Source organism: Rhinoderma darwinii, unplaced genomic scaffold (assembly GCF_050947455.1).
Source record: "Rhinoderma darwinii isolate aRhiDar2 unplaced genomic scaffold, aRhiDar2.hap1 Scaffold_103, whole genome shotgun sequence".
Lineage (NCBI taxonomy): Eukaryota > Metazoa > Chordata > Amphibia > Anura > Rhinodermatidae > Rhinoderma > Rhinoderma darwinii.
The window spans coordinates 1,156,866-1,228,954 of record NW_027461912.1 but is presented as its reverse complement, the minus strand read 5'-3'; positions in this window follow the sequence as shown (position 1 = coordinate 1,228,954).

The following is a 72,089-nucleotide window of genomic DNA, read 5'->3' as shown; positions in this document are numbered from 1 at the left end:
GATTCCCTTCATTCATTAGCCACTGACATCACTGTCCATATGTGGACAGTGACGCCAAGGGCTTCCCCGAGCACAGCGCTTAAAGTAGCGTTGTGTCTGGGGAGTCTTCGGCGAGTGGAGGAGCTCCCTCTGCTCCTCCGCTCTGAACTAATTCTGAAGTAGGGAGCTGATGATTCCCTGCTTCAGTATTGGGTTCAACTGAATCTGCATTCTGAGGACGCAGAAAGAGTTGACAGTGGGACATCCCCAAGGCTGCCCGGGACAGTGGGACACCGCCCGGAATCCGGTTAGCAGATATGCCTATAGTGTAAGTTTGTTTATAGTGTGTGCGTGTAGTGTGTGGTTTGAATAAATAGTGTGTGGTGTTAATGTGATTTGTATATAGTGTGTGATGTGCAAACACAAAAGCATACATCTCAAAAAGACCCTCATAACACAGTACAATGGGTACGGTGCCTCCGGATTAAATTGAAATAAAAGGGGAAGAATGGCCAGTAAAGAGGGAAAAAATGGCACTCGGTTAGAGGAATAAAGAATAAAAAATATTTTGATTAAATATAAATATTTCAGCTAAATTTGTAAGGTGATCCTGCATTAGAGAAAATGTCACACACGGGCAGGTAGGCACAATCCACAGCCACACATTTCATATATGTAAACACCAATACAATACATAAATGAACATCAATATTTCATAGAGTATTAAAAGGTAACTCAGATATGTACATCAGTATTATTTAGATGTTCAATTCATTAATAAATAGTATATATAGTGTGTGGTATATAGTGTGGTGTGTATAGTGTAAGTGTAGTCTATGGTGTGTGTGTGTGTGTGTGTGTGTGTGTGTGTGTACTGTGTATAGTACTAACAAATGAAAGATGGGCCAGTGCTCAGTGGACTGGGAGTCCGCTGCTGATACAATAATCCCGGCTCACTACTGCTGTAGCAGCCAAGGCAGTGCGGTTACCAAAAGTGATGTGTAGTGTAGAGGTGTGTGTATGTAGTGTTTATAGGATAAGTGTAGTTGATGCAATGTATGTAGTGTGTGTATAGTGTATGTAGTGCGTTTAGTGTATACATTGTTTTGTTTATGTATGTGTGTGTGTGTGTGTGTGTGTGTGTGTGTGTGTGTGTTTGTGTGTATACTAGCAAATACCAGATGGGCCAGTGGGCTGGGAATCCGCAGCTGACACAATTATACCTGCTCACTACCGCTGTATCAGCCACAGCAGTACCGATGCCAATAGTACCCGACACTGGCCACTATTAATTGGATTTGTGGATTTGATTTACAGAAATTATGTAAACCAATTTCAATAGATGACGGCCACCATCACTTACCTCTCTTCACACCTCTCCACCTTCGTGCGCGACCGCAGTAGGTCCTTACACATCCAGCTGCAAACACACGGTCCTTGTGCTGAACAGCATCAGGACTTAGTGCGGCAGCGTCTGTAGGTAAAGAGGAAACAGCGAGCAGCTGGAAGTAAAATATGGGGTCTGAGGTCTGAATTAAAGGGGTTGGCCCATGAAAACCATTTATCACCTATCTGCAGGATAAGCAATAAATGTATGATCCCTTTGGGGGCCTCACTGAACACGAAAACAAGGGTTCCGTGTCCACTGTTTGAATCGAATGGCGGTCAAAATAGCTCTCTGACTTCACTATAGTATACTAGTCCTTCTCAATGAATTAGAATATCATCGTCTTAAAGTTAATTTATTTCAGTAATTCAATTCAAAAAGTAAAACTCATATTATATAGATTCACTACACACAGAGTGATCTATTTACAGCATTTTTTCCTTTTAATGTTGATGATTATGGTAACAGTTAATGAAAACCCAAAATTTAGTGTCTCAGAAAATGTGAATATTCGGTATTTCAAAAATTATTTTTAATACCGAAATGTTGGCCTACTGAAAATGTATATGCACTCAATACTTGGTCGGGGCTCCTTTTGCATGAATTACTGCATCAATGCGGCGTGGCATGGAGGCGATCAGCCTGTGGCACTGCTGAGGTATTATGGAAGCCCAGGTTGCTTTGATAGCGGCCTTCAGCTCATCTTCCTCTTGACAATACCCCATAGATTCTCTATGGGGTTTAGGCCAGGCGAGTTTCCTCTGGCCAATCAAGCACAGTGATACTGTGGTTATTAAACCAGGTATTGGTACTTTTGGCAGTCTGGGCAGGTGCCAAGTCCTGCTTGAAAAAGAAATCAGCATTGCCATAAAGCTTGTCAGCAGAGGGAAGCATGAAGTGCTCTAAAATTTCCTGGTAGATGGATGCGATGACTTTGGACTTGATATAACACAGTGGACCAACACCAGCAGATGACATGGCTCCCCAAACCATCTCTGACAGTGGAAACTCCACACTGGACTGAGAGCAACTTGGATTGAGTGCCTCTCCACACTTCCTCCAAACTCTGGGACCAGGGGAGTAACTAGGAAAGGCTGGGCCCCATAGCAAACTTTTGACTGGGGCCCCTCCTCCCCCGGGTGTCACACAACCCCCCCCCTTGTAGAGAGTGCCTTTTTTACAGACCCCCCTATTGATAACGCGATACAGCCCTCCCCCGTAGATAACGCCATACAGCCCCCCGTAGATAACGCCATACAGCCCCCCTGTAGATAACGCCATACAGCCCCCTTTGTAGATATCTACAGAGGGTGTATGGCGTTCCCTACAGGGGGGGTCTGTATGGCACTATCTACAGGGGGTGCTGTATGGCGTTATCTACAGGGTGGGCTGTATGGCGTTATCTACAGGGGGGCTGTATGGCGCTATCTACAGGGGGGCTGTATGGCACTATCTACAGGGGGGACTGTATGGCGCTATCTACAGGGGGGACTGTATGGCACTATCTACAGGGGGGATTGTATGGCGCTATCTACAGGGGGGACTGTATGGCGCTATCTACAGGGGGGACTGTATGGCGCTATCTACAGAGGGGGCTGTATGGCGTTATCTACGGGGGGACTGTATGGCGTTCCCTACAGGGGGGGTGTATGGCGTTCCCTACAGGGGGGGGCTGTATGGCACTATCTACAGGGGGGGGGGCTGTATGGCGCTATCTACAGGGGGGGCTGTATGGCGCTATCTACAGAGGGGGCTGTATGGCGTTATCTATGGGGGGCTGTATAGCGTTATCTACGGGGGGACTGTATGGCGTTCCCTACAGGGGGGTGTATGGCGTTCCCTACAGCGGGGGCTGTATGGCACTATCTACAGGGGGGGCTGTATGGCGCTATCTACAGGGGGGGCTGTATGACACTATCTACAGGGGGCTGTATGGCGCTATCTACAGAGGGGGCTGTATGGCGTTATTTACGGGGGGGGGGGGGGGCTGTATGGCGTTCCCGACAGAGGGGGCTGTCTGGCGTTATCTACAGGGGGGCCTGTATGGCGTTACCTACAGGGAGTCTGTATGGCGTTCCCTACAGGGGGGGTCTGTAGGGAACGCCATACAGCCCCCCCTGTAGGGAACTCCATACAGCGTCCCCCCTGTAGGGAACGCCATACAGCGCCCCCCCCCCCCCGTAGGGAACACCATACAGCGTCCCCCCCTGTAGGGAACGCCATACAGCCCCCCTGTAGGGAACGCCATACAGCCCCCCCCCTGTAGGGAACGCCATACAGCGTCCCCCCTCCCAAAAAAATGCGACCCACAGTGTATCCTAATAAAAGACATGTATCCCCTATCCACAGGATAGGGGATACATGTGTGATCACTGGCAGCGATAGGGAGAACGGGGGACTGAAAGTCCCCCGGAGTTCTCCATCACTAACCTCTGACTTCCGGCGTCTGCGCAGCTCACTAAAAATGAAAGGAGCGCAGGTCACGCATGCGCACAAGCGGGACCGGCGCTCCATTCATTTCTCCGGAGCTGCCGACACAGACCCCGGATGTCCGAGGTTTGTGATGGAGAATGTCAGGGGGACTTTCAGTCCCCCGTTCTCCCTATCAATGCCGGCGATCACACATATATCCCCTGTCCTGTGGAGAGGGGATACATGTCTTTTGTTTACTGGCAGAGCGGGGAGATACCTCCCTGCTCTGCCGTAGTGTTCAGTGGCATCCCGCTGTAGTAGCCATAGCGGCTTCTAGCGGAGCCTCCGGCCATGGTGGGGGCCCGTGCCGGCAGGCGACACGGGCCCCCTCATGCCGCGGGTCCCGTAGCAGCCGCTACTGCTGCTACGGCGGTAGTTACGCCACTGTCTGGGACCTTGATTTCCAAATGAAATGCAAATTTTACTTTTAATCTGAAAACAGGACTTTGGATCACTGGGCAACAGACCAGTCCTTTCTCTCCTTAGCCCAGGTAAGACGCTTCTGACATTGTCTCTGGGTCATGAGTGGCTTGACAAGGAATGACTCCAGCCACAGTCCACTCCTTGTGAATTTCCACCAGATTCTTGAATGGCCTTTTCTTGACAATCCCTTCAAGGCTGCTGATATCCCTGTTGCTTGTTAACCTTTTTGTACCACACTTTTCCCTTCCTCTCAACTTTCCGTTAATGTGATTGGATACAGCACTGTGAACAGCCAGCTTCTTTAGCAATGTCCTTTTGTGGCTTACCCTCCTTGTGGAGGGTGTCAATGACTGTGTTCTGGACAACTGTCAAGTCAGCAATCTTCCCCATGATTGTGTCGCCTACTGAACCAGACTGTTGGACCATTTAAAAGCTTAGGAAACCTTTGCAGGTGTTTTGTGTTGATTAGCTTATTAGAGTGTGACATCATGAGTCTACAATCTTCAACTTTTGCCCAATATTCAAATTTTCTGATAGACTAAATTTTGGGTTTTCATTAACTGTTAGCCATAATCATCAACATTAACCCCTTTGCGCTCAGGCCAGTACTATTACGTCCTGCTGAGCGCATCGTTCGCGCTCAGCTCAGTAATAGTACTGACCTGAGTTAACACGGCGCCATCTTTCCCGGCGCGTGTTTGAGCTGTGATACCTGCTGTTTCCGACAGCAGGCTATCACAGCTTAGTGTGCAGGGACCGATCGCGGTAGTCCCCGCCGATTAACCCCTTAGAAGCCGCGTTCAATAGCGATCGCGGCTTCTTAGGGGTTAAGCTGCCATCGCCGGCCTGCTACACGATAGCGGGCCACGATGGCTACTATGGCAACCAGAATCCTAACAATGGACTCTGGCTACGCCATCGACGGAAGCCTAGTGAGTCCTGACAAAGTGAGGACCCACTATGCTTGCTGTCAGCGAACAGCTGACAGCTCTAATACACTGCACTACGTATGTAGTGCAGTGTATTAGAATAGCGATCAGAGCTTCCTGCCCTCATGTCCCCTAGTGGGACAAAGTAAAAAAAGTGTAAAAAAGTAAAAAAAAGTTGTGTAAAAATAAGAAAATAAAAGATTTAAAAGTAATAAAAGTTAAAGTCCCCCCTTTTTCCCTTATCAGTCCTTTATTATTAATAAAAATATATAAATAAACAAATAAACTATACATAATTGATATCGCCGTGTCCGTATCGGCCTGAACTACAAAACGATGTTGTTATTTATCCCGCTCGGTGAACGCCGTAAAAGAAAATAATAATAAACCGTACCACAATCACAATTGTTTGGTCACTTCATCTCCCAAAAAATGGAATAAAAAGAGATCAAAAAGTCGCATGTACCGAAAAATGGTACTGATCGAAACTACAGTTCGTTACGCAAAAAATAAGTCCAAGCACGACTTTCCTGATGGAAAAATAAAAGAGTTATGGCTCTTAGAATAAGGCAACACAAAAAATAAATTATATTTTACAAAATGTATTTTATTGTGCAAACGCCATAAGACATAAAATAAACTATAAACATCTGGTATCGCCGTAATCGTATCGCCCCGCAGAATAAAGTTAATATGTCATTTATAGCGCACGGTGAACGCTGTAAAAAAAATAGAATAACAAAACAATAGTAAAATTGCTGTTTTTTTAGTCACCGCGCCATTTAAAAATAGAATAAAAACTGATCAAAAAGTCGCATGCACCCCAAGAAAACTACAATGAATTCATCAAGGTCTCTAGTTTCAAAAAAGGGGTCACTTTTGGGGGGTTTCCACTGTTTTAGCACCACAAGACCTCTTCAAACCGGACATGGTGCCTAATAAATTAAATTAAATTAATTAAATGTCACATCTACTTTTCTCTAAATTCCTGTGAAACACCTAAAGGGTTAATAAACTTTCTATATGCTGTTGTGAATACTTTGAGGGGTCTAGTTTCTAAAATGGGGAGTTTCATAGAGGTTTGTAATATATGGGCCCCTCAAAGCAACTTCAGAACTGAGCTGGAAACTAAAAAATAAAATAAAAATGAGGCAATACTTCGCTTCTTACATTATACTCATAATGAGCCGTGCCCACCCCGAGGTGACCCCAGTTTTGACCGTTTGTATAAACGGAGACCCCTATTAGACCGTTTCAGTGCCCGGTTTGCCAAGCATTCACCCCCGAGAAGTGTATTTCTATTGATGAGTCCTTGGTACATTTTAAAGGGAGGGTTCAGTTCCACCAGTACCTGCCGGGTAGGAGGGCAAGGTATGGCGTGAAGATGTATAAGCTGTGCGAGAGTGCATCAGGGTATACCTACAAATTTAGGATATATGAAGGGAAGGACACCAGTATTCAGCCCCCAGAATGCCCCCCTTACTGGAAGTTAATACAAAAATTGTGTGGGATTTGGTGCACCCACTGCTGGACCAGGGTTATCACCTCTACCTGGATAATTTTTATACCAGCGTCCCACTCTTCAACTGCCTCGCTTCCAGAAGTCCTGCGGCATGCGGCACTGCTACAAGAAACCTGAGAGGCCTCCCTAAGACTCTGCTTGGGCAAACAAGAAGGGGTGAGAGCAGGGCACATTCTAGCAGCAACATATTGTGTGTCAAGTATAAGACCAGGGAGATGCCACACCAGTATCCATGTACCTGTACGAGGTACCAGTACAGAGACCCCCAAACCAGACTGCATCCTGGACTACAATAGGTACATGGGAGGGGTGGACTTGTCAGATCAAGTCCTGAAGCCCTACAGTACTTTTGGAGGCGAGGCCACACGCATCGTACCAGGGCAACACTTTTTAGGAGAAGTTCCCCAAACTGGCAAGAAGGGAAAAAGTCAAAAGAGGTGCAAAGTCTGCTATAAGAGGGGGATAAGGAAGAACACAATATATCAATGTGACGCGTGTCCCGAAAAACCAGAGCTCTGTGTGAAAGAGTGTTTTAAAATTTATCATCCATCCCTTTATTTTTAATTTACCCCAGTTTTACTCGCTCTGATCCACTTCGCACAGCTTACCCCTCCTCATCTTTCCGCTCTGAGCCCTGCTGTGTGCCCAGGCAGCTGATAACAGCCACATGTAGGGTATTGCCGTACCCGGGAGAACCAACATTACAGTTTATGAGGTGTATATCTCCGGTGGCGCATGCTGGGCACAATATATCGGACACTGAATTGGCATATATGTATAGAAAATTTCACTCTGCCCCAACTGCTGCACATTATCTTTTACACAATACCTGTGGGGTCAAAATGCTCACTACACCTCTAGATGAATGCCTTAAAGGGTGTAGATTTTAAAACAGGGTCACTTCTCGGGGGTTTCAACTGTACCGCTACCTTAGGGGCTTCTGCATACAAGACTTAGCACCAGAAAAGCTCCAGTAGGCCAAATGGTGGTCCTTTCCTTCTGAGCCCTGCCGTGTGCCCAGGCAGCTAATAACAGCCACATGTAGGGTATTGCCGTACCCGGGAGAACCCACATTACAGTTTATGGGGTGTATGTCTCTGGTGGCACATGCTGGGCACAATATATCGGACACTGACATGGCATATATATAGAAAATTGCAAATCTCACTCTGCACCATCTGCTGCGCATTATCTTTTACACAATACCTGTGGGATCAAAATGCTCACTACACCTCTAGATGAATTCCTTAAGGGGTGTCATTTTTAAAACGGGGTCACTTCTCGGGTGTTTCAACTGTACTGATACCTCAGAGGCTTCTGCACACATGACTTCCCAGTAGGCCACATGGTGGTCCTTTCCTTCTGAGCCCTCCCATGGGCCCAAACGGCAGTTTATCACCACAAATGGGGTATTGCCAAACTCAAGACAAATTGGGCAACAAATTGGGGTATTTTATTCCTTGTGAAAATAAGAAATTTTGAGCCAAAACTACCTCTTATTGGAAAAAATTAATTTTTTTTAAATTCACAGCCCAATTCAAATAAATTCAGTGAAAAAACTGTGGTGTCTAAATGGTCACAACACCCATAAATGAATTCCTTGAGGGGTGTAATTTCCAAAATGGGGTCACTTCTGGTGGGTTTCCATTGCTTTGATACCTTTAGGGCTCTGCAAATGCGACATGGCACCCGAAAACCAATCCAGCAAAATCTGGGCTCCAAAGAACACATAGCACTCCTTTCCTTCTAATCCCTCCCATGGGCCCAAACGGCAGTTTATCACCACAAATAGGGTATTGCCGCACTCAGGACAAATTTGGCAACAAAATGGGGTATTTTATTAGTTGTGAAAATAAGATATTTTGAGCCAAAACTACATCTTCTTGGAAAAAAGTTTTTTTTTTTTAATTCACAGCCCAATTCAAATAAGTTCTGTGAAAAAACTGTGGGGTCTAAATGGTCACAACACCCATAAATAAATTCCTTGAGAGGTTTTGTTTCCAAAATGGGGTCACTTTTGGTGGGTTTCCATTGCTTTGATACCTCTGAGGCTCTGCAAATGCGACATGGCACCTGAAAACCAATCCAGCAAAATCTGGACTCCTAAGAACACATAGCGCTCCTTTCCTTCTGAGTCCTCCCATGGGCCCAAACGGCAGTTTATCACCACAAATGGGGTATTGCCGCACTCAGGACAAATTGGGCAACAAAATGGGGTATTTTGTTCCCTGTGAAAATAAGAAATTCTGATCAAAAATGACATCTTATTGGACAAATTGTCATTCTTTTAATTTCACAGCCCAATTCAAATACGCGCTGTGAAAAAACTACCAGGTCAAAATGGTAACAATAACCAAAATTAATTCCTTGAGGGGTGCAGTTTCCGAAATGGGGTCAGTTTTGGGGGATTCCTACTGTTTTGGCACCTCAACACCTCTCCAAACCTGGCATGCTGCCTAAAATATATGCTAATAAAAAAGAAGCACCAAAATGTACTAGGTGCTTCTTTGCTTCTGGGGCTTGTGTTTTATTCCACGAGCGTACTAGAGCCACATGTGGGACATTTCTAAAAACTGCAGAATCTGGACAATACATATTTAGTAGTGTTTCTCTGGTAAAACCTTCTTTGTTACAGAAAAAAAATAGAATAAAATTGAAATTCAGCAAGAAAAATGAAATTTGCAAATTTCACCTCCACTTTGCTTTAATTCCTGTGAAATGCCTGAAGGGTTAAAAAAACGTTCTAAATGCTATTTTGAATACTTTGAGGGGTCTAGTTTTTAAAATGGGGTGTTTTATGGGGGTTTCTAATACATAGGCCCCTCAAAGCCTCTTCAGAACTGAACAGGTACCTTAAAAAAAAGGCTTTTGAAATTTTCTTAAAAATATGAGAAATTGCTGTTTATGTTCTAAGCCTTGTAACGTCCAAGAAAAATAAAATAATGCTCTAAAAACTATGCAGATCTAAAGTAGACTTATGGGAAATGTGAACTAGTAACTATTTCGGCTGGTATAACCGTCTGTTTTACAAGCACATGCATTTAAATTCTGAAAAATTCTATTTTTCAAATTTTTCTCTAAATTTTGCCAGTTTTCACAAATAAACACTGAATATATCGACCAAATTTTACCACTAACATAAAGCCCAATGTCTCATGAGAAAACAGTCTCAGAATCGCTTGGATAGGTTTAAGCATTCCTACGTTATTACCACATAAAGTGAAATATGTCAGATTTAAAAAATAGGCTCTGAGCCTTAAGGCCCAAACTAGGCTGCGTCCTTAAGGGGTTAAAAGCCAAAAATGCTGGAAATAGATCACTCTGTGTAATGAGTCTATACAGTGGCCACCAAAAGTTCCGAAACACCCTTATAACTTTTGAACGGCTCGAGGTAGAGGGTTGAAATTTGGTGGGATTTAATGGGGTCATAAAATCTACCAGTTTATTGAAAAGAAAAAAAAACACCCTTGGGGGCGGTGGGGTGGTCGGGGTTAGCAAAATCTTAAATGGCACGGGGGTCGAGTGGGGCTCATTTGAAAGCGCTTTTCAATATGAAAACAATGCCGCTGAGATATTTAACTTTAAAGTTATCATTGTCATTATCGGCTACCGCCGGTGTTTGCATTGCCCAGAATGTACCGCTCGGGTAAAATCCTAAATGTGTGTGGGCACGTGTGCATGTGCGAGCTTAGGAATGTCACATCAAGGTGACTTTAAATTACGTATTATTACAATCGGTCTCGGCGATACAAAATGGACCTAGTCTATGAATTTCAGAGAGCGCTAATTCGGAGAGTAATTTTCATTTTTGTACATTTCTATTGTCATATCACAAAATGCATTTGACCGAAACGGAAAGGATCACTTTATTGATGAGAGGGTATGGCGAAGAAAAAATAAGATCCTATCAAGAAGTAGCGGCTTTATTCAATGCCACTTATCCTATCCGTGATCCAATTTCATTGTCAACTGTTAAAAGAACTGTTCATCGTTTCGAAACAAGTGGTTCAATTAAAGACGCACCAAGATCCGGAAGACCCAAACATGCTAGTAATGATGAAAAAGCTTTAGATGTTCTGCTCAATGTACATGATGACCCTTAGGGTACGTTCACATGCAAACTCAAAAACGTCTGAAAATACGGAGCTGTTTTCAAGGGAAAACAGCTCCTGATTTTCAGGCGTTTTTTGAGCCACTCGCGATTTTTGTGTCGTTTTTTACGGCCGCTTTTGGAGCGGTTTTCAATAGAGTCTATGAAAAACGGCTCCAAAAACGGCCCGAGAAGTGACCTGCACTTCATTTTCACGACCGTGTAAAAAAAAAGGCCCGTCGGAATAGAATGCCGTTCTTCCCATTGCAATCAATGGGCAGATGTTTGGAGGCGTTCTACTTCCGATTTTTCGGCCGTTTACGGACAAAAAACGGATGAAAATAGGCCGTGTGAACACACCCTTAAACATCTGTCTCGAATGGAGCACAACAAAATGATATCAGTGCCACATCAGTCCGTCGAATTTTGAGGAGGGATTATTATCATCCTTATAAAATACGTCTAGTTCAGGAGCTATCCGAAGATGATTATGACGGAAGAGTGGAATTTTGCGATACACTGATGACAAGAAGGGGGCCCAAGCTTGTGGAACAGCCCAGGGCCTATAGTCTACTTAATCCGCCACTGGGTCCTGGACTAGAGGAGATGAGCTGTCACTATATGCATATATACTTCCATTGCGATGCTGCCACCTAGTGGCCAGGAAGCATTTTTATGTGTTGTTTTAGTCACAGGACCTTATATAGTTACATAGTTACATAGTTTGTACGGTTGAAAAAAGACACATGTCCATCAAGTTCAACCAAGGGATGGGAAAGGGGAAGTGGGATGGGAAAGGGGAAGTAAAAAATTTCTACACATAGGAGCTAATATTTTTTTGTTCTAGGAAATTATCTAAGCCTTTTTTAAAGCCATCTACTGTCCCTGCTGTGACCAGCTCCTGCGGTAGTCTATTCAATAAATTCACCGTTCTCACAGTAAAGAAGGCTTGTCGCCTCTGCAGGTTGAACCTTTCTTTTTCCAGACGAAGGGAGTGCCCCCTTGTTTTTTGAGGGGGTTTTACATGGAACAGGATTTGACCATATTTTTTTGTATGTGCCATTTATATATTTATATAAGTTAATCATGTCCCCCCTTAGTCGTCTTTTCTCAAGGCTAAATAGGTTTAGCTTACCTGTGCTTACATGTTCTGAGCTGTGCAGATGCTCACGTCAGCAAAGCTCACTGCTATGTAACACTGTTCAGAAAATGGTGGCTAACCCTGTTTATTGCAGGCACCGGGAATACCGGCTCGGGCACAGTCTTTAATATTTACTTTAGTGTGCAAAAACAGTGTAGTATGGGCAAGTAATCAGTGTCGGAACATTGAATAACTTACAAAGGGGCTGTTTTTAAATTTGATAAAAGGTGACTGATACCACCTAATGGGTTCTGGTGCAAGGGCTGCGACCCATAAATCAGCAACTATTGTGCCAGCAGGGCTGAGTAGGCCCTGAAGCCAGAGAGGGCCCATTGCTGTGGCGGTGCAGTGCAGGAACCTCCCCACAGATGATTGCTGTAAAAGAGGCAGCATTGGATGTAACAAGTGGAAGTTGCGTGAAGCCTCCCTGTTATTTAGTTGCTGAGACGATGGATTACCCCTGTATCAGGGAAGAGTCCGAGCTCTGTCCCAAGGAAACCAAGCTGGTAAAACCCCATTTCCTGCATTGCCTGAAATTGCCGCCATTTTGTGTAATATTTTAAGTGACTGTGCCTATCTGCTAAGAACAGTTTTTTGTATTTCCTTTTGGTCGTTTTGCAAACATTACCGGCCTACTAAAATAAACCTGCATCAAACCAGGGTTTCTTGTCATCATACTGCCAGTAACAATGCAAGGTCAAATACGTTACTCGCCCTCACTAGCCTCCCCTCATGCCAAATTTTATGGTCAAAAGGACCATAACAATTTTATTCTATTGGAAATAAAAGGTGGATTTCTGACTTGAAAGAACAGAGGGTAAAATAATAGACATGTTCCTCACCTCTGTACCTGAGATATGGTTGTGTTATACTAGATATTGTCTATAGAAGATATACATGTTAAAAACACATATATTCTGATTTATCCGGAAGATACTATCACACCTCTGCGGGTCTAGAACTCATATCTAGCCTGAATGTTATCAGTAATTAATATAAATATTAATTACCTGTCTTGTGATTCCTTTCTTGCTGCTGACAGGATTATATGTCACGTTCCTTCTTCTCACTGGGATCAGTCATCTGTAAAGAATCAAAGGTGTGATAATATGTTCCTGATACATGTTATAGACACTTTTATGTATTACACACTAGGGCCATAATTATTTATCTGAGGTATAATGTACAAATAGAAAATAAAGAAAAAGACGACACTAAGGACCTGTTCACATCACCGTTGCCCTTCCGTTGAGGGATTCCGTCGGAGGTTTCCGTCGGGTTAACCCCTCAAAAATGAAACAAAATAACATGCCCCCCCCCTTTCCTGTACTGTATGGCAAAACCCAATTTTATGGTCAAAATTAGAATAACAAGTGTATTCTATTGTAAGGCCCCTTGGGTGCCTAGAATTATGGAGCTTATGGGTATATTGCTTATATAGTTTAAATTAATGTTTATTATCAATGTAATCTTAAATGGTTAACACAATTATTTTTTCTGAGTCGTTATAAAGGGTTACCTGTGCCTAGTAGGCAACAGTTCTCCAAAAAGATTCAGGATTGTTACCACACAGGGTTCTCAGTGGTGGAGTGGATGCAACGGCATGGAAATCCACTTTTTAAGGGAGTCCATTTTCCAAAAGCAAAGGAGCTGAAGAGCCCTTTCCAAAAACTTATGGACTGTTATTGTTGTCCCGTGCTTTTTAAAAGGATGTGCTATCCTCTAAAAATAGTTTCTCCAGCCCCCCTTCCCTGCATGTGGCATGGCCGGAAGTTCCCGGCTTGCAGTAAAGTGGTCCGGGGATGTGGGACAGCGCTGGTGTAGAGGAAGGAGGAGTCAGTCCTTACATTGCAACCTCATCTAACAGGTCCATGAGGCAGGGTTCTGCTCTGTCCCTGAGGAAGCAGTAGGGGCATGGATGGCTCGAGGTGTGGTGGAAGGAGCAGTCCTGTGGTTATAAAGTGCAGGCAGACTATGGAGGGCAGTCGGTAGCATCAGTGGTGAGACAGGTGTAGACTTCAAAGGGAGTTTATTGCCCCCTCAATGCGATTGGTGGGAAAGACCGTTGTCATAGGATACGGACGAAGACTGCCTCCTATTGCATCATTGGGATCTGCAGTTGACCACAGTCAAGAGACTGGTCGTCCAGCTGCTGGAACAATCTTGGAGGCACCCTTGGGTGATGCCAGGATTCCTGTGAGTGGTGAGTCACCTTCATGTTTGGCTGCGTAGTCAAGCACAAATGTGTTGACGGATGTGGATTTGTTCTCTATTTTAAAGGACAACTTGGGCTTGTTTGGGTGGCAAAGGGTGGATTATAAGCTCTGCCAGTAAAGCCAGTAGGTTAATACCCCGCCTGACTAGATGGTTTGTACAGATTAACCTTTTGTGGCTTATTATTCTGTGGTGTGGCTCCTCTGGGAATTTACCTGTCCACCAATATAGGGGACAAGATCCACAGACGAGAATTTGTGATACTTGGTTTCAGTGGATCACGTAATGGTGGACAAAGAGCGTATTGTGGACAAGAAGCTTAGTTTTGAGAGAGGGTCTGAGAAAAATTCCAAAGTGGTAAAGACCTGTACGATGTAACATGTCATTTAAAACGAGATAGCCTTGCTGTAAATATCACAGAGATGCTACATAAGTGTCAGGATTGTGAATAGACATGACGTCCTGGCTGGAGGTAATGTATATTCACTTTCAGGACACTTGAGTAACGTTATAATGTGTTTATGTGGCTGCACATAGCGATATAGCTATATCACTATGTGCTGTGTAAATGAATGGGGAGAAGTGTATGACGCTGATTGGTCATTGATTGGTGAGCGCCATACACTTCTCTCCACAATGCCCACTTGGTCAAAAAGTAAAACACGCCCAGTTGTCCATTAAGAAACTCATTAGCATGAAGCTAAAATAGGTCATAACTCCTTAAAAATGATCGTTTTTCTAAATAAAAAACACTGCTGTAATCTACATTACAGCGCCGATCATATTATGTAGACGATAGGCCACTTATAATGTGAGTCCAGAGCTAAGCAGAGCTGGGCAGAGGGCGGTCATGACGGGTCTGGACCTGCAAGGGGTCATTTAGAGGGGTATTTTGGTTATAGGTTGGTGGGTGGGTTTGAGTCAGGAATTGTGCTAGGGGGTTGTGAGCATTGGGGGTGGAGTTAATGGGATGTATATATAGTGGGATAAGCAGGGAAGCCATGTTATGGCTTGAAAAATTTTGTCAAGAATAGAGGTTTGCAGCCAGTGTCAGGGTAGCTGTTTTCTGGTCAGTTTTAGGGCCTAGAGTTATGGAGGGTTTAGAGCAGTTAATTGCTAGGGTTAGGGAGCAGGCAGCTGATAAGGGGCTGGAGTGTGCCCAGGAGCAGCTAGGGGCTTTAGCAGGCTACCCGGCGGGGCGTCCTCCCAGTCCTCTTGAACGCTTGAGCCCCTCTGCTTCCCCAGCCCCCCGGCGCAGACGGAGGAGTGTGACTCCCCCCTTACCTGTTTCCGCGGTAGTGGTCCCTGGTGTGACAGATCCTGTGGCTGGCGACGGTGGCGTTGTTCCGGTGTCGGGGACTGGAGCCATGGCGGTGTTGGGAGCGGCGGCAGCAGTGGAGAGGCCTGGAGTGAGAGGCCGAGGTGCGGTTCGCCGGGTGTCCAGTCGGGGTCAGCGCAGCACAGTCCGTGTGCCTGAGGAGCGACGTGGAGATGGACGTTGAGGGAAGCGGTGGTGCAGCGGCGGGGAGCAGTCCCCCTCCTTTCCAGTGTGGTGGGCTCGTTCAGGGAGCCTGTCAGGAGTTCTTCTGTGGGGCCGGAAGCAAGCCAGGACTCTGCGGCTGTCGCGGTGAGTGCCTTCAGCACTGCTAGAGCGCCATCTGCTGGGTCAGGGGCCAGTGTGCATAGTACACCCGTTAGCATGGGTGATTTGGCGCCATCTAGTCACCGTTCGGAACATTGCAGTGTCGGTGGTAGGCCGGCGCCACCTGCTGTTCAGGAAAATTATTACATCGTGGTGGCAGGCCTGCGCCACCTCCTGGCCATTTTCGTTATAGCAGCAGTAGTGGTAGGTCTGCACTGACTTCTGAATATGTACAACATTTGCATCATCCAGCGCCTCCTGAGGGTGATGTTGGCCAGGTGGCAGGTGTTTCGTTTGTTTATTTGTTGTTCCAGGTGTCGTCAGGACGGGAGTCCGGTGTAGAAGCGGCCGATGTTTTGCGGCGGGCACTCGGGGTGCCTTGGATGCTCGGTCAGGAGACGGCTTTGGTGGATTCAGGACGGACAGCCCCGTTAGTGTTTGGCGACGGGCAGCCTTCTGGTGAGTCACGGCGTTTACACACCATACACGTGGGCAGTAATTTTAGTAAAGAAGAGGCTGGACGCAGCCTGCAAGGCTTAGGAGGGAAGCCTCCATGACGGACCTAGTAGGGAAAGGGTTAACTATGAGGGAGAGGTAGGGGGTGGAGGATGAGAGGAGGGAGGAGTTAGGGGGCCGTTACCAGGCTTCCCGCTGCTTTCGGCATTGAGCTGGAAGCAGCGGGAGGAGTAACACATACTAGTATAAGCTCCTCCGTTGTCCCGCTCTGTGCCATGTCGAAGGCCGACATACTTGCACGGCTGCGTGCTGCAGCTGTTCACCACGGTCCCGGGTGGTTGGAGGAGACCGTGGCAGCACTCACCAGGATCCCGGACGCCGAATCGTCGCCACGTCAGGCACGGCACCCGAGGTCTGTTGCTGAAGGGGACAGGCTCCCCTCCCCCGGCCCCCTTCCTAGCAGTAATATGGCGGCGGGGGGGGAGTCGGCAACACCCGCTCCTGCTCAGAGGAGGCAGAGAGCGTCGCCAGGGGCGACGGTGACTCAGGCCGGGTCTACCCGTCGCTCCCGGCGGTCCCGCCCTCCTGAACGCCTCAGCCCTGAGGTGGTCCCACGGACGCGGCGTCGCAGAGGGAGCCCTACAAAGGACGCTGCAGGCCAGGCAGCTGGGGGGGCCGCCTCTTCCCAGGCCCTGCGTCCTGGCAGGAATCCCCAGCCGCGACGGGGTCCGGCGGTAATCAGGGAGTCGCAGGCCGGGCTCCCTGTCACCCCTCCCCCATCGGATGCAAGATTTGGAGGACAATCTACGGCCGCCCCGCCTGGTGATGCTCCGGGCAGGCTTCATCGGGATCGTCTAGACGGACACCTAGAGCTGCAGCGACGACGAGGCAACAGGTCCGGTCGGAAGTCTGGGTCCCAGCGGTCGGACGGCAGGTTGCCGGCCCATCTGTCAGCGCGTCGTCGTTCCCGTGTAGGAGATGTCGGTGGGATGGCCAGTCGTCTGCGAGAGAGGAGCTGGAGGAAGGTGAACTGGACGTTTATCGGCGAGGTCAGGATGGTCCGGCTGACGGGAACACAGCGCCTGTGCAGCCCGGTGAGTGCATAACTCCGTCTTTGTCATATCCTGCGATTTTTATGTCGGGTGTCGGCGGGGGGGCTGCTAGCGTAGCGTCGGCGGCCGGTAGCGGCGCGGTCGGGCGTGACGACGCGGGTCTAGCGGACTTAGTGGGTTGCTTGCGGGAGCTGGTCGGGCGTCTAGTCGGGCGTCTAGATAAGGCGGCGGCTCCAGTAGTTACGGAGTTGTCCCCGGCGGTAGTTTGGGATCGTTACAGGCGCGGCCCGGGATGGGGGCAAAAGAGGCGGTCGCGGTGTCAGTACAGACCGAGGCCCAAAAGGAAGGCGATAGGGTGCTTATTGATGATCGTGCTCGTGGGGAGGTGTATGTTTGCTTCGAAGGTCCATTGGGGGCGCATTTAAAGCAGGAGGTGCGTGAGTGGATATGGAAGGACGAATATGTCGAGATTTTTTCTCTCCTGCCGCTTGCTAAATTCAATTTGGATAAGAGCAAGCGGGACGAGAGTAAGAAGGATGAGGAGGAACGTCGGCGGTATAGGCTTATCCCGCAGACATTCGTCAATTGGTCGCAGGCGTTTGCCATATTAGCCAGTGTGATAGGGGAAAAGGCGCCGGAAAATTGTTCGGCGTTGTTTTGCTATTTTGATGCCATTGGGGAGGCTCATAGGGCGTATGGGGGGCAGGCGTGGCTAAGATACGACGAGCAATTCCGTCAGCGGAAAGCGGTTCGGCCGGCGATTCGGTGGGACCAGAAGGATATTGCTCTCTGGTTAAGGGTTACGGCTCCGGTTAGGCAGTCCTTTCCCGGGAGGCCAGTCCAGTCAGGTCGGGCAAGGCGTCGGGGCAAAGCTGGGATTCTGCTGGCAATTCAACGATGGCCAGTGTAAGTTCGGGGCCACGTGCAAGTTCAAGCACGTGTGTTCAGAGTGTAATGGTGCATCCCACGGGGCTGCAAAATGTATGCGAAAGAAGAGGTCAGGGAACCAGTCCTCCTCGGTTAGTCAAGGGGTTGTCACCGGTGAGGGTGGAAAGGATGGTCCCTTATCTAAATGAGTATCCGGATAGGGCGGCGGCCATGTTACTTTACGAAGGGTTTTGTGTTGGGTTTATTATTCCTCCGCCTCCTTATGAGGTCCCGGTTACGCGGAGGAAAAATTGTTTAAAGAGGTCTCGTTGGGTCGTATGGCGGGGCCTTTTGTTGATCAGCCAACAAAAGATTTAGTGGTGTCCCTGTTGGGTATTGTTCCAAAGTGCGAGCCTCGGAAATTTCGTTTGATTCAGCATTTATCGTTTCCCAGGGGTTCGTCAGTGAATGACGGGATTGATCACGAGTTGTGCTCCGTAGTGTATACCTCATTCGATAAGGCGGTGGGGTTAGTTCGGGCTGCGGGTCCCGGCGCGCTGTTAGCAAAAACCGACATCGAGGCGGCTTTCAGGTTGTTGCCAGTTCATCCAAAGAGCCAACGGCTGTTGGGTTGTTTTTGGAATGGGGCTTTTTACGTGGATAGGTGCCTTCCGATGGGATGTTCCCTTTCTTGCGCATACTTCGAGGCGTTTAGTAGCTTCGTTGAGTGGGTGACGAAGGGAGTAGCTGGGGTCGACTCTTTGATACATTACTTGGACGATTTCTTGTGCGTCGGCCCGGGGGGTTCGCCGGTTTGCGGTAATTTGCTTCATGCATTGCAGAAGGTGGCGGGGGATTTTGGGATCCCTTTGGCGCCAGAAAAGACTGAGGGCCCGGTATCGACTATTTGCTTTTTGGGTATTGAAATTGACTCGGTGGCAATGGAGTGTCGTCTTCCTGCGGATAAGTTGGGGGCTTTGATTCAGGAGGTACGCCGGGCTTGTAGGTTAAAGAAAATTACGCTGCGTGAGCTTCAGTCGTTGCTGGGGAAGTTGAATTTCGCTTGCCGGATTATGCCAATGGGGAGGGTATTTGGTAGACGTTTGGCGGCGGCAACGGCGGGGGTGCGTGCGCCACATCATTTTGTGCGGCTCAAGGAGGAGCATCGAGCTGATCTGCAGGTATGGGATAACTTCTTGGGCCAGTATAACGGTCGCTCGCTATGGATGGCTCCGGCACAGGATACGAGTGATTTAAATATTTTTACGGATGCGGCGGGGGCGGGCGGTTTTGGAGCGTACGGGGGAGGTCCGTGGTGCGCAGGTCAATGGCCGGCTAGCTGGGTGTCCAGTGGACTCACGCGGAATCTGGCCCTGCTCGAGCTGTTCCCCATCGTGGTTGCGGCGACCATTTGGGGGGACAGGCTCAGGGATAAGAAGGTTCGTTTTTACTGCGACAACATGGGGGTGGTGCTGGCCATTAATAACATCACGGCATCATCTCCGCCGGTAGTTCAGTTGTTGCGACATTTAGTGTTGGTGTGCTTGTCATTGAACGCGTGTGTGTGGTGGCGGTTCATGTGCCGGGGGTACGGAATTGTATCGCTGATGCTCTTTCTCGCTCGCAGTGGGACCGGTTTCGGCAATTGGCACCGGGAGCGGACCGTCTCGGTTTGGCTTGTCCGGAACATCTCTGGGATCTGGTCTCGGTCCCGTAGAACGATTGGTGGAAAGGTCTTTAGCGCGCACAACGTGGAGTGCTTATTCTGCTTGTTGGAGGCAGTGGGAGGAGTGGGTAAGAGAGTTGGGTGACGTCAACACGGATAGAGACAGGTTGGTGGCACTTTTGTACTGGTTAGGGGACGCCTGGGAGGCGGGGTTTTCTTTGGCAAAGGTTAATCGTTTCATGTCTGCGGTAGCATTTGGTTTTAAGTTGCGGGGCTTTCGGGATATATCTAAGGAATTTTTAGTGGGACAGGCTTTGAAGGGTCTGCGCCGAGGTAGGGTCGAGGCGGATTGTAGAAGGCCTGTGTCGTTTTCTCTTCTTAGCTCTTTGGGCGGATCATTAGCATCGGTCTGTCGTTCTTCGGCCGAGATGGAGTTGTTTCGGTTCGCATTTTCTTTGACGTTCTTTGGGGCATTCAGAATTGGCGAGCTGGTGTCGCCTAGTACCAAGCGGGCAGGGGGGTTGAGACTGGGGGATGTGAGCCTATATGCGGATCGGCTCGAGGTATGGTTGCGCCGGTCAAAAACTGACCAATTGGGAAAGGGAAAGCTGATAGTTTTGTTCGCCCTCCCGGGTTCGGCTATGTGCCCGGTCGCTTGCATGCGGGGTTTTGAGCCACGAGGGGGGTCTCCAGAGTTGCCATTGTTATGTCACGAGGATGGGTCATTTTTGTTCAGATTTCAATTTGGAGCTGTATTTAAAAAATGTTTGGCGGCGGTCGGTGTCGCGGCGGGCCCGTATTCATCTCATTCCTTCAGGATTGGCGCAGCAACAGAAGCAGGGCGCTGGGGGTTGGATGATGAAGGGGTGCGGCACATCGGTCGTTGGGAGTCCAACAGATTTAGGTTTTATGTCCGCCCCCATCTGTTATGAGTCATGTTGTTAGCGGTTGAAAAATGTTTGTGTGTTGGTATCTAATTTTCTTTTCCGTTTCAGATACGCCTCCATGTCTGGTGTGGTTGTTGGGCCACTCTTACGTGCATTGGGGGGCTTTGAGGGCGGACGTCCGCCCGGACGGTCGCCAGTTGCGCATTCCGCGGCAGGATGCGGTTTTGCATTGGCTGGGATTTAGAGGTATGTCATGGAGCAGGGTGTTAGCGGAATTCCAGACATATTCCGGGCTGGATAGGGTTGCAGAGGTCTTGGTATTGCACGTGGGTGAGAATGACTTGGGGGTCCGCCCCTTTCGTGAGTTGGTGCGGGATATTAAACATGATATGTTGTGTTTGTGGGTTTCTTATCCCAGGTTGGTGATAGTGTGGTCGGACATTGTCCCAAGGAAACATTGGCGACTGGCTAGGTCAGTGGAACGAGTCAATAAGGCTCGCATTAAAGTTAATCGGGCGGTGTCCCGTTTTGTAGCCAAAAATGGGGGCATTTGCGTGCGGCACAGGGATTTGGAGTCAGGAGTGGGGAACTACTGGAGGAGTGATGGGGTTCATTTGACCGAGGTTGGGATCAATCTGTGGAGCCTGGCAATAGCAGAGGGAATTGAAAGGGCGGTGGTGGTGTGGCGGAACTCACAGGCTTAAGGTGGTCAAGGCCTGTTTCGCTGTGGCGGGGGGAGTCCTTGAGGTCAGTCAGTACAAAATGGTGGGGGGGTCGCATCGGGGGTATGCGTCCCCCAAAAAAGGTACATGGTTGAAGACTTCATCGGGTGTTATCCCTTTGAAGTGGTCTTCTGGTGGTTGGAGCCATCTGCAGAGGTGAGCGGTGCCTCCGAGCTGGTTTACGGCTGGAGGTAATTGGTTGGTTGTGGTTGCAGATGGCTAACTCGGGGTGTTTAAAAAGGAATATCTAAAATGGCTTCAAGGACTTCCCCTGCTCGGATTAATGTTAACGTTAAATTGTTATTTATGATTCTGACCCATGTTGGGTCATGTGAATTATTAGAAGGAATTCTCTGGTTGGATTCCTAATTAGTTATCCGAATGTTTCGGATTTAAATGGTATTTTATAAAACTGTGAAATTAATAAACGGCTGCTGTGGCCATTTCACATCCAACCTCGGTGTCACATGTCTTTTCTAAAAGGTGGGAGTGGAGGGATAGGAAGGGATAAGTGAAGGTTCACTAACACACGACTCTACTTAGGCAGGTCATGAGAGTAGTCTAGTGGGGCAAGTACCTGTAGGTTGCGGTTCTACGGGGGATTTGTCAGTCACGAGTGGAGTTTGGGGAAATTTGTTAGATGGGTTACGTCAGTTGTTAGCTTCAGTTGATACTTCTCGTGGGTCACAGCTAGCAGGTCCCGTTGGAGCTTGGTCAGTGCAGGGACAGTTAGAGGGGGGTGCTCGTAGGGAGAGTACTGCGAGTGCTGAGGCAGGCTCTTCGTCATTTAACGCCTTAGATGCCGGGGTCCAGACGGAGAAGGTAGATGGGGCTAATAAGCCCTTGCCAGTTTCGGATACTGCAAAGGGGAGCATGTACATTCGCTTTGAAGGACCATTAGGGACCCACTTAAAGCCAGAGCTCCGTGAAAATATTTGGAAAAGGGAGAATTTGGATATTTTTACTTTATTGCCGTTGGAGCGATTTAGTGTGGAACGGTGGGAAAAGGGCAAGGAACATCGTAAGGAGGAGGATGATGAGAGAAGACGGTATAGGCTGATTCCGCGCACATTTGGGAATTGGCTACAAGCTTTTTCCATCATGGCTAGCGTTATAGGGGAGAAATGCCCAGAACATTGTTCCGGTTTATTTTATTACTTGAATTCTATTTGGGAGGCTTATAGAACGTATGAGGGTACTGCTTGGCTTAAATATGATGAGCAGTTTCGTCAGCGTATGGCGGTTCAGTCATCCCTGCGGTGGGATCATAAGGACATAAGCTTTTGGCTGCACCTTATGACTACACCAAAGGGGGCTGGTCAGGGGGGTCATGTTGAAGTCGCGAGTTTGCATAACCCCTTTCAGTCGTCACCCGGCGGGTCTAGATCAGCGGGTTCGTCGGGGAGTTTTAAGAAAGGGGTCTGCTGACTCTACAACGAGAGCACCTGTAAATGGGGAACTAATTGTGTCTATAGATACGAATGTGCCGGGTGTGGGGGTGGTAACCACCCCATCTTCAAGTGTTTTAAGCGGGCACGAGGAGGCACGGCGAAGCCAGGGGATGGTTCTGCTAAAGGAGGTGAGTCCAGTAAACCTCGACGCTATGACGCCTTGGCTAAAGAGGTACCCCGACAATGAGAGGGCGCAGCTGTTATTGAACGGTTTTGGGGACGGATTTAGGATTCCGTTCTCCCCGGGGGTGGGTGTTTTGATGGCTAATAATCTGCGTTCGGTACATCATTTAATGAGGCGGTTCATTTGGTTAGGACGGCGGGGCAAGGGGCGCTTATGGCTAAGGTGGATGTGGAGTCTGCATTTCGCCTTTTGCCGGTGCACCCAGAATCCATGCACTTGCTGGGGTGCTCGTTTGATGGCCTTTTTTATATTGATAGGTGCCTTCCTATGGGGTACTCTATTTCTTGTGCCTATTTCGAAGCCTTCAGCACGTTTTTGGAGTGGGTGGTCCATGAACGAGCCGGCTCTAAAGCAGTTATTCATTATTTGGATGACTTCTTTTGTGTGGGCCCTGCGGCTCGGCCGTCGTGTGCAATAGTGTTATGGGCAATGATGGATGTTTTTGTTGACTTTGGGGTTCCGTTGGCGTTTGAAAAAACCGAAGGACCAACCAGTACGATCTGTTTTTTGGGAATTGAAATTGATTCCCAGGCAATGGAATGTAGGTTGCCAGAGGCAAAACTTATTCATCTGCGAGCAACGGTGCAGGAGGCTCTGGTGAGAACAAAAATCACCCTGCGGCTCCTGCAATCTTTATTGAGGAAACTCAATTTTGCCTGTAGAATTATGCCCATGGGCCATGTTTTTTGTAGGCGCTTAGCACAAGCAACTGCTGGTGTTAGATGTCCCCACTATTTTATTCGCCTTGGCAAGGAGCATAAGGCGGATTTGAGGGTTTGGGATTCCTTTTTGGTAGACTATAACGGCGATCATTATGGATTGCAGAGGGGGTTTCAAATGTGGAGATGCAATTGTGTACTGATGCTTCCGCTTCTATCGGTTTCGGGGCGTATTTTCAGGGAAAATGGTGTGTTGGTACTTGGCCACTAGAGTGGAGGGAGTGTGGTTTGACGGGTAATCTTTGTTTTCTGGAGTTGTTTCCCATTCTTGTTGCAGTGGAAATTTGGGGACAGCTTTTGTCCAATCGGTCTGTGGTTTTTCACTGTGATAACATGGTGGTCGTGTGCGCTATTAATAGTTTGTCCGCCAATTCCCCCCCCCCCGGTAATCACAGTGCTACGCCAGTTGGTCCTGCTTTGTTTAAGATGGAACATTCTATTTAGGGCTCATCATGTTCCTGGAGTTTCCAATGACATTGCAGATGCTTTATCTCGATTGCAATGGGATAGTTTCCGTTGGCTAGCTCCAGAGGCGGAGAGGGATCTGGTTTATTGACCCGAGCACCTTTGGAGGGTGGTGTCGCTCTTCTGATATGGTGGACGAAGCGTTCGCTGGCCCCTGCTACGTGGGATGCTTATACCACGATCTGGGTGAGATGGTTCCAGCTGGAGGATTCGTGGTGTAGTCAAGGGAGTCCTTTTAGTGCCTTAGAGGGGATGTTTTGTTTTTTGTTATCTCTTATGCAGAGTGGATCTTCAGCTTCCTCTGTTGTTAAGTCGATAGCGGCACTTTCCTTTTTCTTTAAGTTAATTGGTTGTACGGATGTTACAAAGCATTTCTTGATACGGCGGGCTCTGCAGGGTTTTCAAAAAGGGCATGTCGGGCAGGATAAGCGTGGGCCCGTGTATTTTGCAATGTTGGAGGGACTTTATTCTCAGTTGCACAGGATATCCCATTCAGATTATGAGAGGTTGTTGTTTCAATTGGCTTTCTCTTGGGCTTTCTATGGGACTTTTAGGGTTGGCGAATTTTGGTTAGTCCCTCAAAACGGGTGCAGGGCGGTATTCAAGTAACCGATGTGTTTTTTTCAGGATAGTGTGTTGAGAATAATGTTGTATCATTCAAAAACTGACAGGAATGGAAAAGGTTTTGAGATTTGTTTGACTTAAATTCATGAGGGGTAATCGTGCCCAGTGGGGTGTTTTCTGCATTTCATGGCTGTGTGTCCTCAGGGATTTTCCTCTTTGCTGGTGCTTGCGGATGGTTCAGCGTTGTCCAGATATCAATTTATTGCTGTCTTTAAGAAATGCGTATAAGGGTTGGGCCTTTCACATCTGGATTACAGCTCTCATTCTTTTAGGATTGGAGCTGCTACTGAGGCTTCTCGTTTTGGGCTCGACACTGCTTCAGTTAAGAGGATTGGCCGCTTGGAGTCCAGCCGCTTTCGTTCCTATGTTAGGCTGCATTTGCTGGAATGTTGATTTCTTTATCTTGGGTTTATTTTGTGTGGGGGGGATGTCATTCTTTTTCTGTGTGACTAATTTTCTGTTGCTTTCAGGTTCTGCCAAATGTGTGGTTTGGCTTCTTGGCCATTCCTATATTTACTGGGCTGAAAGGAGTGCCTGTGTGCGTCCGAATGGTAGGTATTTGGGTTTAGATCCGGATGAGGTGGCGGTACACTGGTTCGGAGTTCGTAGCCTGACCTGGGATCAGGTAAGGCCTTTGTTTCAGGATGCGGTTAGGTCCTGGGGTCTACCCGACATCTTGATAATTCATGCAGGGGGTAATTACATCGGGAGTTATCCCATGCGGAACCTCATTAAGAACATTAAGAGGGACTTCTTATGTTTTGTAGACACCCATCCTGGGCTTTTGATTATCTGGTCCAAAATTGTACAGCGGGTAAAATGGTGCAATGCGCAGTCAGTGTCGGCGCTGAATAGGACCAGAGTTAAGATTAATAAGACAGTGGCCAAGTTTATTCGCCTAAATGGTGGGTTGTTAGTTCATCACCGACTGTTGGAGCATCGGGGCGCGTACATTGGAAAGGATGGGGTTCACTTAACGGATGTGGGCCTGGATGTTTTTAATTTTGGCCTCCAAGAAGGCCTGGAGTTGGGTTTCCAAATGTGGCGGCGCATGAAAATTTAAGGAGTCATGTTTTCATGCTGTGGCGGGTCCTTGGCAACGCTATTTATGTTTTTATATATTGCTGTCTTTGACGCAATATATTGGTTTTATTTTAAAGCTATGGATTTGGGCTTCTCTAAGGGGCGGACCCTGGGAAGCGTGGTGCTTTAGCATACTCGTGGTGACGCCACTGTAGCTTATATGGTCACGGCTAGTGGTTTAAGGGTATTGCTTTATTTATGTTTTGGAGGTTGTCAAGGACTTAGCCACATAATGTTAATATGTTAATTATGTTTATGATATGTTTATACTTGTTTTTTATATATTCTCAGGTTCTGTAAAAGAAATCATCTAATAAAGCTGTGACAAGCACCTTCCAATTTTAATTGTGTCGTTGTATATTTATTAGATAGGAGGGTGTTTGTGTGGCCCCTTGTCGCCCTTGTACCGTCATGTGAGCCCAGAGCTAAGCAGAGCTGGGCAGAGGGCGGTCATGACGGGTCTGGGCATGCAAGGGGTCATTTAGAGGGGTATTTTGGTTATAGGTTGGTGGGTGGGTTTGAGTCAGGAATTGTGCTAGGGGGTTGTGAGCATTGGGGGTGGAGTTAAGGGGATGTTTATATAGTGGGATAAGCAGGGAAGTCATTTTATGCCTTGAAAAATTTTGTCCCGCCTGCCGTCCCGTTAATTTTTCTTTTGAGCGGAGATGAGCGGTCACTATATGCATATACACTTCCATTGCGATGCTGCCACCTAGTGGCCAGGAAGCATTTTTATGTGTTGTTTTAGTCACAGGACCTGTGCTTACATGTTCTGAGCTGTGCAGATGCTCACGTCAGTAAAGCTCACTGCTATGTAACACTGTTCAGACAATGGTGGCTGACCCTGTTTATTGCAGGCACCGGGAAAACCGGCTCGGGCACTGTCTTTAATATTTACTTTAGTGTGCAAAAACAGTGTAGTATGGGCAAGTAATCAGTGTCGGAACATTGAATAACTCACAAAGGGGCTGTTTTTAAATTTGATAAAAGGCGACTGTTCCCACCTAATGGGTTCAGGTGCAAGGGCTGCGACCCATAAATCAGCAACTATTGTGCCAGCAGGGCTGAGTAGGCCCTGAAGCCAGAGAGGGCCCATTGCTGTGGCGGTGGAGTGCAGGAACCTCCCCACAGATGATTGCTGTGAAAGAGGCAGCATTGGATGTAATAAGTGGAAGTTGCGTGAAGCCTCCCTGTTGTTTAGTTGCTGAGACGATGGGTTACCCCTGTATCAGGGAAGAGTCTGAGCTCTGTCCCAAGAAAACCAAGCTGGTAAAACCCCATTTCCTGCATTGCCTGAAATTGCCGCCATTTTGTGTAATATTTTAAGTGACTGTGCCTCTCTGCTAAGAGCAGTTTTTTGTATTTACTTTTGGTCGTTTTGCAAACATTACCGGCCTACTAAAAGAAACCTGCATCAAACCTGGGTTTCTTGTCATCATACTGCCAGTAACAATGCAAGGTTAAATACATTACTCGCCCTCACTAGCCTCCCCTCATGACAAATTTTATGGCCAAAAGGACCATAACAATTTTATTCTATTTGAAATAATAGGTGGATTTCTGACTTTAGAGAACAGAGGGTAAAATAATAGACATGTTCCTCACCTCTGTACCTGAGATATGGTACAATTTGTCCCGTAAAAATTAAGCCCTCATATGGCTGTGTCAACGAAAAAATAAAAGAGTTATGACTTTTGGAAGGCGGGGAAGAAAAAAAACAAAAACATAAAAATGAAACTTAGCCTGGTCCTGAAAGGGTTAATCGAAGACTGAATAGCTATTAAAAATTATATTAAAAATAAAAGGGGAGTTCTGACTACAAAACAGAGGGTAAAGAACAGAGATGTTCCTCACCTCTGTACCTGAGATATGGTTGTGTTATACTAGATATTGTCTATAGAAGATATACATGTTAAAAACACATATATTCTGATGTATCAGGAAGATACTATCACACCTCTGCGGGTCTAGAACTCATATCTAGCCTGAGTGTTATCAGTAATTAATATAAATATTAATTACCTGTCTTGTGATTCCTTTCTTGCTGCTGACAGGATTATATGTCACGTTCCTTCTTCTCACTGGGATCAGTCATCTGTAAAGAATCAAAGGTGTGATAATATGTTCCTGATACATGTTATAGACACTTTTATGTATTACACACTAGGGCCATAATTATTTATCTGAGGTATAATGTACAAATAGAAAATAAAGAAAAAGACGACACGAAGGACCTGTTCACATTACCGTTGCCCTTCATTTGAGGGATTCCGTCTGAGGTTTCCGTCGGGTTAACCCCTCAAAAATGAAACAAAATAACATGCCCCCCCTTTCCTGTGCTGTATGGCTAAACCCTGTTGTCATAGGATACGGACGAAGACAGCCTCCTATTGCATCATTGGGATCTGCAGCTGACCACGGTCAAGAGACTGGTCGTCCAGCTGCTGGAACAATCTTGGAGGCACCCTTGGGTGATGCCAGGATTCCTGTGAGTGGTGAGTCACATTCATGTTTGGCTGCGTAGTCAAGCACAAATGTGTTGACGGATGTGGATTTGTTCTCTGTTTTAAAGGACAACTTGGGCTTGTTTGGGTGGCAAAGTGTGGAGTATAAGCTCTGCCAGTAAAGCCAGTAGGTTAATACCCCACCTGACTAGATGGTTTGTACAGATTAACCTTTTGTGGCTTATTATTCTGTTGTGTGGCTCCTCTGGGAATTTACCTGTCCACCAATATAGGGGACAAGATCCACAGACGAGAATTTGTGATATTTGTTTTCAGTGGATCACGTAATCGTGGACAAAGAGCGTATTGTGGACAAGAAGCTTAGTTTTGAGAGAGGGTCTGAGAAAAATTTCAAAGTGGTAAAGACCTGTACGATGTAACCTGTCATTTAAAACGAGATAGCCTTGCTGTAAATATCACAGAGACGCTACATAAGTGTCAGGATTGTGAATAGACATGACGTCCTGGCTGGAGGTAATGTATATTCACTTTCAGGACACTTGAATAACGTTATAATGTGTTTATGTGGCTGCACATAGCGATATAGCTATATCACTATGTGCTGTGTAAATGAATGGGGAGAAGTGTATGACGCTGATTGGTCATTGATTGGTCAGCGCCATACACTTCTCTCCACAACGCCCACTTAGTCAAAAAGTAAAACACGCCCAGTTGTCCATTAAGAAACTCATTAGCATGAAGCTAAAATAGGTCATAACTCCTTCAAAAATGATTGTTTTTCTAAATAAAAAACACTGCTGTAATCTACATTACAGCGCCGATCATATTATGTAGACGATAGGCCACTTATAATGTGAGCCCAGAGCTAAGCAGAGCTGGGCAGAGGGCGGTCATGATGGGTCTGGACCTGCAAGGGGTCATTTAGAGGGGTATTTTTGGTTATAGGTTGGTGGGTGGGTTTGAGTCAGGAATTGTGCTAGGGGGTTGTGAGCATTGGGGGTGGAGTTAATGGGATGTATATAGTTACATAGTACATAGTTAGTACGGCTGAAAAAAGACACATGTCCATCAAGTTCAACCAAGGGAAGGGAAAAGGGAAGGAAAAATTTCTACACATAGGAGCTAATATTTTTTTGTTCTAGGAAATTATCTAACCCTTTTTTAAAGCCATCTACTGTCCCTGCTGTGACCAGCTCCTGCGGTAGGCTATTCCATAAATTCACCGTTCTTACTGTAAAGAAGCCTTGTCGCCTCTGCAGCTTGAACCTTTTTTTCTCCAGACGGAGGGAGTGTCCCCTTGTTTTTTGAGGGGGTTTTACAAGGAACAGGATTTCACCATATTTTTTGTATGTGCCATTAATATATTTATATAAGTTAATCATGTCCCCCCTTAGTCGTCTTTTTTCAAGGCTAAATAGGTTTAATTCTTTCAATCTTTCCTCATAACTTAAATTCTCCATGCCCCTTATTAGCTTCGTTGCTCTTCTTTGTATTTTTTCCAACTCCAGGGCATCCTTTCTATGAACTGGAGCCCAGAACTGAACTGCATATTCTAGATGAGGCCTCACTAATGCTTTGTAAAGTGGCATTATTACATCCCTGTCCCGTGAGTCCATGCCTCTTTTAATACACGACAATATCCTGCTGGCCTTTGAAGCAGCTGATTGACACTGCATGCTGTTATTGAGTTTATGATTTACAAGTACACCCAGATCCTTCTCAACAAGTGAATCCGCCAGTGTAGTGCCCCCTAGGACATATGATGCATGCAGGTTGTTGGTACCCAGATGCATAACTTTACATTTATCTACATTAAACTTCATCTGCCAAGTGGACGCCCAAACACTTAGTTTGTTTAAATCTGCCTGTAATTCATGAACATCTTCCATAGTCTGAACTATATTACATAGCTTGGTGTCATCTGCAAAAATAGAAATAGTGCTATTAATCCCTTCCTCTATATCATTAATAAATAAGTTGAATAATAATGGTCCCAGCACTGAACCCTGGGGTACACCACTTATAACCGGTGACCATTCAGAGAAGGAATCATTGACCACAACTCTCTGGATACGGTCCTTGAGCCAATTCTCAATCCAATTACAAACTATATTTTCTAAACCTATAGTCCTTAATTTACCCATTAGGCGTCTATGGGGGACAGTGTCAAATGCCTTAGCAAAGTCCAAAAACACTAAATCCACAGCGGCCCCTCTGTCTAGACTTCTGCTCACCTCTTCATAAAAAACAGATTAGGTTATATATAGTGGGATAAGCAGGGAAGCCATGTTATGGCTTAAATTTTTTTGTCAAGAATAGAGGTGTGAAGCCAGTGTCAGGGTAGCTGTTTTCTGGTCAGTTTTAGGGCCTAGAGTTATGGAGGGTTTAGAGCAGTTAATTGTTAGGGTTAGGGAGGAGGCAGCTGATAAGGGGCTGGAGTGGGTCCAGGAGCAGCTAGGGGCTTTAGCAGGTTCCCCGGCGGGGCATCCCCCCAGAGCCCGGCGTTCACAGCCTCTTGAACGCTTGAGCCCCTCTGCTTCCCCAGCCCCCCGGCGCAGACGGAGGAGTGTGACTTCCCCCTTACCTGTTTCCGCGGTAGTGGTCCCTGGTGTGACAGATCCGGTGGCTGGCGACGGTGGCGTTGTTCCGGTGTCGGGGACTGGAGCCATGGCGGTGTCGGGAGCGGCAGCAGCAGTGGAGAGGCCTGGAGTGAGAGGCCGAGGTGCGGTTCGCCGGGTGTCAAGTCGGGGTCAGCGCAGCACAGTCGGTGTGCCTGAGGAGCCACGTGGAGATGGACGTTGAGGGAAGCGGTGGTGCAGCGGCGGGGAGCAGTCCCCCTCCTTTCCAGTGTGGTGGGCTCGTTCAGGGAGCCTGTCAGGAGTTCTTCTGTGGGGCCGGAAGCAAGCCAGGACTCTGCGGCTGTCACGGTGAGTGCCTTCAGCGCTGCTAGAGCGCCATCTGCTGGGTCAGGGGCCAGTATGCTTAGTACACCCGTTAGCATGGGTGATTTGGCGCCATCTAGTCGCCGTTCGGAACATTGCAGTGTCGGTGGTAGGCTAGCGCCACCTGCTGTTCAGGAAAATTATTACATCGTGGTGGCAGGCCTGCGCCACCTCCTGGCCATTTTCGTTATAGCAGCAGTAGTGGTAGGTCTGCACTGACTGCTGAATATGTACAAAATGTGCATCATCCAGCGCCTCCTGAGGGTGACGTTGGCCAGGTAGCAGGTGTTTTGTCTGTTTATTTGCCGTTCCAGGTGTTGTCGGGACGGGAGTCCGGTGTAGAAGCGGCCGATGCTTTGCGGCGGGCACTCGGGGTGCCTAGGATGATCGGTCAGGAGACGGCTTCGGTGGATTCAGGACGGATGGCCCCGTTAGTGTCTGGCGACGGGCAGCCTTCTGATGAGTCACAGCGTTTACACACCATACACGTGGGCAGTAATTTTAGTAATGAGAGTAGTCTAGTGGGGCAAGTACCTGTAGGTTGCGGTTCTACGGGGGATTTGTCAGTCACGAGTGGAGTTTGGGGAAATTTGTTAGATGGGTTACGTCAGTTGTTAGCTTCAGTTGATACTTCTCGTGGGTCACAGCTAGCAGATCCCGTTGGAGCTTGGTCAGCGCAGGGACAGTTAGAGGGGGGTTCTCGTAGGGAGAGTACTGCGAGTGCTGAGGAAGGCTCTTCGTCATTTAACGCCTTATATGCCGGGGTCCAGACGGAGAAGGTAGATGGGGCTAATAAGCCCTTGCCAGTTTTGGATACTGCAAAGGGGAGCATGTACATTTGCTTTGAAGGACCATTAGGGGCCCACTTAAAGCCAGAGATCCGTGAAAAGATTTGGAAAAGGGAGAATTTGGATATTTTTACTTTATTGCCGTTGGAGCGATTTAGTGTGGAACGGTGGGAAAAGGGCAAGGAACATCGTAAGGAGGAGGATGAGGAGAGAAGACGGTATAGGCTGATTCCGCGCACATTTGGGAATTGGCTACATGCTTTTTCCATCATGGCTAGCATTATAGGGGAGAAATGCCCAGAACATTGTTCCGGTTTATTTTGTTACTTGGATTCTATTTGGGAGGCTTATAGAACGTATGGGGGAACTGCTTGGCTTAAATATGACGATCAGTTTCGTCAGCGTATGGCGGTTCAGTCATCCCTGCGGTGGGATCATAAGGACATAAGCCTTTGGATGCGCCTTATGACTACACCAAAGTGGGCTGGTCAGGGGGGTCATGTTGAAGTCGCGGGTTTGCATAACCCCTTTCAGTCCTCACCCGGCGGGTCTAGATCAGCGGGTTCATCGGGGAGTTTTAAAAAAGGGGTCTGCTGACTCTACAACGAGAGCACCTGTAAATGGGGAACTAATTGTGTCTATAGAAACGAATGTGCCGGGTGTAGGGGTGGTAACCACCCCGTCTTCAAGTGTTTTAAGCGGGCACGAGGAAGCACGACAAAGCCAGGGGATGGTTCTGCTAAAGGGGGTGAGTCCAGTGAACCTCGACGCTATGACGCCTTGGCTAAAGAGGTACCCCAAATATGAGAGGGCACAGCTATTATTGAACGGTTTTGTGGACGGATTTAGGATTCCGTTCTCCGCGGGGGTGGGTGTTTTGATGGCTAATAATCTGCGTTCGGTGCGGGATCATCCAGAAGTGGTACGAGACAAGTTGCGGAAGGAAGTTTTGTTGGGTAGAATGTAAGGCCCCTTTTCTGATGTTCCTATTTCCAATTTGCGTGTCTCCCCGCTGGGGATTGTCCCCAAGAAGGAGGCGGGTAAATTTCGGCTTATACATCATTTATCTTATCCGAAGGGTTCTTCGGTAAATGATGATATCGATGAGTCTTTGACGCGGGTTTCCTATACGTCATTTGATGAGGCGGTTCATTTGGTTAGGACGGCGGGGCAAGGGGCGCTTATGGCTAAGGTGGATGTGGAGTCTGCATTTTGCCTTTTGCCGGTGCACCCAGATTCCATGCACTTGCTGGGGTGCTCGTTTGATGGCCTTTTTTATATTGATAGGTGCCTTCCTATGGGGTGCTCTATTTCTTGTGCCTATTTCGAAGCCTTCAGCATGTTTTTGGAGTGGGTGGTCCGTGAACGAGCCGGCTCTAAAGCAGTTATTCATTATTTGGATGACTTCTTTTGTGTGGGCCCTGCGGCTCGGCCGTTGTGTGCAATATTGTTATGGGCAGTGATGGATGTTTTTGTTGACTTTGGGGTTCCGTTGGCATTTGAAACTACAGAAGGACCAACGACAACGACCTGTTTTTTGGGAATTGAAATTGATTCCCAGGCAATGGAATGTAGGTTGCCAGAGGCAAAACTTATTGATCTGCGGGCAACGGTGCAGGAGGCTCTGGTGAGAACAAAAATCACCCTGCGGCTCCTTCAATCTTTATTGGGGAAACTCAATTTAGCCTGAAAGAATTATGCCCATGGGCCGTGTTTTTTGTAGGCACTTAGCACAAGCAACTGCTGGTGTTAGATGTCCCCACCATTTTATTCGCCTTGGCAAGGAGCATAAGGCGGATTTGAGGGTTTGGGATTCCTTTTTGGTAGAATATAACGGCAGATCATTATGGATTGCAGAGGGAGTTTCGAATGTGGAGATACAATTGTGTACTGATGCTTAAGTTTCTATCGGTTTCGGGGCGTATTGTCAGGGAAAATGGTGTGTTGGTACTTGGCCACTAGAGTGGAGGGAGTGTGGTTTGACGGGTAATCTTTGTTTTCCGGAGTTGTTTCCCATTCTTGTTGCGGTGGAAATTTGGGGACCGCTTTTGTCCAATCGGTCAGTGGTTTTTCACTGTGATAACAAGGCGGTCGTGTGCGCTATTAATAGTTTGTCCGCCAATTCCCCCCCGGTGATCACAGTGCTACGCCAGTTGGTCCTGCTGTGTTTGAGATGGAACATTCTATTTAGGGCTCATCATGTTCCTGGAGTTTTCAATGACATTGCGTATGCTTTATCTCGATTGCAGTGGGATTGTTTCCGTTGGCTACCTCCAGAAGCGGAGAGGGATCCGGTTTCTTGCCCCGAGCACCTTTGGAGGGTGGTGTCGCTCGTCTGATATGTTGGGCGAAGCGTTCGCTGGCCCCTGCTACGTGGGATGCTTATACCAAGATCTGGGTGAGATGGTTCCAGCTGGAGGATTTGTGGTGTAGTCAAGGGAGTCCTTTTAGTGCCTTAGAGGGGATGTTTTGTTTTTTGTTATCTCTTATGGAGAGTGGATCTTCAGCTTCCTCTGTTGTTAAGTCGGTAGCGGCAGTTTCCTTTTTCTTTAAGTTAATTGGTTGTACGGATGTTACTAAGCATTTTTTGATACAGCGGGCTCTGCAGGGTTTTCAAAAAGGGCATGTCGGGCAGGATAAGCGTGGGCCCGTGTATTTTGCAATGTTGGAGGGACATTTTCTCAGTTGCACAGGATATCCCATTCAGATTATGAGAGGTTGTTGTTTCAATTGGCTTTCTCTTGGGCTTTCCATGGGGCTTTTAGGGTTGGCGAATTGGTTAGTCCCTCAAAACGGGTGCAGGGCGGTATTCAAGTAACCGATGTGTTTTTTTCAGGATAGTGTGTTGAGAATAATGTTGTATCATTCAAAAACTGACAGGAATGGAAAAGGTTTTGAGATTTGTTTGACTAAAATTCATGAGGGGGAATCGTGCCCAGTGGGGTGTTTTCTGCGTTTCATGGCTGTGTGTCCTCAGGGATTTTCCTCTTTGCTGGTGCATGCGGATGGTTCAGCGTTGTCCAGATATCAATTTATTGCTGTCTTTAAGAAATGCGTACAAGGGTTGGGCCTTTCACATCTGGATTACAGCTCTCATTCTTTTAGGATTGGAGCTGCTACTGAGGATTCTCGTTTTGGGCTCGACACTGCTTCAGTTAAGAGGATTGGCCGCTGGGAGTCCAGCCGCTTTCGTTCCTATGTTAGGCTGCATTTGCTGGAATGTTGATTTCTTTATCTTGGGTTTATTTTGTGTGGGGGGGATGTCATTCTTTTTCTGTGTGACTAATTTTCTGTTGCTTTCAGGTTCTGCCAAATGTGTGGTTTGGCTTCTTGGCCATTCCTATATTTACTGGGCTGAAAGGAGTGCCCGTGTGCGTCCGAATGGTAGGTATTTGGGTTTAGATCCGGATGAGGTGGCGGTACACTGGTTCGGAGTTCGTAGCCTGACCTGGGATCAGGTAAGGCCTTTGTTTCAGGATGCGGTTAGGTCCTGGGGTCTACCCGACATCTTGATAATTCATGCAGGGGGTAATTACATCGGGAGTTATCCCATGCGGAACCTCATTAAGAACATTAAGAGGGACTTCTTATGTTTTGTAGACACCCATCCTCGGCTTTTGATTATCTGGTCCGAAATTGTACAGCGGGTAAAATGGCGCAATGCGCAGTCAGTGTCGGCGCTGAATAGGACCAGAGTTAAGATTAATAAGACAGTGGCTAAGTTTGTTCGCCTAAATGGTGGGTTGGTAGTTCATCACCGACTATTGGAGGATCAGGGCGCGTACATTGGAAAGGATGGGGTTCACCTAACGGATGTGGGCCTGGATGTTTTTAATTTTGGCCTCCAAGAAGGCCTGGAGTTGGGTTTTCAAGTGTGGCGGCGCATGAAAATTTAAGGAGTCAAGTTTTCATGCTGTGGCGGGTTCTTGGCAACGCTATTTATGTTTTTATATATTGCTGTCTTTGACACAATATATTGGTTTTATTTTAAAGCTATGGATTTGGGCTTCTCTAAGGGGCGGACCCTGGGAAGTGTGGTGCTTTAGCATACCCGTGGTGACGCCACTGTAGCTTATATGGTCACGGCTAGTGGTTTAAGGGTATTGCTTTATTTATGTTTTGGAGGTTGTCAAGGCCTTAGCCACATAATGTTAATATGTTAATTATGTTTATGATATGTTTATACTTGTTTTTTATATATTCTCAGGTTCTGTAAAAGAAATCATCTAATAAAGCTGTGACAAGCACCTTCCAATTTTAATTGTGTCGTTGTATATTTATTAGATAGGAGGGTGTTTGTGTGGCCCCTTGTCGCCCTTGTACCGTCATGTGGTGACAGAGCCTCTTTAAGGGTTCACGGTTATGGCTCATTTTTTTTGTCAGCGCTTCCCTGAAAAGGGCGCTGTACTCTTTGCATGCTTAGATAATGTAGCATATTTAGTGCACACAAGCTGCATGGAGGTGCAGCTTGGTGGTGCTATGATGAGAAATTCAGGTGTCGTTTGTCATTATGTCCGGAGATTGGCTGGGCATCCAAGGCAATCAGTGTTTGGAATCAGCTCATCCTGTATCAGCGACATCCTCAATCCTCTCTAGAAGGAGTCATTTCCTCTGGATCGTATCCTTGGGGATTGGCTAGAGTGCCCAAACAAGTGTCTCCATGCAGATGATTTCTGTGATAGAGACAGCGTTGAATATAACAGGTGGAAGTTGCCTGGGGCCTCCCTACGATTGAGTTGCTGAGGCGGTGGGTGGAAGTTGCCTGGACCTCCCCATAAAAGCGATAAGTTGAAGGGTAAGAAAGAGGAAAAGCCCCGATTTGAAGTGGATGTTAGTACTGTATCAGTGAGGAGCCCAAGCTCCGTCCAAAGGTAGGCAAGCTGGTGAGCCTGCATTGCCTGAAATTGTGGCCATTTTGTATAGATTCTAGCCTACTAAAAGGATTTGCATCAAATCTGGTATTCTTGTCATCATTTCATGACTAACCCTGCGAGCACTTAACTGATACCCGCTCCTAAATTTTTTGGCATAGTTGGCAGGATAGTCACAGCCCAGGAAAGATGGCATGCTGTATGGAGTGCCCAAGGAGTGAGCAGAGGGCACGGCAGGAAGGTTTACATGATGAATTTCACAGAGAGTATAGTCGGAGTTCCATTGGAGGGTAAGCTAGTGCCGGAGTTGCAGTCATGAGTACGCTCTTGCCAAGTGCACCTTTGGCTGCATTTCAGTAACTGTAATGAGCCACAAGGAAGCGTTCAAGAGGCGGGTAGAGAGGAGTCTCCCAGCAAGAGAAAGACAAGAGGCTGAGACAAAGAAGGGAGTCCTGGGACTTTGAGTATGAGACTGCAATTGTTAAGTATGTGCCTCACCTGTGAGAGACTGTAACCACTAAGCTTTGAACCTTATGCATGTTTAACACTGTATTTCATTTATAGGTCCAGGACTAGAGGAGATGAGCGGTCACTATATGCATATATACTTCCATTGCGATGCTGCCACCTAGTGGCCAGGAAGCATTTTTATGTGTTGTTTTAGTCACAGGACCTGTGCTTACATGTTCTGAGCTGTGCAGATGCTCACATCAGCAAAGCTCACTGCTATGTAACACTGTTCAGACAATGGTGGCTGACCCTGTTTATTGCAGGCACCGGGAATACCGGCTCGGGCACTGTCTTTAACATTTACTTTAGTGTGCAAAAACAGTGTAGTATGGGCATGTAATCAGTGTCGGAACATTGAATAACTCACAAAAGGCTGTTTTTAAATTTGATAAAAGGCGACTGATCCCACCTAATGGGTTCAGGTGCAAGGGCTGCGACCCATAAATCAGCAACTATTGTACCAACAGGGCTGAGTAGGCCCTGAAGCCAGAGAAGGGCCTATTGCTGTGGCGGTGGAGTGCAGGAACCTCCCCACAGATGATTGCTGTGAAAGAGGCAGCATTGGATGTAACAAGTGGAAGTTGCGTGAAGCCTCCCTGTTATTTAGTTGCTGAGACGATCGGTTACCCCTGTATCAGGGAAGAGTCCGAGCTCTGTCCCAAGGAAACCAAGCTGGTAAAACCCAATTTCCTGCATTGCCTGAAATTGCCGCCACTTTGTGTAATATTTTAAGTGACCTTGCCTCTCTGCTAAGAACAGTTTTTTGTATTTCCTTTTGGTCGTTTTGCAAACATTACCGGCCTACTAAAAGAAACCTGCATCAAACCTGGGTTTCTTGTCATCATACTGCCAGTAACAATGCAAGGTCAAATACATTAGAAAAATGGACAAAAGTAGATGGTCCAGCGTAGTCAAGTTTAAAACAGAGTGTAGTTCCAAAGTGCCTACGCGTTTCAGACGTATACCACGTCCTTCCTAAAAGCTATCCAGCACAGTGGAGCTGTCCAGCAAAAGTGGTGCTGAAACAGAGAGTCGGTGATAGAACATCACTGCTCTAATAGTAAGTTGTGTACTTACAGCATTGTTTGTTAGATAGTTATCAATGATAGGATGAGGATAACAATGATCCAATTTTACCCTTGAGTAGTGGATAGAGTATTAATGCTTATTTTTGTTTATTAGGCTGTCGGATATGAACCTCTGCAATACCCAAATCGAGATATTAAAACATAAATAGACGCTAAAAAATACATCATTTAAACAGTTTAATACAATACATGAATACATGAACTGGAAGAAAGGGAATTATATACTGGTCTTTAAGTGTAATTGGTGTTGAAAAAAATCTTTGTATAATAAACCGCCATTTGATTAATAAGGAATGTGATGGTGGAGGGACCCGTTGGTACGGACAGTTAGGTGTCATCTGTAAAGGCCGTGAACATTGACAGGTATTATTAATTATTAGACTATATTAAATTCTGCCGATAATTTCATAGATTCTTTTACTAATAATTGAACAATAATTCTGGTCCTGAGAGGGTTAATCTAAGACTGAATAGCTATTAAAAATTATATTAAAAATAAAAGGGGAGTCCTGACTACAAAACAGAGGGTAAAGAACAGAGATGTTCCTCACCTCTGTACCTGAGATATGGTTGTGTTATACTAGATATTGTCTATAGAAGATATACATGTTAAAAACAAATATATTCTGATGTACCAGGAAGATACTATCACACCTCTGCGGGTCTAGAACTCATATCTAGCCTGAGTGTTATCAGTAATTAATATAAATATTAATTACCTGTCTTGTGATTCCTTTCTTTCTGCTGACAGGATTATATGTCATGTTCCTTCTTCTCACTGGGATCAGTCATCTGTAAAGAATCAAAGGTGTGATAATATGTTCCTGATACATGTTATAGACACTTATATGTATAACACACTAGGGCCATAATTATTTATCTCAGGTATAATGTACAAATAGAAAATAAAGAAAAAGACGACACTTAAGGACCTGTTCACATCACCGCTGCCCTTCCGTTGAGGGATTCCGTCAGAGGTTTCCGTCGGGTTAACCCCTCAAAAATGAAACAAAATAACATGTCCCCCCTTGCCTGTGCTGTATGGCAAAACCCTGTTTTATGGTCAAAAGTAGCATAACAAGTGTATTCTATTGTAAGGCCCCTTGGGTGCCTGGAATTATGGAGCTTATGGGTATATTGTTTATATAGTTTAAATTAATGGTTATTATCAATGTAATCTTAAATGGTTAACACAGTTATTTTTTCTGAGTCGTTATAAAGGGTTACCAGTGCCTAGTAGGCAACAGTTCACAAAAAAGATTCAGGATTGTTACCACACAGGGTCCTCAGTGGTGGAGTGGATGCAACGGCGTGGAAATCCACTTTTTAAGGGATGGCTGGAGTCTGTCAGCTGGTGTCCATTTTCCCAAAGCAAAGGAGCTGAAGAGCCCTTTCCAAAAGCTTATGGACTGTTATTGTTGTCCCATGCTTTTTAGAGGGATGAGTTATCCTCTAAAAATAGTTCCTCCACCCCCCCTTCCCTGCATGTGGCATGGCCAGAAGTTCCCAGCTTGCAGTAAAGTGGTCCGGGGATGTGGGACAGCGCTGGTGTAGTGGAAGGAGGAGTCAGTCCTTACATTGCACCCTCATCTAACAGGTCCATGAGGCAGGGTTCTGCTCTGCCCATGAGGAAGCAGTAGGGGCATGGATGGCTCGAGGTGTGGTGGGAGTATCAGAGATAATATTTTCTGTTTTATTGAATAACTAACTACAATTGTTTTGTTTTTGATTTCACACATAAATTATGTCATTGTAAAGATCAAATGTATTTGTCAGGAAAAAGTCATTTTTGTTTCAGGCTGTTGAATATTACAGGGGGTTAAACTAGTGTTATATTGAGATGTAGTTTTGAACTCTGCTACATTACTTTCGCAGAGTCCACAAAGGGGGGAATGGTGAAGGTTCTGATCAGGTACAATTTTGGTTTGTTTTGAGTTAATTAATTTGGTTTCAGGAGATCTAAAAATGTGTAAGAGACCCCAATGAGTAATCCAGATTAAATGTGTATGAGAGTAACCTAAATTTTGAGGTATTTCTGTGTAGATGGTTCCAGATCTTTCCAGAACAGTAAATATGGCACTGGGTAAGCTGTGCTGTAGTCTCCACCCAATATGAGGTATTGTGTAAGAGACCATCCCCCTCCAGAAAAGTTACACAGGAGGCAGAGGTGACGTCACTCACACGAGTCTTTATGGATTTAGATGAGGGAGAAGGCAGAACAAAAATTGTCTGGACATTGTTAATTTGATGTAAAGTTTTTAGGAATGTTTTATTTTTATTTGTTTTTGTATTAATCAAGTATTTGCAGAACCTGATAAAAGTGAGATTCTCAAAGTATTCTGGATTATCAGATGAGTGTGGAGAAGTGTATAACATTTGGTTTTATTTTAGAGGATGAAGACGCCACCCCTTTGAGATGTTCTATCTATATGTGACATGGGTTTTTAATGTAAATTTGTAATAAAGAGATATTTTATTATACAATATGTACAAGACAGGATACGAGGCACCAGGTAAATCATCCAGAAACCACTCTCACCTTCTTGTTCATCTCAAGGAGCGGAGCTGGAGGTGCTCGCTGAGGCTTGTAACCTGGCAAAAGGTAAGATGGCCGACATATACACTGACTCTAGGTACGCTTTTGGCATCACCCACAATTATGGGCCCATTGGTAGTAGGAACTTTATTGGATCATCGGGTAAGCCATATGAGAGAGCGAGAGAGGACAGAACTGACAACAAGGATATGTGCAGCCAGGTATCAGTAAATTGGCTTGTCCCTGGATACAATAATGCCACCACTAGGTTTGTAGCAGCCGGCATGATGTGCGCACGGCATGACATAGGTAAAACAGCAAAGGTACCTGTGAAAAGTGCAGCCCGGCCAGATTACCCGTCCCAGCGACTGCAGAACATACAACTACCCGAGGTAGAAGTGTATGACAATGTGCTCGTGTGTGTAGATCTGTTCTCAGGGGGGCCTGAAGCCCGGCCGGTATCTTCCCCAATGCAGACGTTGTGTGTAAGTGACAAGGGAACAGTGTTATCCCAAGTATTGACCTGATGTTTGTACAATGATAAGATGTTAGCAGTTCTCTAAACGTTGTCCCAAAGTTAGTTTGTTTATTAACTGTATTTAAGAAGTGTTGTTGGAATATTAAATTCTGAAGTTAAGTTTTATGTAAAGTTCTAGACCAGCCTTAGCATTGGACTATTAGAGTCATGCGTCAGATAAAAGGTACAGAAGCGGAATATTCCCATTAGAAAACATTTTTATTTGTTTATTTTTATTTTTGTTGTGAAAGAAAAATTTTAGAGCAGAGAATTCTGTGCAGTGTATATGTGTAAGTATAGATATGTATATAAAGAAGAAGAATCAGTTTGTAGGTATCAGTTTTAGTTACTGACCAGTGTGAACGTTTAACATAAATCTGTCATTATTAATGTTCAAGTTAATTATCTGATTAAGATCAATTACTGATTAGGCTATGAAAAGCTTGTTCTCCACAGGAAGAGTCCAACTGGGAGCGGAAGGCGTGAGAACCAGATTCTGACAGAATGTGGACGGATAAAGGAAGGTAAACCGGTAACACCCAAGGCACTCTTAATGGCACTTGCATTGATGGTGTATGACCTCACATATGCCCCAATACTGCAAGGATCGATTTGGTAAGATCTAATTGGTATGTCCCAGGTTTTACAGCTGTCGCTGCTAAATTCTGTTAGAGCTGTTTGATTTGCCTACAGAACAGTCCTGGCAGACCGGTGCCAACCTTATCATACCCGCCTCCCATGAAGAGAACCGACCTTGAGAGGCCTTCCCAGGTAGAACGAACCAGATCAGAGTAAGAAAAATTGGTTTGAGACACTTGCCAAATAAACATGTGGGATCTGTGTATGTTTCTGTGAGGTGGAGATGTTCTAGGCAATCAGCTGAGATCAAGGTACAAATCCTGCTGAAAGAGTATCACCAAGTGCAAATTAAGTACCCAATAATTACACATCTTCTAGGTGCACTGTCCATTGTAACAGAGAAGTTTTTCCTTATATATATATATATATATATATATATATATATATATATATATATATATATATATATATAAAGGTGTTTGATGTTATTTAAGGGCCTGACATTATTGTATGTACATAGAACAACGTTTATAGTGTATGCGGATGATGTTATCACCAGATTAGTATTTATTTTAACAATTGACAAAGAGTTGGGGGTCCCCAGCAAGTGGCAGTAAATATGAACTAAAAGACTTTTAACACGATGAACTCCATCACTGAGATGCGGCAGGCGCAGCCTGAGCCACTACAACGCGTTTATCATGAACTGACGGCAGTGTCACAATTCTAAGCGGCCGCCCAGACAAGTAACTTGCCAGAGGAAGAGTACAGATGCGGAGGGTTTGATAGTCACAATACAACTCCACTAATCCGCCTACGTGGGATCTCACCCCAGGCTCACAGCATGAGGTGCTATGTACAGCCTGATGACGTAAACTAAAGGAGACGGTGTCGGACAGATGAGAAGGACCAAACCGAGTCTTGATGACATCAGCAAAGATTAAAGTAAAGACCAAAGACCTGAGTGAATCCGTCAGCAGGATCAAGTGTTTTGATAAGTAAGTGGCTAGGAGGGGGTAATAATAACTCCCCCACTGGACACCAACGTAGTCTGACTCCACAATTGTGTGGGTTACCCTGAGAGTGACAGTCAGTGAAGAGCAGAAGACAGGAGAAGAAGAAGACGATGGTGTACAGGACTGGCAATGAACTGATGGGACCCGAAACCTGAGGGTGATAGCATTATGATTATTAGTTGGGGCCCTATTGTTTATAATGTATGAGGTTTATAATTATAATGTGTGTAAATATGCCACGGTGCTGCAAATTAAAATCTGAGGAGTTTTATGTGGAGGTGTGAGGTGAAGGTCACTGTGCTGCCCATGACCTGTTATATCTGCAGGGGTAAAAGTCCCATTAGGACAGTAAGTGAAAGTGCGACAGTTGTTACCATTGATAAAATATAGACCGGATTAATTATATATATATATATATATTACAACCAGCAGCGGTTTGTAGATTATATCAAGACAACCATCCTGTATCCAGAGGAGAATAGGGAAAGTTAGGACCACTCCGACACCTTGGAAGTCCAGGTACAAAGGGGGGTTACACATCAGGAGTAGCTCGTCTCAAGCTGGTGAAGAAATCCAAAACCCCTACCCGCCTGGTTCGAGTGGTCAGTGGTAGGTTGCTAGGCAAGACTCAGGGATAGAGTAATAATATTTTTAGGGGGGACTGTCAGGGATCAATACTATGTATATTGTTTGAAAAATATTATCCTCACACATATGTATATACATTTCAGTTCTTTGTATAATATACTGATATATATAACAAGTTCTTTGTTCATGTCGGACACACCTATGGAAGACACCGCCCCCTGGAATGCAAGAAGAGTGAGTCTGAGAAAATGGTGGGGGCTTGGGCACTCCCACATCTCTGGGGAGGAGGCATGTGTCTCTTTCTGTGTTTCTTTGTTCTGAATAAAAAGTTTTCAGTCTTCCTCCTGACAGAGAGGGAAGCTGTACCAAACATCTGTGTGGTGTACTTCTCTCCAGGCATGCCTTCAGCTTTCAGTTTACCGAGGTGGTTATTCGGTATGAAATACGGACCTGACAGGAGGAGCAGTCCTGTGATTATAATGTGCAGGCAGATTATGGAGGGCAGTCGGTAGCATCAGTCGTGAGACAGGTGTAGACTCCAAAGGGAGTTTATTGCCCCCTCCTTGCTGCTGGTGGGAAAGACCGTTGTCATAGGATATGGACGAAGACTGCCTCCTATTGCATCATTGGGATCTGCAGCTGACCACGGTCAAGAGACTGGTCATCCAGCTGCTGGAACAATCTTGGAGGCACCTTGGGTGATGCCGGGATTCCTGTGAGTGGTGAGTCACCTTCATGTTTGGCTGCATAGTCAAGCACAAATGTGTTGACGGATGAGGATTTGTTCTCTGTTTTAAAGGACAACTTGGGCTTGTTTGGGTGGCAAAGGGTGGAGTATAAGCTCTGCCAGTAAAGCCAGTAGGTTAATACCCCACCTGACTAGATGGTTTGTACAGATTAACCTTTTGTGGCTTATTATTCTGTGGTGTGGCTCCTCTGGGAATTTACCTGTCCACCAATATAGGGGACAAGATCCACAGACGAGAATTTGTGATATTTGGTTTCAGTGTATCACGTAATGGTGGACAAAGAGCGTATTGTGGACAAGAAGCTTAGTTTTGAGAGAGGGTCTGAGAAAAATTTCAAAGTGGTAAAGACCTGTACGATGTAACCTGTCATTTAAACGAGATTACGTCAAAAATGATCGTTTTTCTAAACAAAAAACACTGCTGTAATCTACATTACAGCGCCGATCATATTATGTAGAAGATAGGCCACTTATAATGTGGTGACAGAGCCTCTTTAAAGGTTCACGGTTTTGGCTCATTTTTTTTGTAAGCGCTTCCCTGAAAAGGCCGCTGTACTCTTTGCATGCTCAGATAATGTAGAATATTTAGTGCACACAAGCTGCATGGAGGTGCAGCTTGGTGGTGCTATGATGAGAAATGTAGGCGTCGTTTGTCATTATGTCCGGAGATTGGCTGGGCATCCAAGGCAATCAGTGTTTGGAATCAGCTCATCCTGTATCAGCGACATCCTTAATCCTCTCTAGAAGTAGTCGTTTCTTCTGGATCGTATCCTGGGGCAGCGGCTAGAGCGCCCAAACAGGAGTCTCCACGCAGATGATTGCTGTGATAGAGACAGCATTGAATATAACAGGTGGAAGTTACTGAGGCCTCCATACGATTGAGTTTCTGAGGCAGTGGGTGGAAGTTGCCTGGGCCTCCCCATTAAAGCGATAAGGGATGTTGAAGGGTAAGAAAGAGGAAAAGCCCTGATTTGAAGTGGATGTTAGTACTGTATCAGTGAGGAGCCCAAGCTCCGTCCAAAGATAGGCAAGCTGGTTGTAATGACGGAATAGGAAGACGTACAAGTGAGCCCTAATCTACCCGCAACCCAGTCCCTGCCTACTTGCATGGCCCCTCCCAGGCCACGGCGTACAACTGGGCGATGGTCCCGACACTCAATATGTGCATGACAGACAACACAAGACAGGGTACACAGAATAGAGGGAAGTGGGACAGTTGCCAACGGCAACACCGTGAGCAACAGAGTAGTGAACGAGCCGAGTAAAACCAGGAGAGTATGTGGTAACAAAAGCAGAGCAGAAGAATAGTCAGTCAATCAAGCCAGGGTCGATATGAAGCAGGTCAATTGCAAGTAGCAGGAACAGCAGAGCCAGGAACCAGAGAGAATCACAGGCACAGGACAAGCAGCAAATGCAGGTATACAAAGACCAAGGGCGGGAGCTAGCTCCATCTGGCCAGGCTGTGATAGGTTCTCCCACTCCTCAGCCTCCCAGCCTGAGTGGTAGCAGAACGAGTCATTCTAGCAGAGCTAGGCACAGATGCAGACTAATTAACCACGGGCGTCGACACAGAAGCTGTGTCAGGCAAATCCTTTACACTGGTGAGCCACCAATGCCTGCATTGCCTGAAATTGTCACCATTTTGAATAACATTTTTAAATTGACTGTGCCTCTCTGCTGAGATTAGTTTATTGTTTTCCCTGTTGGAAGTTTTGCCAAGATTCTAGCCTACTAAAAGGATTTGCATCAAACCTGATATTCTTGTCATCATTTCATGACTAACCCTGCGAGCACTTAACTGATACCCGGTCCTAAACTTTTTGGCATAGTTGGGAGGATAGTCGCAGCCCAGGAAAGATGGCATGTCGTATGGAGTGCCCAAGGAGTGAGCAAAGGGCACGGCAGGAAGGTTTACATGATGTATTTCACAGAGAGTATAGTCGGAGCTCTATTGGAGGGTAAGCTAGTGCCGGAGTTGCAGTCATGAGTACGCTCTTGCCAAGTGCACCTTTCCCTCAAGAAAGATGACTAGATCCAGTAAGAGGTTGTGGAGCCAGGAAAGGCTGCATTTCAGTAGCTGTAATGCGCCACAAGGAAGCGTTCAAGAGGCGGGTAGAGAGGAGTCTCCCAGCAAGAGAAAGACAAGAGGCTATGCATGAGACTGAGACAAAGAAGGGAGTCCTGGGACCTTGAGTATGAGACTGCAATTGTTAAGTATGTGCCTCACCTGTGAGAGACTGTAACCACTAAGCTTTGAGCCTGAGGCCCAAGTAATTTTGAAGAGGGCCTGAACTGAGTCTAACAGGGCCTTCAGAGACTGTCGGAAGAAGGCCCAATTTGTGTGAAAGGAATCTGTGTTTTTGTTTCAGTTATTTTAGTTGCTTATTTTTCCTGGTGCCTGGAATGGCACCAAATAAGGCAAGGGGGCAATGAACGGTATGGAAGGGAGTCTCCCCTATTCACGAGAGGAGCCGTATGGAGTAATGTAGAGATAGATTTTGCTGTCTCTTTCAATGCTTTTGTGTTATGCATGTTTAACACTTTATTTCCTTTATAGGTCCAGGACTAGAGGAGATGAGCGGTCACTATATGCATATATACTTCCATTGCGATGCTGCCACCTAGTGGCCAGGAAGCATTTTTATGTGTTGTTTTAGTGACAGGACCCGTGCTTACATGTTCTGAGCTGTGCAGATGCTCACGTCAGCAAAGCTCACTGCTATGTAACACTGTTCAGACAATGGTGGCTGACCCTGTTTATTGCAGGCATCGGGAAAACAGGCTCGGGCACTGTCTTTAATATTTACTTTAGTGTGCAAAAACAGTATAGTATGGGCAAGTAATCAGTGTCGGGACATTGAATAACTCACAAAGGGGCTCTTTTTAAATTTGATAAAAGGCGACTGTTCCCACCTAATGGGTTCAGGTGCAAGGGCTGCGACCCATAAATCAGCAACTATTGTGCCTGCAGGGCTGAGTAGGCCCTGAAGCCAGAGAGGGCCCATTGCTGTGGCGGTGGAGTGCAGGAACCTCCCCACAGATGATTGCTGTGAAAGAGGCAGCATTGGATGTAACAAGTGGAAGTTGCGTGAAGCCTCCCTGTTATTTAATTGCTGAGACGATGGGTTACCCCTGTATCAGGGAAGAGTCCGAGCTCTGTCCCAAGGAAACCAAGCTGGAAAAACCCGCTTACTGCATTGCCTGAAATTGCCGCCATTTTGTGTACTATTTTAAGTGACTGTGCCTCTCTGCTAAGAACAGTTTTTTGTATTTCCTTTTGGTCGATTTGCAAACATTACCGGCCTACTAAAAGAAACCTGCATCAAACCTGGGTTTCTTGTCATCATACTGACAGTAACAATACAAGGTCAAATACATTACTCGCCCTCACTAGCCTCCCCTCATGCCAAATTCTATGGCCAAAAGGACCATAACAATTATATTCTATTGGAAATAAAAGGTGGATTTCTGACTTTAGAGAACAGAGGGTAAAATAATAGTCATGTTCCTCACCTCTGTACCTGAGATTGGTACCATTTGTAATGTAAAAATTAAGCCCTCATATGGCTGTGTCAATGAAAAAATAAAAGAGTTATGACTTTTGGAAGGCGTGGAAGAAAAAAACAAAAACATAAAAATGAAACTTAGCCTTGTCCTGAAAGGGTTAATCGAAGACTGAATAGCTATTAAAAATTATATTAAAAATAAAAGGGGAGTTCTGACTACAAAACAGCGGGTAAAGAACAGAGATGTTCCTCACCTCTGTACCTGATATATGGTTGTGTTATACTAGATATTGTCTATAGAAGATATACATGTTAAAAACACATATATTCTGATGTACCAGGAAGATACTATCACACCTCTGCGGGTCTAGAACTCATATCTAGCCTGAGTGTTATCAGTAATTAATATAAATATTAATTACCTGTCTTGTGATTCCTATCTTGCTGCTGACAGGATTATATGTCACGTTCCTTCTTCTCACTGGGATCCGTCATCTGTAAAGAATCAAAGGTGTGATAATATGTTCCTGATACATGTTATAGACACTTATATGTATAACACACTAGGGCCATAATTATTTATCTGAGGTATAATGTACAAATAGAAAATAAAGAAAAAGACGACACTAAGGACCTGTTCACATCACCGCTGCCGTTCCGTTGAGGGATTCCGTCTGAGGTTTCCGTCGGGTTAACCCTTCAAAAATGAAACAAAATAACATGCCCCCCCTTTCCTGTGCTGTATGGCTAAACCCCGTTGTCATAGGATACAGACAAAGACTGCCTCCTATTGCATCATTGGGATCTGCAGCTGACCACGGTCAAGAGACTGGTCGTCCAGCTGCTGAAACAATCTTGGAGGCACCCTTGGGTGATGCCAGGATTCCTGTGAGTGGTGAGTCACATTCATGTTTGGTTGCGTAGTCAAGCACAAATGTGTTGACGGATGTGGATTTGTTCTCTGTTATAAAGGACAACTTGGGCTTGTTTGGGTGGCAAAGGGTGGAGTATAAGCTCTGCCAGTAAAGCCAGTAGGTAAATACCCCGCCTGACTAGATGGTTTGTACAGATTAACCTTTTGTGGCTTATTATTCTGTGGTGTGGCTCCTCTGGGAATTTACCTGTCCACCAATATAGGGTAAATAAAGTGGTAAAGTGGTAAAGACCTGTACGATGTAACCTGTCATTTAAAACGAGATAGCCTTGCTGTAAATATCACAGAGACGCTACATAAGTGTCAGGATTGTGAATAGACATGATGTCCTGGCTGGAGGTAATGTATATTCACTTTCAGGACACTTGAGTAACGTTATAATGTGTTTATGTGGCTGCACATAGCGATATAGCTATATCACTATGTGCTGTGTAAATGAATGGGGAGAAGTGTATGACGCTGATTGGTCATTGATTGGTCAGCGCCATACACTTCTCTCCACAACGCCCACTTGGTCAAAAAGTAAAACATGCCCAGTTGTCCATTAAGAAACTCATTAGCATGAAGCTAAAATAGGTCATAACTCCGTCAAAAATGATCGTTTTTCTAAATAAAAAACACTGCTGTAATCTACATTACAGCGCCGATCATATTATGTAGACGATAGGCCACTTATAATGTGAGCCCAGAGCTAAGCAGAGCTATGCAGAGGGCGGTCATGACGGGTCTGGACCTGCAAGGGGTCATTTAGAGGGGTATTTTGGTTATAGGTTGGTGGGTGGGTTTGAGTCAGGAATTGTGCTAGGGGGTTGTGAGCATTGGGGGTGGAGTTAATGGGATGTATATATAGTGGCATAAGCAGGGAAGCCATGTTATGTCTTGAAAATTTTTGTCAAGAATAGAGGTGTGCAGCCAGTGTCAGGGTAGCTGTTTTCTGGTCAGTTTTAGGGCCTAGAGTTATGGAGGGTTTAGAGCAGTTAATTGCTAGGGTTAGGTAGGCAGGCAGGCAGCTGATAAGGGGCTGGAGTGGGTCCAGGAGCAGCTAGGGGCTTTAGCAGGCTCCCCGGCGGGGCGTCCCCCCAGAGCCCGGCGTTCACGGCCTCTTGAACGCTTGAGCCCCCTGGCGCAGACGGAGGAGTGTGATTCCCCCCTTACCTGGTCCCCGGTGGCTGGCGACGGTGGCGTTGTTCCGGTGTCGGGGACTGGAGCCATGGAGGTGTCGGGAGCGGCGGCAGCAGTGGAGAGGCCTGGAGTGAGAGGCCAAGGTGCGGTTCGCCTCGCCGGGTGTCCAGTTGGGGTCAGCGCAGCACAGTCCATGTGCCTGAGGAGCGACGTGGAGATGGACGTTGAGGGAAGCGGTGGTGCAGAGGCGGGAGCAGACCCCCTCCTTTCCAGTGCGGTGGGCTCGTTCAGGGAGCCTGTCACGAGTTCTTCTGTGGGGCCGGAGGCAAGCCAGGACTCTGCGGCTGTCACGGTAAGTGCCTTCAGCGCTGCTAGAGTGCCATCTGCTGGGTCAGGGGCAAGTGTGCACAGTACACCCGTTAGCATGGGTGATTTGGCGCCATCTAGTCGCCGTTCGGAACATTGCAGTGTCGGTGGTAGGCCGGCGCCACCTGCTGTTCAGGAAAATTATTACATCGTGGTGGCAGGCCTGCGCCACCTCCTGGCCATTTTCTTTATAGCAGCAGTAGTGGTAGGTCTGCACTGACTGCTGAATATGTACAAAATTTGCATCATCCAGTGCCTCCTGAGGGAGACGTTGGCCAGGTGGTAGGTGTTTCGTCTGTTTATTTGCCGTTCCAGGTGTCGTCAGGACGGGAGTCCGGTGTAGAAGCAGCCGATGCATTGCGGCGGGCACTCGGGGTGCCTAGGATGCTCGGACAGGAGACGGCTTCGGTGGACTCAGGACCGGCGGCCCCGTTAGTGTCTGGCGACGGGCAGCCTTCTGGTCAGTCACAGCGTTTACACACCATACACGTGGACAGTAATTTTAGTAATGAGAGTAGTCTAGTGGGGCAAGTACCTGTAGGTTGCGGTTCTACGGGGGATTTGTCAGTCACGAGTGGAGTTTGGGGAAATTTGTTAGATGGGTTACGTCAGTTGTTAGCTTCAGTTGATACTTCTCGTGGGTCACAGCTAGCAGGTCCCGTTGGAGCTTGGTCAGCGCAGGGACAGTTAGAGGGGGGTTCTTGTAGGGAGAGTACTGCGAGTGCTGAGGCAGGCTCTTCGTCATTTAACGCCTTAGATCCCGGGGTCCAGAAGGAGAATGTAGATGGGGCTAATAAGCCCTTGCCAGTTTCGGATACTGCAAAGGGGAGCATGTACATTTGCTTTGAAGGACCATTAGGGGCCCACTTAAAGCCAGAGCTCCGTGAAAAGATTTTGAAAAGGGAGAATTTGGATATTTTTACTTTATTGCCGTTGGAGCGATTTAGTGTGGAACGGTGGGAAAAGGGCAAGGAACATCGTAAGGAGGAGGATGATGAGAGAAGACGGTATAGGCTGATTCCGCGCACATTTGGGAATTGGCTACAAGCTTTTTCCATCATGGCTAGCGTTATAGGGGAGAAATGGCCAGAACATTGTTCCGGTTTATTTTGTTACTTGGATTCTATTTGGGAGGCTTATAGAATGTATGAGGGTACTGCTTGGCTTAAATATGACGAGCAGTTTCGTCAGCATATGGCGGTTCAGTCATCCCTGCGGTGGGATAATAAGGACATAAGCTTTTGGATGCACCTTATGACTACACCAAAGGGGGCTGGTCAGGGGGGTCATGTTGAAGTTGCGAGTTTGCATAACCCCTTTCAGTCCTCACCCGGCGGGTCTAGATCAGCGGGTTCATCGGGGAGTTTTAAGAAAGGGGTCTGCTGACTCTACAACGAGAGCACCTGTAAATGGGGAACTAATTGTGTCTATAGACACGAATGTGCCGGGTGTGGGGGTGGTAACCACCCCGTCTTCAAGTGTTTTAAGCGGGCACGAGGAGGCACGACGAAGCCAGGGGATGGTTCTGCTAAAGGAGGTGAGTCCAGTAAACCTCAACGCTATGACGCCTTGGCTAAAGAGGTACCCCGACAATGAGAGGGCGCAGCTGTTATTGAAAGGTTTTGGGGACGGATTTAGGATTCCGTTCTCCCCGGGGATGGGTGTTTTGATGGCTAATAATCTGTGTTCGGTGCGGGATCATCCAGAAGTGGTACGAGACAAGTTGCTGAAGGAAGTTTTGTTGGGTAGAATGTTAGGCCCCTTTTCTGATGTTCCAATTTCCAATTTGCGTGTCTTCCCGCAGGGGGTTGTCCCCAAGAAGGAGGCGGGCAAATTTTGGCTTATACATCATTTATCTTATCCGAAGGGTTCTTCGGTAAATGATGATATTGATGAGTCTTTGACGCGGGTTTCCTATACGTCATTTGATGAGGTGGTTCATTTGGTTAGGACGGCGGGGCAAGGGGCGCTTATGGCTAAGGTGGATGTGGAGTCATTTTGCCCTTTGCCGGTGCACCCAGAATCCATGCACTTGCTGGGGTGCTCGTTTGATGGCCTTTTTTATATTGATAGGTGCCTTCCTATGGGGTGCTCTATTTCTTGTGCCTATTTCGAAGCCTTCAGCAAGTTTTTGGAGTGGGTGGTCCGTGAACGAGCCGGCTCTAAAGAAGTTATTCTTTATTTGGATGACTTCTTTTGTGTGTGCCCTGCGGCTCGGCCGTCGTGTGCAATATTGTTATGGGCAGTGATGGATGTTTTTGTTGACTTTGGGGTTCCGTTGTCATTTGAAATAACAGAAGGACCAACCACAACAATCTGTTTTTAGGGAATTTAAATTGATTCCCAGGCAATGGAATGTAGGTTGCCAGAGGCAAAACTTATTGATCTGCGGGCAACGGTGCAGGAGGCTCTGGTGAGAACAAAAATCACCCTGCGGCTCCTTCAATCTTTATTGGGGAAACTCAATTTTGCCTGTAGAATTATGCCCATGGGCCGTGTTTTTTGTAGGCGCTTAGCACAAGAAACTGCTGGTGTTAGATGTCCCCACCATTTTATTCACCTTGGCAAGGAGTATAAGGCGGATTTGAGGGTTTGGGATTCCTTTTTGGTAGAATATAACGGCAGATCATTATGGATTGCAGAGGGAGTTTCGAATGTGGAGATACAATTGTGTACTGATGCTTAAGGTTCTATCGGTTTCGGGGCGTATTGTCAGGGAAAATGGTGTGTTGGTACTTGGCCACTAGAGTGGAGGGAGAGTGGTTTGACGGGTAATCTTTGTTTTCTGGAGTTGTTTCCCATTCTTGTTGCGGTGGAAATTTGGGGACCGCTTTTGTCCAATCGGTCAGTGGTTTTTCACTGTAGTAACAAGGCTATTTAGGGCTCATCATGTTCCTGGAGTTTCCAATGACATTGCGGATGCTTTATCTCGATTGCAGTGGGATCGTTTCCGTTGGCTACCTCCAGAGGCGGAGAGGGATCCGGTTTCTTGCCCCGAGCACCTTTGGAGAGGGTGGTGTCGCTCGTCTGATATGGTGGGCGAAGCGTTCGCTGGCCCCTGCTACGTGGGATGCGTATACCAAGATCTGGGTGAGATGGTTCCAGCTGGAGGATTCGTGGTGTAGTCAAGGGAGTCCTTTTAGTGCCTTAGAGGGGATGTTTTGTTTTTTGTTATCTCTTATGGAGAGTGGATCTTCAACTTCCTCTGTTGTTAAGTCGGTAGCGGCACTTTCCTTTTTCTTTAAGTTAATTGGTTGTACGGATGTTACTAAGCATTTTTTGATACGGCGGGCTCTGCAGGGTTTTCAAAAAGGGCATGTCGGGCAGGATAAGCGTGGGCCGGTGTCTTTTGCAATGTTGGAGGGACATTTTCTCAGTTGCACAGGATATCCCATTCAGATTATGAGAGGTTGTTGTTTCAATTGGCTTTCTCTTGGGCTTTCTATGGGGCTTTTAGGGTTGGCGAATTGGTTAGTCCCTCAAAACGGGTGCAGGCCGGTATTCAAGTAACCAATGTGTTTTTTTCAGGATAGTGTGTTGAGAATAATGTTGTATCATTCAAAAACTGACAGGAATGGAAAAGGTTTTGAGATTTGTTTGACTAAAATTCATGAGGGGGAATCGTGCCCAGTGGGGTGTTTTCTGCGTTTCATGGCTGTGTGTCCTCAGGGATTTTCTTCTTTGCTGGTACATGCGGATGGTTCAGCGTTGTCCAGATATCAATTTATTGCTGTCTTTAAGAAATGCGTACAAGGGTTGGGCCTTTCACATCTGGCTTACAGCTCTCATTCTTTTAGGATTGGAGCTGCTACTGAGGTTTCTCGTTTTGGGCTCGACACTGCTTCAGTTAAGAGGATTGGCCGCTGGGAGTCCAGCCGCTTTCGTTCCTATGTTAGGCTGCATTTGCTGGAATGTTGATTTCTTTATCTTGGGTTTATTTTGGGGGGGATGTCATTCTTGTTCTGTGTGACTAATTTTCTGTTGCTTTCAGGGTCTGCAAAATGTGTGGTATGGCTTCTTGGCCATTCCTATATTTACTGGGCTGAAAGGCGTGCCCGTGTGCGTCCAAATGGTAGATATTTGTGTATAGATCCCGTTGAGGTGGAGGTACACTGGTTCGGAGTTCGTGGCCTGACCTGGGATCAGGTAAGGCCTTTGTTTCAGGATGCTGTTAGGTCCTGGGGTCTACCTGATATCTTGATAATTCATGCAGGGGGTAATGACATCGGGAGTTATCCCATGCGGAACAACATTAAGAGGGACTTCTTATGTTTTGTAGACACCCATCCTGGGCTTTTGATTATCTGGTCCGAAATTGTACAGCGGTTAAAATGGCGCAATGCGCAGTCAGTGTCGGCTCTGAATGGGACCAGAGTTAAGATTAATAAGACAGTGGGCAAGTTTGTTCGCCTAAATGGTGGGTTGGTAGTTCATCTACGACTATTGGAGGATCGGGGTGCGTACATTGGAAAGGATGGGGTTCACTTAACGGATGTGGGCCTGGATGTTTTTAATTTTAGCCTCCAAGAAGGCCTGGAGTTGGGTTTCCAAGTGTGGCGGCGCATGAAAATTTAAGGAGTCAAGTTTTCATGCTGTAGCGGGTCCTTGGCAACGCTATTTATGTTTTTATATATTGCTGTCTTTGACACAATATATTGGTTTTATTTTAAAGTTATGGATTTGGGCTTCTCTAAGGGGCGGACCCTGGGAAGCGTGGTGCTTTAGCATACCCGTGGTGACGCCACTGTAGCTTATATGGTCACGGCTAGTGGTTTAAGGGTATTGCTTTATTTATGTTTTGGAGGTTGTCAAGGACTTAGCCACATAATGTTAATATGTTAATTATGTTTATGATATGTTTATACTTGTTTTTTATATATTCTCAGGTTCTGTAAAATAAATCATCTAATAAAGCTGTGACAAGCACCTTCCAATTTTAATTGTGTTGTTGTATATTTATTAGATAGGAGGGTGTTTGTGTGGCCCCTTGTCGCCCTTGTACTGTCATGTGGTGACAGAGCCTCTTTAAGGGTTCACGGTTATGGCTCATTTTTTTTGTCAGCGCTTCCCTGAAAAGGGCGCTGTACTCTTTGCATGCTTAGATAATGTAGCATATTTAGTGCACACAAGCTGCATGGAGGTGCAGCTTGGTGGTGCTATGATGAGAAATTCAGGCGTCATTTGTCATTATGTCCGGAGATTGGCTGGGCATCCAAGGCAATCAGTGTTTGGAATCAGCTCATCCTGTATCAGCGACATCCTCAATCCTCTCTAGAAGGAGTAATTTCCTCTAGATCGTATCCTTGGGCATTGGCTAGAGTGCCCAAACAGGAGTCTCCATGCAGATGATTGATGTGATAGAGACAGTGTTGAATATAACAGGTGGAAGTTGCCTGGGGCCTCCCTACGATTGAGTTGCTGAGGCGGTGGGTGGAAGTTGCCTGGACCTCCCCATAAAAGCGATAAGGGATGTTGAAGGGTAAGAAAGAGGAAAAGCCCCGATTTGAAGTGGATGTTAGTACTGTATCAGTGAGGAGCCCAAGCTCCGTCCAAAGGTAGGCAAGCTGGTGAGCCACCATTGCCTGCATTGCCTGAAATTGTGGCCATTTTGTACAGATTTTAGCCTACTAAAAGGATTTGCATAAAATCTGGTATTCTTTTCATCATTTCATGACTAACAATGGTCGCACTTAACTGATACCCGCTCCTAAACTTTTTGGCATAGTTGGCAGGATAGTCACAGCCCAGGAAAGATGGCATGCCGTATGGAGTGCCCAAGGAGTGAGCAGAGGGCACGACAGGAAGGTTTACATGAGTCATGAGTACGCTCTTGCCAAGTGCACCTTTGGCTGCATTTCAGTTAATGTAATGAGCCACAAGGAAGCTTTCAAGAGGCGGGTAGAGAGGAGTCTCCCAGCAAGAGAAAGACAAGAGGCTGTGCATGAGACTGAGACAAAGAAGGGAGTCCTGGGACCTTGAGTATGAGACTGCAATTGTTAAGTATGTGCCTCGCCTGTGAGAGACTGTAACCACTAAGCTTTGAACCTGAGGCCCAAGTAATTTTGAAGAGGGCCTGAACTGAGTCTAACAGGGCCTTCAGAGACTGTCGGAAGAAGGCCCAATTTGTGTGAAAGGAATCTGTGTTTTTGTTTCAGTTATTTTAGTTGCTTATTTTTCCTGGTGCCGGGAATGGCACCGAGTAAGGCAAGGGGGCAATGAAAGGTATGGAAGGGAGTCTCCCCTATTCACGAGAAGAGTCGTATGGAGTAATGTAGAGATAGATTTTGCTGTCTCTTTTAATTCTTTTGTGTTATGCATGTTTAACACTGTATTTCCTTTATAGGTCCAGGACTAGAGGAGATGAGCGGTCACTATATGCATATATACTTCCATTGCGATGCTGCCACCTAGTGGCCAGGAAGCATTTTTATGTGTTGTTTTAGTCACAGGACTACATGTTCTGAGCTGTGCAGATGCTCACGTCAGCAAAGCTCGCTGCTATGTAACACTGTTCAGACAGGGGTGGCTGACCCTGTTTATTGCAGGCACCGGGAATACCGGCTCGGGCACTGTCTTTAACATTTACTTTAGTGTGCAAAAACAGTGTAGTATGGGCAAGTAATCAGTGTCGGAACATTGAATAACTCACAAAAGGCTGTTTTTAAATTTGATAAAAGGCGACTGTTCCCACCTAATGGGTTCAGGTGCAAGGGCTGCGACCCATAAATCAGCAACTATTGTGCCAACAGGGCTGAGTAGGCCCTGAAGCCAGAGAAGGGCCCATTGCTGTTGCGGTGGAGTGCAGGAACCTCCCCACAGATGATTGCTGTGAAAGAGGCAGCATTGGATGTAACAAGTGGAAGTTGCGTGAAGCCTCCCTGTTATTTAGTTGCTGAGACGATGGGTTACCCCTGTATCAGGGAAGAGTCCGAGCTCTGTCCCAAGGAAAGAACAGTTTTTTGTATTTCCTTTTGGTCGTTTTGCAAACATTACCGGCCTACTAAAAGAAACCTGCATCAAACTTGGGTTTCTTGTCATCATACTGCCAGTAACAATGCAAGGTCAAATACATTAGAAAAATGGACAAAAGTAGATGGTCCAGCGCAGTCAAGTTTAAAACAGAGCGTAGTTCCAAAGTGCCTACGCGTTTCAGACGTATACCACATCCTTCCTAAAAGCTATCCAGCACAGTGGAGCTGTCCAGCAAAAGTGGTGCTGAAACAGAGAGGCGGTGATAGAACATCACTGCTCTAATAGTAAGTTGTTTACTTACAGCATTGTTTGATAGATAGTTATCAATGATAGGATGAGGGATAACAATGATCCAATTTTATCCTTGAGTAGTGGATAGAGTATTAATGCTTATTTTTGTTCATTAGGCTCTCGGATATGAACCTCTGCAATACTCAAATCGAGATATTAAAACATAAATAGACACTAAAAAATACATCATTTAAACAGTTAAAGACAATACATGAACTAGAAAAAAGGGAATTATATACTGGTCTTTAAGGGTAATTGGTGTTGAAAAAAATCTTTGTATACTAAACCGCCATTTGATTAACAAGGAATGTGATGGGGGAGGGACCCGTTGGTACGGACAGTTAGGTGTCATCTGTAAAGGCCGTGAACATTGACAGGTAATATTAATTATTAGATCATATTCAATTCTGCCGATAATTTCATAGATTCTTTTACTAATAATTGAACATTAATTCTGGTCCTGAAAGGGTTAATCTAAGACTGAATAGCTATTAAAAATTATATTAAAAATAAAAGGGGAGTCCTGACTACAAAACCGAGGGTAAAGAACAGAGATGTTCCTCACCTCTGTACCTGAGATATGGTTGTGTTATACTAGATATTGTCTATAGAAGATATACATGTTAAAAACACATATATTCTGATGTATCAGGAAGATACTATCACACCTCTGCAGGTCTAGAACTCATATCTAGCCTGAGTGTTATCAGTAATTAATATAAATATTAATTACCTGTCTTGTGATTCCTTTCTTGCTGCTGACAGGATTATATGTCACGTTCCTTCTTCTCACTGGGATCAGTCATCTGTAAAGAATCAAAGGTGTGATAATATGTTCCTGATACATGTTATAGACACTTATATGTATAACACACTAGGGCCATAATTATTTATCTCAGGTATAATGTACAAATAGAAAATAATAAAAGCCCCTCCTCCTCCGCTGTTATTCATTCTCAATATTTTCAATGTTTTTTTTGAACGGAAGCAAAAGTGCAGACTGCAGAACTTTTGTTTCCGTTCAAAAAAACAGAAACCTATTGAACGGGGACAAACGGAAAGCAACTGATACAAAAGAATTACCATTGAAATCATTGGTAATTCTAATGGAGCCGTTGCATTCCGTTTAATGTATCGATCTTCTCTTACTCTGACGGAAGAGAGGTAAACTCATAGTAACGCCATTGTGAAAAAAGCCTTAGCCGTGGAGCGTTTTTTAAAATTCATATATATACACGAATTGTACTGGGTGGATTGCTGAGATAGACTAGATGTTCTAACCTTATCTGGCTTCATGTATCATAAATGCCTAGAAGTACAAGGGCTGTTGTTGCCCAAAGTAGCCATTCCATATCCACATTTTGCTTTTTCCGATTTAGAAAATTAAAGTTGAACTTTGGTTGCTTGGGCCGCATAGAATCTTGTCCCTTTTCCCCATGTCCTGCAAGCTTATTGTCTGTTCTTCCTCTGATGACAACTGCCTAACTATACTAGAGGCTGGTAGACAAAGCACCAATTTCTAACCAATTATGATTTCACACCTGTATGACATCATAAGAAACAATTAGCAAATGAAGCTGGGACTGATCTGTGTTATGATTACATACAGCATGTTGGTACATGAACTACAAGTTAATATTGTAACCCCCTAGATTGTGATTTACAATAGAATAAAATGTTTTACTTGAAGCAGAACTCCCTGAAAAATGTCTCCCAATGGTGAATTTGCTCTCCTGTGAGCCGGCATTTCAGCGTTATTAGAGGAATGTTGGGCCTTAAAACAATAAATCTAAATCCTGTTTTTATTTTTCTGGCAATGGTCAGAAAAAAAGATATCTGATTGGTGGCTATGGGGCCCAGGGTTCCTATGATAACACTGTATTGCCAGAGCAACAGGTAGTGTTGTCACAGGTACACAGGCAAAGGATCACATCTCAGGTGAGACTAGTAACCTAGGTCACTCATAACAGCGAAAGAAATATATATATATATATATATATATATATATATATATATATATATATATATATATATACATTTAACATAAAAAAATGTAAATATATTACACAGCCTTTTCCTATGGAACTATAGAGTCAGCCATGGAGTGTTATTTAAAATTCACATACTGTATACGCACACATTGTACTAGGTGGATTGCTGAAATAGACTACATGTTCTAACCTAACCTGGCTTCATGTATCATAGATGTTTAGAAGAACAATGGTTGTTGCCCAAAGTAGCCAATCAGTATCCACATTTTGCTTTTTCCAGTTTAGGAAATGAAAGCTGAACTTTGGTTTATTTGGGCAACATAGAATTAGTATAATAATAATAATAATAATAATAATAATAATAATTCCCTGTTCTGTCTCTTATTCCACATCTTCATGCTTCACCACAAAGGCCTCAACTGTATGAGACACAGAGCATCCAGTTCTAAGCAATTATGACATCATAAGAGAGGATGATGAAAGGATGCTGGGTAGGACACTATGTGATTACAAACAGTATATTATATTAGTACAGTATGATCATGTGGAATGATCTGCCTGTACCATAATGCTTTGATACATTTTGTCCCTTATTGTGCAAATTACAAATGAAGAATTATAGTTTTGAAGGAATTGTATGTGTGGGGCAGTTTGCTATAATCTACACTTTTAAGTAAAATGCAGAAATTCATCATGTACTACTTTCATACGTTGGTCCTACCCTAGTCATGCTCTTGAACTAGCCACCTAGGTATATACACACACACATGCACCTGCCCACACTGCCAAACGTACCAATACCTGGTGTAATAACCACAGTATCACTGTGCTTGATTGGCCAGCAAACTCGCCTGACCTAAACCCCATAGAGAATCTATTAGGTATTGTCAAGCGGAAGATGAGACACCAGACCCAACAATACAGACGAGCTGAAGGCCGCTATCACAGCAACCTGGGCTTCCATAACACCTCAGCAGTGCCACAGGCTGATCACCTCCATGCCACGCCGCATTGATAACACCTCAGCAGTGCCACAGGCTGATCGCCCCCATGCCACACCGCATTGATGCAGTAATTCATGCAAAAGGCGCCCGACCAAGTATTGAGGGCATATACTGTACATACTTTTCATAGGCCAATATTTCGGTATTAAAAATCATTCTTAAAATTTGGCTTATATAATATTATAATTTTCTGAGACACGAAATTTTGGGTTTTCAGTAACTTGTTAGCCATAAGATAATCATCAACATTAAAAGAAAAAAATGCTGGATAAAGATCCCTCTCTGTGTAATGAATCTATATAATATATGAGTTTCACTTTTTGAATTGGATTACTGAAATAAATTAACTTTTTGATGATATTCTAATTCACTGAGGAGGACTAGTATATATATATATATATAGCAATAAATCAATCCAAGTATGAGGGAGCACTCTTTGGTTGCTAATACTTAAGGCACTTGTCGTGTGTCTGGTGAGGATTTGCACCCTATACTATACAGGATAGTGCGGCTGTTCTACCTATTTTTGTATTTATAAAATTATATATTATTCACAGAGTAAGAAAACAAAGGGAATTTAAAACCTCCTTTTCACAGGGAGAACAATGCAATTTTTCAGTGAAATATACATTAAAAAAATGTGTTCTACAGTGCATATATAACATTGTCAAATAGTACTAAATACTACTATACAATAGTACTAAAATGACCAAATGATAAAATACTGCAATAATAGTGCTACACAACGCATTCATAATGATGCTGTATGGTTTCAAATAAAAATGCTATAAAGCACTCAAGTAACAGTGCCAAAATAGCGGTGAGATATGTGCCAAAATAATAGTCTCATACAGTGCCAACATAATGGTACTATACAGTGGTCAGTTAACAGTGCTATACACTGCCACGCACTGCCCAGATAACAGTGTTCATATAATAGTATCAGCAATAATACTACCCTTAGTGTGCACATATAAAAATGTCAGTCATAGTGCACATCGCAAATGACTTCCCGTTGTTATTTGCTCTTAGCTGGAAGACCATATTTAACTGTCAAAAGCCAATTACTATTTCATTGTTTCTAATTAACAGATTAATATATTATAATGCTAGAACCCTACCGATCTAGCATTTTTTACCTATCCAGTGAATTGGTGAAAAATGCTGGAGGCTGGAATATCTCTTTAAAGGGGTTGTCCAGGATTAGGAAAGAATGGCTACTTTTTCCAAAAACAGCACAGGTTGTATGTGGTATTGCAGTTTGGCCCCATTTACTTCAATGGAGCTGAGCTGCGATACCAGACACTACCCAAGGATAGGTGTGGCACTGTTTAGGAATAAAGCAGTTATGGGTTCTTTTTATCCTGGACTATTACTTTAAGCCTTTCAGTACACAGCCATTATTTTAATTTTTGTTTTCATTTTTTGCATCGATAAAGCCATATGAGGGCTTGTTTTTTAGTGGGACGAGTTGTTGTTTTTCACTACACCATTTATTGTACCATATAATGTATTGGGAAACAGGAAAAAAATTATTTGTGGGGTGGAATAGGAAAAAAACTGTGATTCCTCAAACTTTTGAGGGGTTTCACTTTTACGGCTTTCACCGCATGGTAAAAATGGCATGTTAACTTGACGATTACAGCGATACCAAATTTATATATTTTTTTTCATGTTTTACAAGGAAAAAACGAATTGTTAAAAATAAAATGTGTGTTATGTCACCACATTCTGAGAGCCATAACTTTTTACATTTTTCTGTGAATTGAGCGGTATGAGCGCTTATTTTTTGTGGGGCAAGCTGTTGTTTCTATTGGTACCATTTTGGGCTACATAAGACGTTTTGATCACTTTTTATTTCTTTTTTTGTGGGATTTGATGTGACCAAAAACAGCGATTCTGGCGGTTTAATTTTTTATGGCGTTCACCGTGCGGGTTAAATAATGGTATATTGTAATACTTCAGACTTTTAAGGCTGCGGCGATACCAGTTTTGTTTATTTCTTACATTACTTTATAGGACAAAATGGGTAAAGGTTTTTTTTTTGTAAATGTAAATTTGTATTTTTTGACACTACTAAAAATTTGTGAAACTTTTTTTTTTACATATTTCATTAGTCCCCCTAGGGGACTTGATCTACTGATCGCTGGTACAATAACTAGCAATACTAATGTTTTGCATTTTGTTTTGTCATTTTTACAGTCTCCTGTTAGGCAGGGCTTAAGAGACAGTGGCGGATCCTCTTATTTGCGGTTCAGGCACCCGCCCAGGGCCCAAAGCTTCCAAGGGGGCCCATGGCCACCCGAACCGCACATAACTTAAAAAAACTATGCAGGGCTGCTGTCGGCCCCATTCTCGCGGTCGTCGGTCCCACCTGGTGATGAAGAGATTGGGCGGGATGTGCACGGGGTGTCAATTGCAGGGGCGAGCTAGGCCGGGAAAAGGGGGCATGTGGCCTTAAGGGTGCGCGACTGCACAGTGGGCATCACTCACCCACTGTGTAAGGGTCGGCACAGCACATCAGCTGTAGAGAGCAGACTGTCAGAGATAGTGATAGGCAGGTGCTGGAGTCAATCTCCCTGACAGTCTGCTCCTCTGTGCGGCTGTGCACTGTCCGTGACTGCAACTAGGAGGTGTAGGACCTGTGGTGTCTATATAGTAAAGATAGTGTAAGTCTACATAGTGTGTGTATAGTGTTTATAGTGTGTATAATGTAAGATTATATAGTGTGTGCATAGTGTATATAGTGTGTGTATAGTGTAAGTCTATATAGTGTGTGGCGTGTGTGTATAGTGTTTATAGTGTGTATAATGTAAGTGTATATTGTGTAAGTCTATATAGTGTGTGGTGTGTGTATAGTGTGTATAGTAAAAGTCTATATAGTGTGTTTTTAGTGTATATAGTGTAAGTCTATATAGTGTGTGCTGTGTGTATAATGTAACTCTAAAAAGTGTATATAGTGTAAGTGTGTGTGTGTATAATGCACATAGTATGTGTGTGTATAATGCACATAGTATGTGTGTGTATAATGTATTGTGTTTGTATAATGTAAGCATGTGTGTATATAGTGTGTGTGGTTTGAATATATAGCGCAAGGTGTGAGTGTAAATTGTATATATAGTGTGTGTGTGTATGGTGTATATAATGTAAATCTATATAGTGTTCATAGTGTGTATACTGTAATTCTATATAGTCTGTGGTGTGTGTATGGTGCATATACATACCTCCCAACTTTGAAGTATCACAAAGCCACAGCAATTTCTTTTTTCTTTTAAGCCACACCTCTAATCCCACCCAATCCCCGCTTATACACACTCGGTTCAGCCCACACAGTATCATGCTACCATAGTGCCTCCCACACAGTATAATGCCAAATAGCTGCCACTATACAGTATAATGCCCCATAGATGCACCCATACAGTATAAAGCCAACACAGATGCCCCCATGAAGTATAATGCCCAAACAGATGCCCACATACAGTATAATTCCCACACAGATGCCTGTACACAGTATAACTCCCAAACAAATACCCCCAGACAGCATAATGCCCCATAGAGCATAGTGCTCCCATAGCTGTCCTATACAGTATAATGCCCCCATAAAGTATAATGCCCACACAGTTTATCCCATACAGTATAATGCCCTCATAGCTGCCCCCTATAGCTTAATGCCCACATACAGTATAATTCCCCCAAAGCTGCCCCTAGTGCCAGTGCCCTTGTAGATAGTGCCACAGTGCCCATGTAAATAGTGCACCTATATAGTGCCACAGTGTCCATAGTGATAGTGTCACTCCCCCCTTGAAAATAGCGTTACTCCCCCCCTTGTAGAAAGCGCCATTGGGACTCCCTCTAGGAGCAGAATCCCCAGACAAAGCATATGCCGCGGATTCCGCTCCTAGAGGGAAGCCCTGATGTCACTGTCCATTTATGGACAGTGACGTCAGTAGCTACTCTTTGAGCGGAATCCCCGTTGCCAACTCTGGCCGGGGATTCCGCTCCAGGAAGAGCCCCTAACGTCAATGTCCATATATGGACAGTGACCTCAGGGGTTTCCTCTAGGAGCGGAACCCCCAGCCAGATCATCGGCAACGGGGATTCCCTTCATTCAATAGCCACTGACATCACTGTCCATATGTGGACAGTGACGCCAAGGGCTTCCCCGAGCACAGCGCTTAAAGTAGCGTTGTGTCTGGGGAGTCTTCGGCGAGTGGAGGAGCTCCCTCTGCTCCTCCGCTCTGAACTAATTCTGAAGTAGGGAGCTGATGATTCCCTGCTTCAGTATTGGGTTCAACTGAATCTGCATTCTGAGGACGCAGAAAGAGTTGACAGTGGGACATCCCCAAGGCTGCCCAGGACAGTGGGACACCGCCCGGTATCCGGTTAGCAGATATGCCTATAGTGTAAGTTTGTTTATAGTGTGTGCGTGTAGTGTGTGGTTTGAATAAATAGTGTGTGGTGTTAATGTGATTTGTATATAGTGTGTGATGTGCAAACACAAAAGCATACATCTCAAAAAGACCCTCATAACACAGTACAATGGGTACGGTGCCTCCGGATTAAATTGAAATAAAAGGGGAAGAATGGCCAGTAAAGAGGGAAAAAATGGCACTCGGTTAGAGGAATAAAGAATAAAAAATATTTTGATTAAATATAAATATTTCAGCTAAATTTGTAAGGTGATCCTGCATTAGAGAAAATGTCACACACGGGCAGGTAGGCACAATCCACAGCCACACATTTCATATATGTAAACACCAATACAATACATAAATGAACATCAATATTTCATAGAGTATTAAAAGGTAACTCAGATATGTACATCATGACCTGCCTAGGTAGAGTCGTGTGTTAACCTTAGACCATACTATCCCCCCCACCCCCACTTAGTAAAGACACATGACACCGAGGTTGGATGTGAAATGGCCACAGCAGCCGTTTATTAATTTCACAGTTTTATGAAAACAATTTAAATCCGAAACATTCGGATAACTAGTTAGGAATCCACCAGAGAATTCCTCCTAATAATTCACATGACCCAACATGGGTCAGAATCATAAATAACAATTAAACGTTAACATTAACCCGAGCAGAGGAAGTCCTTGAAGCCCCTTCAGATGTTCCTTATTAAGAACACACCGAATTAGCCATCTGCAAACCACCAATTACCTCCAGCCGTAAACCAGCTCGGAAGCACCGTTCACCTCTGCAGATGGCTCCAACCACTAGAAGTCCACTTCAAGGGGATAACACCCGATGAAGCCCTCAAGTGCTATACCGACCACTAGAAGTCCACTTCAAAGGGATAACACCCGATGAAGCCTTCAAGTGATATACCTTCTACCAGAAGACCACTTCAAAGGGATAACACCCGATGAAGTCTTCAACCATGTACCTTTTTTGGGGGACGCATACCCCCGATGCGACCCCCCCACCATTTTGTACTGACTGGCCTCAAGGACTCCCCCCGCCAGCTGCCATGACAACAGAACCTACTCCGGAAAAAAGAAAAACTTGTTAAATAAGCACACAAATAAAACACAACGCTCATAGACGGACGTACATAAGACCTAAGGAGTAACAAACCAAGGGTGGGAGGGTGGGAGCTTACTTGCTTCTATGTTACTCCTCCCACTGCTTCCGGCTCAATGCCGAGAAACAGCGGGAAGCCAGTAACGGCCCCCCGTCCCCCTTAACTCCTCCCCGTCCCTCCTTCAGCTCCTACCAACTCTCCCTCACCTAATTAACCCTTTCCCTACCAGGACGGTCATGTCGGCCTCCCTTCACCCTGCTGCGTCCAGCCTCTTCTTGACCTGCCTAGGTAGAGTCGTGTGTTAACCTTAGACCATACTATCCCCCCCACCCCCACTTAGTAAAGACACATGACACCGAGGTTGGATGTGAAATGGCCACAGCAGCCGTTTATTAATTTCACAGTTTTATGAAAACAATTTAAATCCGAAACATTCGGATAACTAGTTAGGAATCCACCAGAGAATTCCTCCTAATAATTCACATGACCCAACATGGGTCAGAATCATAAATAACAATTAAACGTTAACATTAACCCGAGCAGAGGAAGTCCTTGAAGCCCCTTCAGATGTTCCTTATTAAGAACACACCGAATTAGCCATCTGCAAACCACCAATTACCTCCAGCCGTAAACCAGCTCGGAAGCACCGTTCACCTCTGCAGATGGCTCCAACCACTAGAAGTCCACTTCAAGGGGATAACACCCGATGAAGCCCTCAAGTGCTATACCGACCACTAGAAGTCCACTTCAAAGGGATAACACCCGATGAAGCCTTCAAGTGATATACCTTCTACCAGAAGACCACTTCAAAGGGATAACACCCGATGAAGTCTTCAACCATGTACCTTTTTTGGGGGACGCATACCCCCGATGCGACCCCCCCACCATTTTGTACTGACTGGCCTCAAGGACTCCCCCCGCCACAGCGAAACAGGCCTTGACCCCCTTAAGCCTGTGAGTTCCTCCACACCACCACCGCCCTTTCTATGCCTTCTGCTATCGCCAAGCTCCACAGATCAATGCCAACCTCGGTCAGATGAACCCCGTCACTTCTCCAGAAATTCCCCACTCCTGACTCCAAATCCCTATGCCTTACGCAAATGCCCCCGTTCTTTGCCACAAAACGGGACACCGCCCGGTTAACCTTTATGCGAGCCTTATTGACTCTCTCCACCGATCTAGCTAACCGCCAATGCTTTCTTGGGACTATGTCCGACCACACTACCACCAACTTGGGATAAGATACCCACAAACACAACATATCATGTTTGATATCCCGCACCAACTCACGAAAAGGGCGGACTCCTAAGTCATTCCCAACCACGTGCAACACTAAAACCTCCGGAACCCTATCAAGCCGCGCATATGTCTGGAATTCCGCCAACACCCTGTTCCACGACATACCTCTAAAACCCAGCCAATGCACAACCGCATCCTGTCGCGGAATGCGCAACTGGCGACCATCCGGGCGGACGTCCGCCCTCAAAGCCCCCCAGTGCACGTACGAATGACCCATCAACCACACCAGACAAGGAGGCGAATCTGAAACGGAAAAAACAATTAGGCACCACCAATATAACATTTGTAAAGCGTAAACAACCCCAATCATAACATATGGGGGAGGACATAGGACTTAAACCTTTTAGACTCCCAACGACCAATACGCCTCACCCCTTCATCATCCAACCCCCAGCGCCCCGCTTCCGTTGCTGCGCCAATCCTGAAGGAATGAGATGAATATGACCCTGCCGCAACACCAACTGCCGCCAAACATTTTTTAAATACAGCTCCAAACTGAAACCTGGACAAAAACGACCCGTCCACATGACGTAACAGAGGCAAATCTGGAGACCCCCCGTTTTGCGTAAAACCCCGCATGCACTCTACAGGGCACATGACCGACCCCGGGAGGGCGAACAAAACTATCAGCTTTCCCTTCCCTACTTGGTCAGTTTTTGATCGACGCAACCATACCTCTAGCCGATCTGCAAATAGGCTCACCTCCCCAGATCTCAGCCCCCCTGCCCGTTTTGTACTTGGCGACACCAACTCCCCTATTCTAAATGCTCCAAAAAACGCTAACGAAAAAGCCAATCGAAACAAAACCATTTCATCTGCAGAACGACATACCGATGTTAATGAACCGCCCAAAGAGTTAAGCAAAGCAAACGACACCGGCCTTCTACTATCCGCCTCCACCCTACCTCGACGCAACCCCTTCAAAGCCTGCGATACCAGAAATTCCTTCGATACATCCCGAAAACCCCGCAGCTTAAACCCAAACGCCACCGCAGATATGAACCGGTTCACCTTCGCTACTGAAAACCCCGACTCCCAGGCGTCCCCTAACCAGTACAACAGTGCCACCAACCTGTCTCTATCCGTATTGACGTCACCCAACTCTCTTAACCACTCCTCCCACTGCCTCCAACAAGCAGCATACGCACTCCACGTCGCGCGCGCCAAAGACCTTTTTAACAGCTGCTCTACGGGACCGATACCAGATCCCACAGATGCTCCGGACACGCCAACCCGAGACGTTCCGCTCCCGGTGCCAATTGCCGAAACCGGTCCCACTGCGAGCGAGAAAGAGCATCAGCGATACAATTCTGAACACCCGGGACATGCACCGCCACCACCCACGCGTTCAATGACAAACACACCAACACTAAATGTCGCAACAATTGAACTACCGGAGGAGAGGACGCCGTGATGTTATTAATGGCCAGCACCACCCCCATGTTGTCGCAGTAAAAACGGACCTTCTTATCCCTGAGCCTGTCCCCCCAAATGGTAGCCGCCACCACGATGGGAAACAGCTCGAGCAGGGCCAGATTCCGCGTGAGTCCACTGGACACCCAGCTAGCCGGCCATTGACCCGCGCACCACGGACCTCCCCCATAAGCTCCAAAACCACCCACCCCAGCCGCATCCGTAAAAATATTCAAATCACTCGTATCCTGCGCAGGCGCCATCCATAGCGAGCGACCATTGTACTGGCCCAAGAAGTCATCCCAAACCTGAAGATCAGCTCGGTGCTCCTCCTTGAGCCGCACAAAATGATGCGGCGCGCGCACTCCCGCCGTTGCCGCCGCCAACCTCCTACCAAACACCCTCCCCATCGGCATAATCCGGCAGGCGAAATTCAACTTCCCCAGCAGCGACTGAAGCTCCCTCAGCGCCATTTTCTTCATTCTACAAGCCCGTCGAACCTCCAGCCTCAAAGCCCCCAACTTATCCGCCGGGAGCCGACACTCCATTGCCACCGAGTCAATTTCGATTCCCAAGAAACAAATCGTCGCTACCGGGCCCTCCGTTTTTTCCGGCGCCAAAGGGATCCCAAAATCCCTCGCCACCTTCTGTAGTGCATGAAGCAAATTACCGCAAACCGGCGAACCCCCCGGGCCAACGCACAAAAAATCATCTAAGTAATGGATCAACGAGTCGACCCCGGATACTCCCCTCGTTACCCACTCCACGAAGCTACTAAACGCCTCGAAGTATGCACAAGAAAGAGAACACCCCATCGGAAGGCACCGATCCACGTAAAAAAGGCCCCATTCCAAAAACAACCCAACAGCCGTTGGCTTTCTGGATGGACCGGCAACAACCTGAACGCCGCCTCGATGTCGGTTTTTGCTAGCAGCGCCCCCGGACCCGCAGCCCGCACTAACCCCACCGCCTTATCGAATGAGGTATAAACTACGGAACACAACTCGTGATCAATCCCGTCATTTACCGACGAACCTTTGGGATACGATAAATGTTGAATCAAACGAAACTTTCCGTGCTCGCGTTTAGGGACAATACCCAAAGGGGACACAACTAAATCTTTTACCGGCGACTCAGCAAATGGCCCCGACATGCGCCCCAACGAAACTTCTTTTAACAACTTTTCCGACACGACTTCCGCATGCAAGTGAACCGATTTTAAATTCCTCCGCGTAACCGGAACCTCATAAGGAGGCGGAGGAATAACAAAACCAACACAAAACCCTTCATAAAGCAACTTAGCTGCCGCCCTATCCGGATACTCACTTAGATAAGGGGCCATCCTTTCCACCCTCACCGGCGACACCCCCTTGACCAGCCCCGTGCTGGTTCCCTGACCTCTTTTTTCGCATACATTTTGCCGCCCCGTGTGATGCACCATTACACTCGGAGCACACGTGCTTGAACTTGCACGTGGCCCCGAACTTGCACTGACCTTCATTGAATTGCCAGCAAAACCCCGCCTTTCCCCCGCCGCTTTGTCCACTCTGACTAAGCTGGCCTCCCTGGCCACCGCTCCCGGGAAAGGGCTGCCTAACCGGAGCCGTAACCCGTAACCAGAGAGCAATATCCTTCTGGTCCCACCGAATCGCCGGCCGAACCGCCTTCCGCTGACGGAATTGCTCGTCATATCGCAGCCACGCCTGACCCCCATACGCCCTATGAGCCTCCCCAATGGCATCAAAATAACAAAATAACGCCGAACAATTTTCCGGCGCCTTTTCCCCTATCACACTAGCCAATATGGCGAACGCCTGCGACCAATTAACGAACGTCTGCGGGATAAGCCTATACCGCCGCCGTTCCTCCTCGTCCTTTTTACTCTCATCCCGCTTGCTCTTATCCAAATTAAATTTAGCCAGCGGCAAGAGAGAAAAAATTTCAACATATTCGTCTTTCCAGATCCGATCACGCACCTCCTGCTTTAAATGCGCCCCCAACGGACCCTCAAAACAAACATACACTTCCCCCCGAGCACGATCGTCCATACGCACTCGATCGCCGTCCTTCTGTGCCTCGGTCTGTACCGACACCGCGACCGCCTCTCTAACCGCCACCACAGGACGCGCCTGTAACGATCCCACGTCCCTGGGGCCTTCCCAAACTACCGCAGGAGACACTTCCGTTACTACCGGCGCCGCGGCCCTATCCAGGCGCCCCACCAGCTCCCGTAAGCAACCCACTAAGTCTGCCAAACCCGCTCCGTCGCGTCCGCCCGCGCCACTACCGGCCCCCGATGCAATGCTAGCCGCCCCCCCGCCGACACCTGACATAAAAATCGCTGGATAAGACAAAGATGGAGTTATACACTCACCGGGCTGCACAGGCGCTGTGTTCCCGTCAGCCGGACCATCCTGACCTCGACGATACACGTCCAGTTCACCTTCCTCCAGTTCTTCTCTCGCCGACGACTGTCCCTCCCAACGACATCTTCGGAACGGGGATGAGGACGCGCTGACCGATGGGCCGGCAACCTGCCGCCCGACCGCCGGGACCCAGACTTCCGACCGGACCTGTTGCCTTGACGTCGCTGCAGATCTAGGTGTCCGTCTAGATGATCCTGACGAAGCCTGCCCCCTGGCCGGAACATCACCATGCGGGGCGGCCGTACCTTGTTCTCCAACTCTTCCATCTGATGGGGGAGGGGTGACAGGGAGCCCAGCCTGCGACTCCCTGCTTACCGCCGGACCCCGTCGCGGCCTGGGATTCCTGCCAGGACGCAGGGCCTGGGAAGGGGCGGTCCTCCCAGCTGCCTGGCCTGCAGCGTCCGGGATCGGGCTCCCTCTGCGACGCCGTGTCCGCGGGACTACCTCCGGACTGAGGCGCTCTGGAGGTCGGGACCGCCGAGAGGGACGGGTCGACCCAGCCTGCGTCGCCGTCACCCCTGGCACCGCTCTCTGCCTGCCCAGCGCAGGAGCGGTTGTTGCCGACTCCCCCCCCGCCGCCATAGCCATGCTCGTAAGGGGGCCGGGGGA